Consider the following 72,089-nt stretch of genomic DNA (forward strand, 5'->3'; position numbering starts at 1 on the left):
ATATCCTTTTAAAGCAAAGACATCATCCATTTTGTTTAGCAGCGATACTTACTTTATGACTTTATGTCCACTTATGTACATTCTCCTATTTCTGACTTATAAATCTTTTTTTAGATTCTCTTGACAAAGACCTGATGAAATGAGCTAAATTGACCAGGAAACAAATCTTAAAAAATTATATCCTCTATATTTATTTTCTATATTAAATCAAGAAAGAAACAAACAAGTTGATAAGATCTCCACTGATTTATTTTTCATACAGAATCTGGAATTGGATACTTGGTACATTACACTTAAAAGACCAACATCTGAGACAGTTGGAACAAGTGTATCCAGTGGATTTCATGCACACACTGATATGACATGGCTCAAGCCACTGAAGTACGACTTCTCTCTCTCGCTCATAAGCTCAAAGTGAAGCGGTTGCTGGCAGAAGTTACACTCGCCCGAAGAGTGAGGCCTCAGCCCCAAACCAACCTCTTTCCAGGTCTGCAGCAGCTTATCTGAAGAGAAACAAAAAAGAAGACATTGGTTGGATCCATTTCAACTGTAACAAGAAAGTTACAGTTTAAGTTCAAAAACTGACTCCAAACAGTTATCATATAAAGTAACACCCATTCAGGACCATGTTTAATCTCAACAAAAACAGTCAATCAAATGGCACACCGTTGATGACCCAGATGCATATGAAAAATTACAGAAATTGGCCATTGAACGGTTAGATTAGTTAACATGTATTTTTACAGCCATTCCAAAAAAGTACAGTTACTGCTTGCCAAGGGAGAATAATCTCCAGATTTAAGAAGAAATACAAAAGTTTCCATTAATTACATATTAATATGTTTTTGTTGATCCACACAATATACTTCAGTCATCTTACCAACAAAGTATTTCATCATCTGTGGTGTGTGGTGAGGTGTAGGGGCGATTCGTAGTAGCTCTTCTCCACGGGCCACGGTGGGGTAATTAATTGCCTGGACGTAGATGTTATGGCGGTTCATCATAATGTCACAGATCTCCGTGTTCTTTTCTGCATTCGAAACCTGTAACAAACAAAGTGTAGATGTTATCATCCACTGAATAAAATGTCCAATGTGAAACAGGTCCCTAATTTGATAGAGTATACAGATCATTTATTTATTCAATTCAAGCCCAGTTCCTCTCTCCTTCATTAAGTGAGTAAAACGGTTGGTGTTTATTTTTGACAGATAATTCTGTAATAGTTCTTTAACACATGGGAAACAGGCAACTGAATTAAACGTTTCATTTTGTAAACATGTCTAGAGTGGATTCCTTCAGACTATCGTCTTATTCTTTTCCCATTTCCTCATGCACTGTGGGAAGGAGATAAGATGTTCAGAGGGAGGAAATACAAGACTAGGGGAGCAGCAAAGACAATCCAGGGTGGAGTTAAGGCAGAGGAAAAGGCTAAAACAAAAGCAAACAAGTCAAGAAACTTAAAAGAATGGTAAAATGATTCAGATCCATCCCATGGAGAAGAAACAATAGATATCCCACTGACCCGGACAGGGATGATGTGGCTGGGGCAGTGGACAACAGGTAGCCCCGAGTCCATTAGCATCTGCCGCATCAGTTTGACATTGCGCTGGTGCTTGAGGCGAAGCATGCGGCCCTCTTGGCTCTTTAGGACCTGGACAGACTCTTTGGCCCCAGCAAGCAACATTGGCGGCAGGGACGTGGTGAAAATGAAACCAGCCGCATAGGATCGCACGGTGTCCACCAGAGCAGCGGTGCTCGCAATGTAGCCCCCAACACAGCCAAATGCCTTGCCTGAAAACAGAAAATACAGATTTAAAAGAGAGTAGGGAGGCTAATACAGCAAAACATTGGTGTTTAAGAAAATACAGCCTGATGTCCAAAAGATTGTTTTAAAAATATTTTTGCAATTGCTTTGGCCTGAAATCCACTCTTGGTGACTTTAGACTTGTAGAGTTTACTGGTGATTGTGCAGAGTAAATAAAGTGCTGGATTTGTTTTAGACATGGTTCCATTCACCACCTCTGCACTGAAAGCAGTCTCCACAATGAACTATTTTATGCCAAACATTCAAAATGAATCTGATTATGCTGAATATAAGCTGGACTTTCTTTAAAATGTGTAGGAGAACATTAGCTTTAACAGCTGGTTTTTGTTTTTTTCCACCGCAGTATAAGAAACTTGAGAAGCTTGCTTTTGACGCTGGTAGTTTGGGTTTCCAGGAAGCTAGATTTTCAGGTCTTTGTACCTTTTCTGGCTCATTTTAGTGAATGAGTCAAGGACCATCAGGACGAAGAGGGAAAAAAAAAACCTACAAAGAAACTTTGTATTCCTTTTTTTTGGACTAAAGCCTCTTAGTAATTCTCTCAACTGGAGCCAACATGTCCCATTTGTGAGCAGTCTATTGAAAAAGCATGAAAGCCTTCGGTCATCTCGACCAAATTCACTAGGGAAGGTTGAGGTCTAGATTAAACACCAAGGGCTTTCAAGAGCCTTTGACAGAGGGAGAAACTCAATAAGAGCAAAACAAGTGCATGTCTCCAGGCAACAGTTGAGGGCTGTGGCTACTTGAGTGTCTCAGGAGCTTTCAGTGACAAAAACAGTAGTGTCCTGTCACGTCCACAGCTTTAGGCTCGTCACAAATATAATGAATACCCACCTCAGATCCCTCACTAATAAATTATCATCTGTTTACATTACTTAATACAAGCTTTCACAATAACAACGACATTAAAAGCTTTCAATTTCTTCGTTCATGTTGAAGCCAACTTAAACATTAGAACATATTTAAGAAATACCTTTAAAGGGCAGTGTTGAGTAATGTTTGTTTATTTGAGATTGAAGCTATGAAGCTGCTAGATAGAGCGTGTTCGGCCACAAACACATAATAAAATGCTTGGTAACTTTTCTGGGATCATATTTGCCTGACTCTTGGACTAAATGATTGTTGACTGTGTACTGACCAAATCTGTCATCTAAATCATTTTATGGGACAAATTTTAACGGTGACTCAAAACTCACCGAGTGTTCCAGAGATGATGTCCATCTTGTGCATGACTCCATCTCGGTCTCCAATGCCACCTCCTCTTGCACCGTACAAACCTACAGCGTGAACCTCATCCACGAAAGTGATTGCTCCAAACTCATGAGCAACATCACACATCTCCTCCAGAGGACACACAGCACCTGTGAGAACAGTTACAAATCATTTAGCGCTTTCAAGAATCAACCAGTGTTTACTCAAAAAAACAAAAACAAAAAAACACTGTTCTTCACTCACCGTCCATAGAGTGCACAGTCTCAAAGGCCACAATCTTGGGCGTAGAAGGATCTGATTTTTCCAGGAGTTCTCTCAGGTGTTTGACGTCATTGTGGCGGAAGATGAACTTCTTGGCACCACTGTTTCTAATTCCCTGTATCATAGAGGCATGGTTCCCAGCATCGGAATAAATCTCACATCCTGAAAAGAAAATTGCACTGATATTAGAAAAGGTATAATTAATGGGAGACAGAGGGTTACAACACAATAAAAGTATATAATTTGAAGATATAGCTTTGACAATTATTTGGCAAGTCTTAAAAACAAAAACACAGTATGTGTTAGAATGCAATGAAATCTGTTAACTTTGTCGATTTCTAAAAAAAAAAATAAATAAATAAAAAGTACCCGGAAGCATCTTGGCCAAAGTAAACAGCGTGGAATCATTTGCGACAAAACAAGAGCTGAAGAGTAATGCTGCGTCTTTCCCATGAAGATCCGCAAGCTCATGCTCTACAGCCACGTGGAATTTACTCGTTCCTGATATGTTTCGAGTTCCTCCAGCACCAGAGCCATGCCTTCGTAAAGTATCCCTGCCAAAGAACATTTTAATTTTATAATCAGATATTAAAAGACATCAAAGTGATTCATCTTCACTGCTGTTATACTGTTATTCCTAGTGTCAGAGTCTGTACTAAATTATTTTAAACATTAATGTCTCCTTGTGGAGAACCTGTTATACGGAGCATAAACTTATTCTTCGTCTCATATGAGACAACACTTTGTACAAATATAAATGTAAAACATACCTTTCAGAAAGTTTGCCTATTTTAAATGCTAAAAAACACTGCCAAAAGCAAGAAAACTCACATTACAGATTGAACCACACGAGGATGACGACTCATTCCAAGATAATCGTTGCTGCACCACACAGAAACATCCCTCTTGGTACTCAGAGACTCCGAATAATTATCTGCCATTGGGAATTCAGTTGCACGGCGGTTCACGGTCTTAAAAACACGGTAGGTGTGGTCATTCTTCTTAGCCTCGATTTTCTTCTCAAAGAACTCATCATAGGCGAAGTTGGAGATAGCTGAAAGAGGTAAAGGCAGTGTTGTTCAGGGATTACTTGAGAAAAGGAAGTGGTTCCTAAATGTTTCACCATGTCCCATAAATAGCACTACTTCTCAACCACTCAAAAGCAGACTCTCACAGTTAGTCTGTTTAGTTAGTCCATACTAAAGAAAAGTGTAATAGGTTGAGATGAGAACTCTAGTTCTAGAAATCCATCTAAATGCTTTTGTTCTCATCAATTCAAAAGCAGACATGAGTTGCCCAGATAATTTCAGCCCAACCTAAAGCACAGTCTAATAAGAGTAGAGCTGAGGGACTTTCCAGTCTGACATTACTAATTTAGGCTTCCACTCAGATTTCATTGTCATTCATTCAAAACCAAACAAAGTTAAAAACCTACATTTCGGCATATTCTCCTGCAGCAAGTGGGAGACCATTGTGGGGCGCTGCTTCATGAGCTTCTTCATCAGGTTGCCATCAGTTTTAGTGTTGTTCACCAAGGGGCCAAGCTCAGAAGCAGGAACATCTGCACAGAAAGGGAATGAAACATTAGGGCTCAAAATAACTGTCTATTAATAAACAATTTCACCCAGTCAAATGTACATGACACAGTCAATTAACACAGAACACATTTGTCACAAATGTCTAGTAATTGTACTAATGTCTATATGAGAGCCGCTTGTTGTATGTTGTTCTTTAAAAGATCCTTTAAAAAGAATTCTATATTGCACCAGGGATGCATTGCTTATATTCTATTACATATTATATAACCAACAAAACCACAATTTAACCAGAGCTATTTAACATTGTTCACAAGACTGCATACAAACAAACTTAGATGGTATCACGTTTTTGCCAAACCTTTTCTCAGCGTGCGGACCTCAGAGACATCCTCTTGCAGCTCCAGACTAGCCTCTCTCACCACACTGCTATTCTTCTGCTCCATCTCCGCTGCCAGGAAAGGGCACTTGGAGGCAGACGTCTGCCCTGCTGGGAGCTTGGGGTGGCCAGGCGGCAGCTTGGGTGCATCACTTGGCTCTAAAATACAAGAGGACAGGAATAAAACGAGTATTTCTAGGACACATACACCTGATCAAAATGTAGCACACAAAGCAGGTTTTAAGCTCTCTGCACAATTTAACAGATAGACACTGAACAGAAATTTGTCCATCGCATCATCATTTATATTAATTATATAAAAAAAAAGCATAGTTAGCATTCATTAAGTAGACAACATACTTTTTAATATGCTTACAAAGCAGGTTACTATTTACTAATAAGATCATAAATGTATATAATAAACAGGAAATATATTTATTTAAAATATTTACAGCTTTAGCACTTCTACAGTCACTACACCCATGTATAACAAAGTGTAATAACAGTATAGTTCTCACATAGGCACAAGCATCTGAGTAGATTTCAGTATGCCAAACTTATGTTTACCCATTTTTTTTCTTCTTAAACATTTTAAACCAATATTAGATTCAGAAAACAACCCTTAGAATAAATAATTTCCATGTTTATTTTTTTCATTATATAACCAAGAATTCTGCATGTCATTTACCCTTTAAAAGCCCATTAGCTTGAAACAAGAAATACATTTTCAAACCCCTTTTGAATTAAGCATATCAAGGGTTTTCTAATATGTAACTAAAAGTGACCAGCTCCTGTAATAAGCACTAATTTTACTGTTATATTATAATAGATCCTCACCCTCAGTGGAGCTGACTGTGTCCTGAACCTTCTGGAAGGTGGAGGAAGAAGTGCACACAGCTCGGACCAGGGGCTTTGAGGCGAGGTCCATCATCACGGGACAATTCACCGCATAACGGACCAGGGACTTCCTAGCCTGCTGCAGAAATGCCGGAGGAACACGGGACAGGAATGGGCAGCGGATGATCGCATCCATGGCTGATTGTGCAAACCTGACATGAAAACAAGAATGTGCAAGTATTTAGTGAAAAGAACAGAATAACTTTATTTGCACCACTAGAGCATTGTCTTTGAATTATCAATGTTCCATGAAAACATTTTTTATTTTTTTTGGAAAGAAGGTATTTATATAACCTCTCTAGATCACGCTTGGCATTGTGCATGGTTAACATAGGTTTGTGTGCAGCTGATACTATAAAGTGTGCCATTTTGATTTCTTAACATTTCTATAGATATGATACACACGGTCTACAGTGTGCAACTTGATGTATTCACTCATTATAAAGAGCACCAAAAATGCTTAGACATAGAGAAATATTGCCCACCCCGTCTTACAGTATGTAAATGCCTAACACGTTCTACCCCATAGACTCATTTAAGCTCTTGACAACAGTTTAATTCTGATGCAGTTTATTTATCTAAACGTATAAACCATGCAAATTAGTAAAGATAAGTTTGAAGTAGAAAATAAAATACAAAATAACATTTGCCAAGTTTCACCACAATGAACAAATAATTTCAAAACCAACTTCTTCAAAACCCAAATTTCAAAAACAGAAAAAGGACCGTGTGTGTAACGTTTGTTGAGCAACGAGTTACACGTCTACTCTCAAACTTAGACAAAGCATATGGACTTGTGAGTCAGTAACTTTTGTTTGAAAACCAAACACAAAGGTGTTTAATGGATCAAAATTACATCTTTATTTTTAATACGTTTTTGTCTTATTGAGAGTTATGATGGTTGATAGGTAATTTGAAGCGGAATATTATACAATTAACAAGATTAATTCATATTCTAATAAATATTAAAGCAGCAAACATTAGTAAAAATTAATTAAAAACATTAAACAAAACAAATAACAGGAAATATGCTGATTTTCCTATTCACAACATGGAGTGTCACTGCCCTGATTCTACAGATAAAAATCCAAAACTGCAAAATGTAACCCTTGATGTCAGGATCCAATTCTGTACAGTGACTTAATTTATCACACTTTAGCACCTTCCTAAAATTACAAAAATCTATGTTTTGTTTTCTGCTCTCCCGAGACATCATACTGGTACAACTGATATTTGTATACATACATGCTGATATATGTAAATACGACCATGTTTCATCTTTTGAGGGAAAATGTTAAATATAGCAATTAGAAATTAAAGGTTTATAGTGATAAATCTGTCAACAACAAATGTTTTCTGAGCGCAAACATAAATACATATACATTGTATATTTGTTCTTATATTACAATCTGGATCTGACTAATTTATATAAGAGTAAATTAAGAAGCTAAGACAGTCATTTTGTTAAACATAAATATAAAACTGACATAAAGGAAAGCAGAAGCACAACATAAAAAAGGAATAGGTGATTCTTCAGGTTTTTGGGCTGTAACGTTATTTTCTGGTCACACGAGTGTATTTCTTACATTTTCTACCTGTAGATGGTTAAAATTACACTCTAACCCTGTAACATTTAGACATTTTAATTTATGGGGCTGTGCAGCACATTATGGGTGTTTTAATATGCAGTTATTATAAGGTAATAAGTACAATTAGTAACATAAGAATAAAGCGATTCGTTTTATGTTCTTTAGTTCACGCTCATTTCGCTTCTGTTACTAAACACTGTTAAGATACTTATTTTGATGATTATAACTGTTGCATTAATATTAAACTACGAAACATTAACGTTACAGTTTGAGCTACAAAGTAAATACATGTCTCTTTAAGAACAGTATTTAACAATAAGACCATATAAATAATGTACTAAATCAAATATGTATTGTTTATAAATTCAGCAAACAAGAATAAATGGCGTGGACGTAGGCTTCATCCTCGAATTAGCCGTTCCACCTTAAGTCTTTCACTTTATATTTAAGGTGGAACAAACAATTACAACCCGAAGAAAATGTCATCTCCCCCACAGGTATTACTTACGTTTAAGCCTTTATCCTGCGAAGTGGAACTCTAAACACAATGTCTCCGACTTTGAGTCTAGAAGTGGTCAATGCTTTTTCTGGCTGATGTTTGATGTTAAAAGCAGAAAACTAACAGTATATTCTCCGTTATCCTGCACTGAGGACGAACGGGAGGGCACAGCCGCTCGCAGAGATTTTATATGGCGGAGGCTTGTCAGGCCTCGCGAGAGCTTCCACGCTCACGTCACGTCGCTTGGGCGGGACTAGATGACATACAGGTCAAAGTATTGAACACCTTTTCGAAGAAAAGTGTATTTTTTTATTATTATTTTATGGAGGAAATATAGACCATAAACGCTGGTGTATGATGCATTTGTTCTTAGTTTTTTGGTACAAGGTCGTAACTCAAAGATAAACCTAAAACTAGCCCAGTGTGTTCAACTATGAAACTATGAAAAGTAAATATAGAAAAAGACATATATGTGCTGATAGGACTGGAATATACTACTGCAAATAAAGCTATAGATTATTGCTAATGTATTATACGAAAACATCATAAAACTTTAAGCTCTCTTTTCTAGCCCTGATGCCTGTATTGTGACAATAGTTAAGAGTGTCATGGGTATATTGTGGTAGGAAATATCTGTGTTTAAAAAATAGTTTCTACAGCTTCAACATATATAAAAATAAATAATAATGAAAGTAATTCAAAATTATGAAATACATTCTAGCAGTTGTTCTTACATAATACATATTTAGTATAAAATAAAAAATAAACATTTATTGTGGAAACTAATGTGGTCCTTCCAAATTAGATTTACAGCTCTTTAGCGCCCCCTGGCTTCTGAATGAGTAGATTCTTGTAATTACAAAATTAGCGCCGATTATTCCGTGTTTGTCTGACTCAGTTTAATATTTATTGTTCAAAATGTTCAGAAACGTGAGCATTTTGTTCTGTGTACTCTTTTTCGCATTTCCCAATGGGTCCTCTGGATATGAAGGCATTAAAGAGTCATAATACATATATGATATATGCAAGCAGTTCAAGGCACAACTGGTAGCTGGCTATGACTACAACATGTTAATAAAACGGATAACCACATGATCAAACACAATGTAAATATTCACCATCCATTATCTGTAACCGCTTATCCAGTTTTCACGGGGGGTCCAGAGCCTACCTGGAATCATCGGGCGCAAGGCGGGAATACACCCTGGAGGGGACGCCAGTCCTTCACAGGGCAACACAGACATTCACTCACACCTACGGACACTTTCGAGTCGCCAATCCACCTGCAACGTGTGTTTTTGGACTGCGGGAGGAAACCGGAGCACCCGGAGGAAACCCACGCGGACACGGGGAGAACACACCACACTCCTCACAGACAGTCACCCGGAGCGGGAATCGAACCCACAACCTCCAGGTCCCCGGAGCTGTGTGACTGCGACACTACCTGCCGCCCTAAATATTCACCATTATTCCAATTTCTTAAGCATATAAAATCACGTTTTCCTTGTTAAGATGTCCATGTGGTGTAGTTCTACGCTAGAAAACATATGTGATTCCAATGCCATGTCTGCTTTGATTCTTCACTGTTACCAGTAGAGGCTCAAAAAGGTGAATACAGACAGAAAGTGGTTCTGATTAATTTCAGGAAACTATCCCATCAACTTTTAAGTTGCATGTTGTAGTGCTGTGGCTGTAGAAAAAGGTGGATTTGACAATAATTGTATATGAATTGATGGCTGTACCGAATGAGGGCAAAGGAAATAATTATTAAAATTATCATTTCGACGAAAAGAGATGGATTTTTGTGCATTTTATATACTTTCACAATGGCTTTTAAGATGGCGTCGGAGATTAATCTGAGGGGAAGTGAGCAAGGGCGTGTAAAAGTCAGTACTGAAACGCACCCGGCTTCAGTTTGTCCAATCATTGTACGGTATAGTTTGAATGAATCGGTTCAATAATGATTCATTTATAGTCGGCGCGGAAAACAAACTCGGAGTCGTTTGTTGTTGCTTAGCGTCTCAGTGGAACTTAATTTAGATGTGTTGCTTCCTTTTTTTAAATCCAGAAACGTTTACATTCTCAATATAAAGAGGTTTATTATTCAGAGCAGTTAAAACCTCAAGGTGTCCGTTTATTTCGCAGTAAGGGAGAATTTAATATTAACGTTAGCTAACCGTTTACTGTCTCCTGCCCTTAGCGACGCTGTATGTAAAGTAAACACAGCTAGTTTAATGGTTAATGTAATCATAAACTTCACATTGTTATCGCGGAAGTCGCTCTTTTATTGTTGATATTTATTCGAGCTCGTCTTAATCTATATTTTAGGCTTTTTTCTCAGTGAAAATGAGCTGCTCTTTGGTGAGTAACAGTTTTAAAGGTGCACTATGCGATTTGATTTAACTTTCGTATCTAGTAAAAATGGTCTGTAAAATATGAAGGACATGAATACAAATCGTGTAGTGATGTCATCAGGACAAGTGCAGTATGTGCCTGAGAATATCTGTTGAGTATATAGCACTGGTACGGAGATGCTGTCTGTGTAGTTGTTGTTCTTCTGCTGGGACACTGGGGGTTGCCCTCACTAATTCACTTAATCCAAAAATTGCTTATCAGATTTTGTTATAAATCAAATAAATATAATTTTAACCTGGTTCCTTTAAGAAATAATAAAATATATATATTTGTATTTCCTCAGGATGATCCCACTCTTGAAAGACACTTTAAAGGTCACAGAGATTCAGTAATGAGTGTTCACTTCAACTGTAACATGAAACAAATAGGTAAGCTGCATTTTTGTTCATTTCTTGATTTATAATTATTATTAATTACTTTAATAAAAAAAAAACTCATATCAATAGAAAAATTACTGTTATTTGCTTTGTTAATGTTAAGCGTTATAATGTAAACATAATTAAAAAGTACACTTTTTTGTCCAAATATATCCAGACATTGCTTCTATTTAGTGATTTTAGCTTCTTTAGGCTGTGCCAATTATGTATGTAATCTCTATAGAAAAGCATTCAAATAAATTGGTTGCTGAGAAGCAGCTACACATGAGCCTCAATCAGCTTGCCCAATGCCAAGCATCCTCCAGAGTGGTATAAAATTTGTGTTCTCTGTAGTAATGGTAATCCAGTACCATTTAGACAAGTTGAAGTGGTGTTTGGGAGCATCTAAGAACCAATATCTGCTTAATACCCTTAATTTAAGAAGAAAAACTGGATCAACAGGTGTCTGTAAACTGTTGGCTATATAGAGATATACAGTGGCTCATTGTTATTTGGATGATTTAAAACCAGCTTGTTGACATATATCTGCATATTCAGGCTATAAATTAAACTGATGGACTGTGGAATGTTATTTACAATATCTGTTTATATAAATCTAGCCACAGGTTCCCTGGACTCATGTGTGATGGTCTGGAATCTGAAACCTCAGATGAGAGCATACAGATTTGTGGGACACAAGGATGCTGTGATGTCAGTCCAGTTTTCTCCATCTGGACATTTGCTGGCTTCAGCATCCAGAGACAAAACAGTACGCCTCTGGGTCCCCAGTGTGTAAGCACTCACTTTTTCCACTTCATAAAATGTCATTTTTATTCTACCTACACATCTGTAAAATACACTATATCTCCATAACCATAATCTCATTAGTAAAGTAATGCAATTTAAGAAAGGGACCAAGTAAGTTTTCTTCTTTACATGCTGATTTCATCTGACTGTTTATTGTATTTTGATGAGAATATTTTCCAGTACATATTACAGTATTATATTTAAGGTGACTTTGATAAAGTAAATAACTGGCATTGACGGCTTTTATGAGCTCCTGAAGTAAGTTAAACATGTTAATATCTTAATTTGAATAAAAAGTTAATGATTCTGTGTTTACTGAGTGCTGCTACTCTATTCTATAAGTGTATTTATAAAATGGACAGACATTTTTGATTAATCCAAACTGAGCATATCACACCAAATACGTCTTTGTATTTTTTTCCATCTTAATAATTGAAATGACACATACAATTTTAATTTGTGACAGCAGATGGCAGCAAATACTTACAATCAATTTCAATTACATTCTCTTGGCAAGAGATGGATAAATATATGATGAAAAAATAAAATCCAACAAATCTAATCATACATAACACTGATAAAAAGTCCTTATCTCCTGATACCGAGTAGAAGGTTTTGGGGAAAAAATGGAAGCTTATTTGTCGACATGTATCTAAAAAGACTCTTTATATTTTATATTAACTCATAATTCCTGTGAAAACTGCTTGAATTTTTTTTTCAGTGGTGTGTTAATTAGAACTTATCTTGAAAGCGGAGACTGACAGACAGAGACCTTAAGGGCACCCCACCACTCACACCCAACACAATCATGGCATCTTCATGTATGAAAGGGACAAGGCTTGAGCAATAAATGGCACAGCAATAAGCTCTGAATAATTTAACACATAATTAACAGAGGACTTCCACGCTCTGTCTCAGTGTGTTCCGAACTCTGGGCATTATTACAGAACAAGGATATTTAATAATTAGAATTAATAACGATGGTTAATAATGGAAATACAGTAGATAAAATAATTGAGTTGTGTTAAACTAAACAAAATGTTGTTCTGTCAGCCCTAGATCTACTTAGCAGTTTGTTTTTGCAATTGTGTGATTGCCTCTGACCAAATGCTTACAAACACATCATCTACAGAGGACACACTACTACAGGTTTTAATACACAATTACTCTTTATTCACATATTTTGGAAAAATGAAACAAAATAATGGAACATTTTACTTTAAAAAGCATCCGTTAATATTTCCTTCATCATCATGGTCATTGTGACAGACTGTAATGCACTGCTGGAAATTTAAAAGCTGCTCTACAATTGTTTATTATGTACATATGATCCATATGGTTGATGTGAAAAATTGTCAAAACTGTTTTCCCCCCCTCCATTTCAGTCGTTGGTCATTTCTCATCATTGTTATTTCAGGAAAGGTGAATCCACAGTTTTCAGAGCTCACACTGGAACAGTTCGGAGCGTCCACTTCTCCAGCGATGGACAGTCATTAGTGACTGCTTCTGATGATAAAACCATTAAAGTTTGGACAGTACATCGGCAAAAGTTTCTCTTCTCTCTCAGTCAGCACATCAACTGGGTGCGATGTGCCAAGTGAGTAAAAGATCCTGTTTTTTCTGTAATACATGTTTCTTCAATGTGATTTGTAGTTAGAAAAATACTGATTGTAGCTTTTAATGGGTTTCTACCACTACATAAGCCTAAGAGGGCAAAAAAATCTGAAAGGGCCATGTTTTCCTAACCTGTGATTTCTGATTTCAGGTTTTCTCCTGATGGCAGATTAATTGTTTCTGCAAGTGATGATAAAACTGTAAAAATATGGGACAAAAACAGCAGAGAATGTATTTATTCATTCTGTGAACATGGAGGGTGGGTATGTTATAAATTTATAGAACATTACATTTAGGAGCAGTCAGTTAATTTCTACAGTGAGTCAGGTTATGAAACCTACATCTCTGTGCTAAACCACTTTGAAACTTCATATGGTTTACCTATTATGTGGAGCATAGATTGGTTTCTTTACAGATAATAAAGCAGTTTAACATTTTATCTCATGTGAATTATAAATATAACTAACACATTGTGAAGACAGGTATTTTAAATCTTAAAAAAACAACAAATGACAAAAATATAAATAGGATTTAAAGTGCATAGCGAGTCTGTATGTGATAAATGGAAAAACATTATGTTTCATTTTCAGGTATGTGAATTATGCTGATTTTCACCCCAGTGGAACCTGTATAGCTGCTGGAAGTACTGACAACACAGTGAAAGTGTGGGATATTCGCACAAATAAACTTCTACAGCATTATCAAGGTTAGCGTTAATAGATGTATGCGATATAATATATTACATAATGTCCTCATCTATCTAACCACCTCATCAAAATCAAGGCAAACCATGACATATCTGAAAAGCCTAGGGTCTGAAAATAAAAAGCTTGTTTGACGTGTAGCTATGCTATATTAATGCATGTTGATGTCAATAACCAAAATGACATGAAAACTAGCTTTGTTTGCGTTGGTTTAAAAGTGACTCCAGTTGACTTTTATATCATTAGATCTGTGCATTGTCCTAAAATTCTCTTTAAAATTGTTTTTGAATGCAGCAGTGTTGAGCTGTATGGAATCACTGAAGCTGGGTAAATAGGGTTGTGGTTTGAAGAGTATCATTAGCGAATTTTGATACAAAAAATGTCAAACATTTAAATGGATCCACTGACCTTACAGAGTGGTGATAGTTTTGTTTAGAAAGCCATTAAGCTCCTTGGTCGATATGATACCAAGTCTCTCTTATGCCTGAGATGATGTAAATGGATTAGATGTCTACATTTGGGGGTTGAAAGCAAGGCCACTTTATGCAATGTCATCAAATGGCATGTGTCCAAGTCATGACCAGTGAAAAGGTGAGGAACAAAAGGGTTCTGTTAGAAGATTTGATCAGAGTGATTGGACAAAAGGCAGGCAGTCTGACTCACACTCAGACTCTAGTGTCTGTAATTATCCTCCAGTGATATGAAGAGCTTTTGTTTGCTCCAGTTACCTTCACAGCTCAGTGAATCAAACTCACACAAACAGTGATCCAAGTGTCAGACTTTTCAGGCTGGTAGTTACCATTTAGTCCTGTCATTCGCTACTATCTTATCTGACAGGTGTAACAGGCAGTTTTTACTGTTTCAGCTTTTCAAATGGACTTGAGGTTTTACTAAGTTATCGTCCTAATTCATTCATTACCAGTTCTCCACAATTAGCTAAGACTTCCCCAGTGCCTCCTTTTTGCCAACAGAACATTGCTAGATCGCTCAACATGCTTGAAGGTGAATAGTAACTGATCAGATCTGCTATATAGGAGATGTGAAAATAGCCAGGAATGGCACTGATGGATGGAAGCCACCTCTGCTCTATTAGGCTTCCATTTTCAAATGGCAGAGATTTCAGATAGCATTCATACTCACCAGTACAATACCCATAGTTAATGTTTCTTCTTGCCTGTTGCAGTGCACAATGCAGTGGTGAATTCTCTGTCCTTCCATCCATCTGGAAACTACCTCATCACGGCCTCTAGTGACTCCACACTGAAAATCTTAGACCTGGTCGAGGGAAGACTTCTCTACACACTGCACGGACATCAGGTATTACCCCATAAACCACACGCAGTGAGAAAACAAAGAAATATGTCTGACATGGCTGTCATAATGATTCTTATGTCCATAGCTTACACACTATACACAGTCACTTGCACCTGCTTAGAACATTTCTTTTATTAAAATCCTTAGTAGTATGTTTTAGATTTTCTTTCTTTGTTGATCATATTAATTCCTCTAATCAGAGACACTAATTTTTGCATTATCTTTTATAACATTGCTTAAGTTCTGCACAGTAATGCCCCAAAAATACTGGCTTTGTGTGACTTTAATGGATTAATATCTCAGCAGTCAGAAACCATAAGAACATACTTTACGTAGGTTAACCACCGGGTTAACCACCACAGTCCAATCATATGGACTGGAACATATGTGATGCTGATATAAAAGAATGTTTTAGTTTGCTAAACTTGATAGACCCTTTGTCAGATCAGTTTAAAATGTGGCCTTTATATCCATTGGGTTTCCATCGAAAGAATGCATCCCAGCCTAGAAGGATCCATTCAAAATTCACAGAAATTCCTGGCATGTAAATAGACAAAAGAAAAACTTTGTTTCTTAGTCACACTATTCTCTTTTTTGGAGTGTGCTGAAACGAGCTCTGTACAAAAGTGTGTTTAAAAATGTCAAGGAAACTGCCCACCCACTCACAGTGAGTCACAGGAGCTCGGAACCATCAGATCCCAGAGTGGGGTGTGTGTGTGGCATGGCTCACTGTCTGTGCGGGTGCATTACTACTGTACAGAACATTAGCTGCTACTTTAAAGTCAGGGCACAGTGTTTTCTATGGTGAAGAAGTTAAAGTAGTGTAGGTAGTGTGATGTAATGCATTGTATTTATCAGAAGCTTGCCTATTGTTGGGGTCTCTCCTAAGATTGTAAATTAATCACTTCAGAGAATGGGTTTCCACTGCTGCAGAGTCCAGCAATAGTGTGCTTTGCACCACTCCAGCTGACACTTGGCATTGCACGTGGTGCTACTTGTGTATAGTTTTCTTCAAACCCAGTTCTTTTGTGTATTATGTACTATATTATGTGTAATATATATATATATATATATAATTTAATATTATTGATATATATATTAAATATTTAATAAAGAAATTTAATAATTGTGTAATTGTGGTCGCTGTCTAGTGTTATCATTATGCTGATGTAAAACGTAAGGACTGCTGCACTTTCACACTTATTTTTCGTCTGCACCTCACCACTTGTCTATGACTCTAACTGCTTTAACACATCTGTTTCTTTTTGTTTGTTGTTTTCCTCATGTTTATTCCAACTGTTAATTAGTGTGGTAGTCAGACATAGGTTTGTTCAGTTTTAAATAAAATCTGTTTAAAAAAAAAAAAAAAAAAAGGAAGACAAAGCAACAGAACTCCAAACACAATATGCTTTTGAGCAAAGTGGCATCTTTTTCTTTTGGCTAAATTGTTTTGTTTATTGTGTGGTGTGTATGTGGTACACTTACATGTTCAACATTAGCTCAGTTTCATGCCAAAAGATTTATGTGGGAAATTTAAGAATGCATCAAGAAAAATTGCAAAGTAAATTCCGATATTCCTCTTTGCTGTAGTAACCATCTCTACTCTACTGTGGCTTAACAGTAGATGTTGCAGCATTGTTGTGGGAATTTGATTGCATTCTGTCACAAGCATTTGTCCGGTAAGGTCCTGATTTTGGATTGGAAGTTCTGGATCCTAGCTCATCACAAATGTACAAAATGGAGATATATCAGTGGAGTAATAAGCAGTATCACATAAATATTCTGCTTCCAAAGTATAATGAGTACGCCATCATTCGTTTGCAACGTCAAATTGTATACAATATATATTTGAAGCAGTTATCTGACAATATGATTCTGATGTAATTTTGTTATAAATACTGAAGGGTTGTAACCCCCTGTTAATTTCTCCTGTGGTGGTTTCACAGCATGCGTCAGAATCAACAGCATGTGGCTGGTTTAGACGCTGTGTTGGATTGAGGAGCTGTGAGACAGTCCGTCTGCGAGAGGTTATTACTCAGCAGCGAAGTGGAACAGTCTGTCTCTTGCATGTGTTGCTATGGTCTGTCTGCTTCTTTACCGCCACTTTCATCATCAAATCTGTTGACCGCAGCTTTAAAGCTCAGCCTAAGTAAGCAAGCACAGGCTCATCTCCAAACTCATTGGAAATATTGGTATGCCTTAATCTAGGTCATCATACATAAGACTACATGACACCTACATGAGGCATTACTATCACCTGGCTGTTTATAAGGGCTCATTCCAACAATCGTCATTTGATACAAAGCATGCTACAGTTTTTCCAGAAAAATTAGTTATAACAATGTTATTATACTGCCACTCCAACTCAATCCAAAGGATGGAGCTGCATTACTCTAGAGAACACATTTCCACTGCTCTGAAGTACAGTGCTGGGGAACAATATAACCCTGGGCTGATTTAATTTTACACTTTGCCATACAGAGTGTTTACAATGTGTCAGCAATGGATGAACCTTTACAGTTATTAGAGGTCATTACTAGAGGTGTCTACAAATGTTTGGACTGTGTCTTCTGTTAAACTGTCTGTTTCAGTGGAGGTTTGTTTAGCACAAACTTTTGGCTGTTACACTGGTGGAGAAAGGGACATTATCGTGTGGTCCGTCCATTGGAATAAAGGCCAGTTAAAGGAATAAAGTTTCCCACGTTAACACTTTTAAATCCGAAACAAAAATTTGCTTTTAGTAACATAGTTTCCAAATGTATTTGATGTGTAAAGTGTGGGGCTTAACCGGCCCTAAAACATCAGATACAGGATCTGCTAAACAGAGCATGAAGAAATAATGTCTTTAGTAAAGCATTGACCCACAGAATGGGATGCTCTGGAGCAGCTGCACATGAGTGTAACCTCACCACACTATGGAGCAGTGGAACTGTGTTCTCAGGAGTGATGGAGCTCAGTCAGATACCTTTGGGATGATTTGGAATCCAGAACTTATCCAACATTAGTACCTGACCTCACTAATGCTCTAATGGATGCCATTAAATCATTTTTTTAAAGGTTGTCCCAACAGATATCCAAAAATATCCATCCATCCATCATCCATCCATTATCTGTAACCGCTTATCCAATTCAGGGTCACGGTGGGTCCAGAGCCTACCTGGAATCATTGGGTGCAAGGCGGGAATACACCCTGGAGGGGACCATCCAAAAATATTTGTCTGTATATTGGGCATGCAGGATAAATTGATGCGACAATTTACCCTAACTCTGAATGCGGTGTATTATTTGAGCCCATATTGCTAGAGAATCTCTCTTTCTCTTTCTCTCTTTCTCTTTCTCTCTCTCTTTCTCTCTCTCTCTCTCTCTCTCTCTCTCTCTCTCTCTCTCTCTCTCTCTCTCTCTCTCTCTCTCTCTCTCTCTCTCTCTCTTTGTCACAGTGTGTAGTCTTGGATGATTCACAGTGACTCATGTAACAGACACCTTGTCTTTCAAGCAAAACAGCACAGTCCAGAGCCTTCCCATAATACACCACTCCCTCTGGACAAATCACCTCTTTCCGATTCCAAACGCTATATCTGACCCATTTTATCCTTATGTAGAATAAAGGCACAAAATAAACACTTCTCAAAATAGAAGAGTGTAAGTAGCTGTGGATGATTATGTAAGTGCCTTATAAACATTATGTACAGACCTAAATATCAGAACAGAATAATGTGATGTTCTAAAAGTAATTTTGACATGAGACAAAGAGTACTATGTTCCAGTCTTTTAGCAGGTTATATTTTTATATATTTCTGTTTTGCTATTCATTTTCGTTCTCTCTCTTTTACTTGTCTGTTATTTTACTATTGCTGTTGGAACACATCCTTGAGTCCATGATAGATGCTTTAAAAATAAAATATAATTATTATAATTATTAGTATTACTGTTATATATTACGACTATTATAATACTATTATAATTATAGTCATAATGATTAAAATTCTAAAGCTTTTATTGTAAGAGTTTTGTTTTAAAATATACAGCCTTGCTCAGTTTTAATGTGTAATAACTGTTTGGTAAGAGGCCCGCAGCCAGAGCTGGAGTAAAATTAGTGCCGTGACCCGTGTTTTCAGTCGCATCTTGTGCCATTTGTGTGGGTGGAGCTGTGGCTCCATGTTTTTTGGCTGTTCCTCAGCGGTGTCTGTGAAAGTGTGTCTGCTTTGGCCTCCCTCTCTCCTCAGCACCATGTAGTGCCTAATTTTAACCCAGTGTATTTGACCAAAGTCAATATGGCGTCACTGTGCTGTAATTTTCCTCCTACTGTTGGCCAGGGCTCCTCTTCCTGCTCGGATAATTGCGTGTGTGCAGAGAGAGTGGGTTTCACTGCTTATTTTTGTTAAACAGAACAAGATAATTAAACTGTAATCCTGATCTTAAACCTAAGCAAGCCCTGATTTGGTAAAGATCATTCCTTCCTGGAAAAATTGTGAGAGAACTTATAACACAGTAACCACGTGTACATGAAAAGAGAGCAGTGTAAATTGCTCAGAGAATCACTGGTACAAACTCCCCACATTGCAGGACACCTGTCCAGCACACTGCCTCAGTAAAGCTACCTGCGTACTGTTGCAGTCCTGTCTTCTATTGTCTGGGAAATGGGACAGAACTATCAGACCTCAGAAGATTCAGAGACAGATTCTATCCCTCTTTAAAATATACCTTAATATTATTACACAACTTAAAATTTACTTACTGTTAATTGTATTGTTCGTTTTAATTATGCATTTTATTTTTAATACATTAGTCTCTTTGCTGCAGCTGTGAGTGATATCTGGTATGCACTTGTTACATATACAGTTTCAGATCTGAATAAGTAACGTCAATTATCATTGTTTTACCACTTTGTTGACTGTTTACAATGTCATGTTTACTTTGGATACTGTTTATTGTAAGTATGTGTGTATCACTCCGTCCTGTCTGGTTTTAGCTAAATCACATTGTATTGTAATGTTATGGTTGGTACAGAACAATTATTTTGGTGACAACATGCAGGTTAGAATTTCACTGCAGTCTTTGCACGTGACGATAAAAAGGTTGCACGTTTCTACAATCTCAGGCTGTTTAATAACATGTGAATTTATTAAATAGTGTACACCAGAATGTTACTGTACAGCTTTACCATAACTTTAGGGTTGATCTGATTGGTGCTAATAATGCCCCTTGTGTGTGTACAGGGTCCTGCTATGTGTGTGGCGTTTTCCACAGCAGGGGATTTCTTTGCTTCTGGAGGATCTGATGAACAGGTGATTTCAGATTTTGTTCATTATCAGGATTTTTTTTTTCTTTCCTGAACTGAACCATTCCACCTGGGGCTCCTCCCTGACCCTGGCCCTTGGAAACAACCCACTCAGATCAAATCTTAATCTAGATTAACAAGATTTTATAAGGGATATCCAATATTACAATTTCTGTGTAATCCAAAGCAAGGTGGGTTATGTATCTGGGAAATCAGTCCCCAATGGTTTGTTTTTAGGCTTTTAATATAAATCTTAATGGGTAAATGCATTTGTTTGGTTTTCCACAAACACTTGTGAAAGTCTGTAGTGTAAGTCCTGCATGTTCATGATGGAAGAATGTGTTTGACTGTAGTATAATGTGAGCATAATATGGCTGTGCTCCACAGGTGCTGGTTTGGAGGACAAACTTTGATGAAGCAGATTACAGTGAAGTGCTCAAATCTCAGAGAAAGGCCTCCAGTATTGAGGCATGCAGTTCCAACACTCACAATAACAGTCTCCCACAAAGTGCGGTAAGGGTAAACCTGTCTACAAAGCTAATTTTATCAGATGATGAGATCTAAAACAATTATTTGTAATTGCACAATCTATATCGCAATGTGTCTTCCGCATTTAACCTTGGCACTGAACACCCACCCACACACACACACACACACAGAGCAGCAGGCAGCCATCCTCAGCACCCAGGGAGTTGAGGGTTAGGTGCCTTGCCCAACGAAACCTCAGCTGTGGATTGAGGCGGGAAGACATCGCTGTTCCTTTATTCTCCCCGCCCTCTCAATTTTCTTTCATGGTCAACCAGTGACCTTCCAGTCCATTTTTGTCCATTTTAAACATGGCTTTAACAATCATAGTTATTTAATCATAGTAAGTTACATAAAACAAGGAAATTTCCATGTATCAAAATTTTCAAGCTTAATTCCAGGAAGATGAATTATCAGCTCAGATAATCACCAGTGACTCTGGTGTGTACTGTAAAGTTTTATCTGATAAGGTCACTTTCTTGTTGCATCACTCATGGATCATAAATATTGGGGCCTAAAGCAAATTCCAGAATCAGTTTGTTAGAAATAAAATATGGCAACTTTCCTCCATTTCTCCGAGTATTTTCTTTCCACAGTCTGTGTGGCATTAAAGGGCAGAGAGCAGAGCACAGCTGGGGAAGAATAAAGGAGGAAAAGACCGAGTGTGTAGATCTTTATCTTCCTGAGCTGGATCTGACATTCCAGGCATTCCTGACCTTTTCCCTCCTTCCCATTCCTGGGAATACTTCTCAGTAATCCTTCCTTCCAGTTCTCCTTTTCCAATTCACAGAGAAGGGAAGGACACAGATGACTGCAGTGTTATCAATACAAGGTCTGACCTTCACTGGTTGCGTTTGATTTAAACTGAACAGTCATAAAGAGGCTATTCAGAAAATAGTCTTGTCTAAACTATTTGATGTATATGAAATCCTACTAAACCCCATTTTATACGTGACGATTTTCAAATCTCCTCTGTGGAGCTAATCTTGTTCATTCACTCTTCATTATATTCTAGATTTGCACTGTAGAAAATAAATAGTAAATGATCACTTTAATAATCATTTACTACATAAACATGGTTTTTGCTCGTTTAACTGGTGCATTGTACCTTAAGGTATCCCACTGCTTTCTTTTTAAGAAATGATTAAGACAGTGAGTCTAAAAGTGCAGAAGTGGGATTTCATCAAGGCCCCAGTCTGATATCTCCCTGAGGGACCAGATTTATTACTGTGTGCTGTACATTGTCTGCTGTTTAAAACGATAAATATTCACCTTATGGGAACACCACACACCTATTTGCCTGAGTTATGGCTAGACAGATTACCTGATTTATGAAGGATATTTGTAAAATGTACTGTACAGTTATCCTCCTGCACTTCTTACAGGAATTAACTAGGCCCTGAAAACTGTGATGAGTTAAAATGACCATTTTTATTTGTATTTTGTCTGTAATTGTTGGTATTTAGTGTAGTGTTTACTATGTCCAGCCTTAGAATCTTTTGTTGGTAACACATCGCCATGTGGGGGACCTGGTCTGTGCAGCAGAAACTGATCCATTCTGGAACTCCAAAGCATCTTAATCCCTCATGTCTTATGATATGTGCATTATAGTATACATGTTAAAAAAGTACATAATCTTTTTAATAAATATTTCTTGCTACTTTTTGGTTGTAGATGAACAGTTAAAGCAGTTTTTAATGTGAAGTTTTTGAGAGCTGTTTTTACTCAGGACACATGAGGATCTGAAGTTTCAGCTTCAGCAGGTTGAGAGAGAAAGAGAGAAGGAGGAAAACACCATTAGTGGTGGTTAAATATTAAAAACCCTTGTCAAATGTCAGTGTCACGGAAAGGACGGCTTAAAGCTCCAGTCTCAGGCTCAGAGAGAGAGAGAGAGAGAGAGTGGGAAGCACTGGCATCAGATTTCTGCTTTTTATATTTTTTTTCGACAGTAGCAGTGTTACTTACATCAACAAGGTCAAAGCTGAGCTCTTCTTCAGCTCAGATCGAGATCCTGACTTTCCTCTGAGCTAATGGTGACCGCCACTCGATTCTATTACAGAATCTTTTACGTGGATCAATGGCATACAGCTTTTAAACTAGGCCTTTTGCCTATGATTATAAAAGGAGAGCACCCCAGCACTCTCCACTTTTTCTTCACAATAACTGAAAATCTGGATGTGGAGATGGATGGAGGAGACTCTTGTCTTTCATCTATTTTGTTTTTCTAGTGATCAGATAGACAGTGTTTAATGTGATGCTTGAGTGTTGGTTAACAACACTGCTCTTGTCTTACTCTGCAATCTGAGATTAGTATATACATCAGGGTTTGCCGATTTATCAGTTGACTGATAAAATCAGACAATGTAGTAAACAAGTTGTATCTTTATTCACAGATTACTTACCTAATGTTCTAGGAATTTCTTTTGGCGCAGGTGTGTACATACAATCAACATACAATGAAATGATTATAAAGGAATACATTTTTGTATCAGCTGATAATGCTGCTGATTATTACCACCTTTTTTTCTGGTTAATAAGACATTAAAACAACTATTAACTACTATTTCATGCTAAAAATGTTTAGTTAATGTTATAAATATTTCTAGCCACGTTTATAATAGTCTTATGAAAGAAATGACTTGAAAGGTATATGTAGGAAGTGTTACTTTTCACTCCCTCTGATAATGAACTCAAAGTATCTGACATTGCTTTTGCTTTTGTAATCCACAGCTTTAAGGTGGAAAGCTTTCTGAAAGAGGATTCTGAGAAGAAGCAGTAACTCCTTGAGCTTGTGGGTTCTGTAAATGTCAGCCAGGCCCTTCAATACGCTGTGATTCACAGAAATGCTTTTACCACAGCTCTTTAATGGTCTTTAATAGGCTCATTATATTTGTCAGGTGTAATTAGAAGACGCTTAGGCCTGGGTCAGTGCTCTGTCCCGTTTCTCTGAGTCTTAAGTAATGGTAATATGTCCCTATTTCACCGTTGTTCACTCCATTTTTCAAAACAGCGCTTTTAAACCCAGAGTTTCTACTTATTAGACTAGGTCTTGTGCCAGAGTAAATGTATCATTATTCACACTATCCTCTGGACATTATATAGGTTGATGCTATATGCTCCTAATCTGAAATAAATGTTTGAACATGGAGGGTGTTTGTTTTTAGATTCTAATTGTCCTTCCATAAATCAATTATTAAGTATACTCTTCACAGAGTATGAAAAAATGAAACAGAAGGCTCTGGAGCAGCTGCACATGAGTGTAATCTCACTTTGCTAAACTCTTAAGAGCCAACCATAGGGTTTTAAAGTGCTCCATCATCAGGCTGTGGTGCTGTGTTCTCTGGAGTGCTAGCGCTCCATCCTATAAATTTTGGAGTGATCCAGACCTAATCATCCAACATCCTGACTAATGCTCTTGTGGCTGCCATCAAATCTCACAAAAATGTTCCAACTCCTATAATAATGCCTTCCTAGAAGCACAGAAATAGATGAGTATTAAATTCCCTGTTAATGCCATTTATTTCAGAAGAAATGTTTGGTCATATACAATAAGTGCTACACATATTTTGTAAAAAGCAAAATATGTTCAGTTTTCTATGGTATGGGCCCTTTAAGTAAGCCCAGCCTCTGTGAGGATGGTGTGGAATGAAGCTGCTTTTGAATGAGGGAGTCAGATAAGGATAGAAATTGAGAAGCGAGAGAGAGAGAGATATGAGGATGGGTGAACTGGTGCTGGTGCAGACCTCAGAACTAACAGCAGATCAGTGTTTTAAATCATGAATATTCACCAAGTCTCTCAGTCTTCTTGTAATCCCTTGCTCCACATCTGTGTCTCTCCATCGCTCAACCCCCCGTCCTCTGTCTCTCTCCCTCGCATGCTCACTCACGTGCACAGACAGACGAGTGGCACAGCAGGAGGGAGGGTGGGGAGGGGGGAGTGTAGCATCAGCCTCTAATCTACACCACAGTATCACCCTCACAATTACGCTCACATTCACAGTTACTTTCACACTCAGATATAAACACTGGCTGGAAAATAGGCAAACACTCTTAGCCATTAATCATTTTCGTGTCAAAATTGGTCAAAATTAGCACCTTTAGTTTATACTTAATAAAGAACAATGAGCAAAATTATTGACCGCACACAGGTCAATGACAAAAAGTCGAAACTTTTCAGATGAATGAATGATTTTGTCACACAGCTCCAGAGTCCTGGGGCTGGGGTTGTGGGTTTGAGTCCAGCTCCGGGTGACTGTCTGTGTGTTCTCCCGTGTCCGAGTGGGTTTCCTCCGGGTGCTCCAGTTTCCTCCCACTGCCCAAAAACACATTGGCAGGTGGATTGGCAATTTAAAAGTGTCCATAGGGGTGTGCGTGTGTATGTGAGTGAATGTGTGAGTGTGTGTCGCCTTGTGAAGGACAGACGCCCCCTCCAGGGTGTGTTCCCACCTTGCGCCCAGTGATTCCAAGTAGGCTCTGGACCCACCACGACCCTGAACTGGATAAGCGCTTATAGACAATGAATGAATGAATGAATGAAAGGAAGGTATGGTTTAAGATGAAAAAGTTACCCTTTTTGACCAAACTAACCTATAAAAAATATATTTCTTAAGAGTCAAAAGATTTCTAAACAGAAGTGGTCATAAACAGATACTTACAGGTCTCATCCAAAAAGGGAAAAGAAAGACAAAGAAGCTAAAACAGAAGCTTATATGATGAGGAACATGTTCATGCAGAGTAATGTAATTTATTTCCATAACACAGTGAAGAAACGGTCTTTATTACATTAGGCCTTTACTGGAACATAGTCATGGAGGATATAAATAAAGCAAAAGCTTCATCTAAGCACTGCACAGAAAATGTTTTGCCGTAATTCATTTTCAGCTCAGAGTTGTTTATGATCTGACTAAACATGATCTTTCAAAGTCTTTAGAAAGGTTTAGGCTGCGTGCAGATTCTCTGATTTTGTAGGATAATCCTATGATGAAACACTGCAAGAATGCCTTGGAGTTCGTTTGAGTCTTAGAGAATTAGAAAAGTCCAAGTTTCATTATTTCTTTTAAGTTACACTGATGGAACCTCCGGTGTCCTCCCATGGTCCAAAAACATACGTTGGTAGGTGGATTGGCGACATAGCACATTCATCCATAGCTCATCCATACGTGTGAGTGTGTGTCTCCCTGTGAAGTACTGGTGCCCTCTCCAGGGTGTGTTCCTGCTTTGCGCCCAATGATTCTGGGTAGGAATCTGGACCCACCGCAAACATGAACTGGATAAGTGCTTACAAATAATGAATGATGGAACCTAATATACCAATACCTGGTATATTAACTGTAGCCCAGCAGAAAACACTGCACAATAATATATAGCCAATTAAATAATCTTAAATGTAGTCAATGTTTATAATATAGACTGGGTGCTGTGGAGAGTTTGAGTGGGTGTGAGTGTGTATGGTGCAGTGTGTGTGTGTGTCTGACTGAGTGAGATTCAGAGTTTCATTTGGAGCCCCAGGAAATTTTCCACTGTTGGTTTTTCCAGTCCAGGTGATTCATCAGGAGGGTGTTAAAGTGTGTGTGTGTGTGTGTGTGTGTGTGTATTTGAGCAGCTGTTTTACTGCTGAGCTGCAAATAAGTCCTGCACTCAACAAGAGTTAATCCTGGCTTTTTGAAGCTCATTGGCTTTAGCTCCCTTCTGCTTTTCCTTTAGTTCTCAGTGTTACTACTGTTCCCAGTTCAGTATAGTTTAATTCAGCTGTATTTATAGAGCACTTTTTATAACTGGCGTTTCCACAAAGTAACTTTACAGAGTTCTGGCACCTAGCCCCAAGTGAACAGTCGTGGTCCCACAGAACAAGAGGGAACCACAGAGAGGCACCAAGACAAAAAAAAAGCATCAAAATGAGAATCTTCCTTCGAACAAGTGGAAGAACCACTGAGAAGACCCAGGATTCAACAGGTTCAACATTATGAGTAATCCATAATCTTCTGGGCAAAGCAAAAAGCCTAAAAGAGCAGTATGCATGATAAATTATATAATGAGTATACAACAAAGGAACAGAAACGAGTCTGGACAGAATTAAACATAAAATAGCACAGATTATTAGAACCTCAGCAGAGAGCATTCTCTGTATTTCTGTGGTTCTGTGCTTTCCTACAGTTCTCTGTTCATTCTCCAACACTCTCTTTTCATTCTGTCCAGTTCCGTCCACTTCCCACCAGCCACAGCTCTCACAGCTTTAACATTACATCACTCACGCTGTTGGCCAGATACGCTGTCATTGTGTCATCTGTCAACAGAGGAGCGGTTTTGTGCTTCAAGTGATTCGTTTTTACTGTTTGTTCACAGAAGAAATGTCTTTTGAGTATCCATGAGTGAACCATTCAGAGAGCTAGTATTTAAATACTGTAATCACACCTCGAGTACCTATGATTACAGTATGCAAAGTATCAGTATTTGATTACTGTAATCACTGTTTGAGTATTCATTATGCTTTGTCATGGGATGATGGGGCCAATAATTTAGTAAAATGCCAGCTTTGGTTTAACAGGATGGTGAAATGTGACAGGATTCTTCAATGCGCTGACATGAAATAAAACATAGTTGATGCATTAATATAGAAATATATCCTTTATCCCTCACTAACTGTTGCACTGGTTAGTTCTAGTGTTAGACTGACTTTTCCAATAAGCAAATGAGCTATGCCACTTAAACAATAAAAAATGTACTTTGTGAAAAATAGAACATTTTCTTCTGTGTTGCTTACTTGTTGTGCTACTAAATGTTTTGACATAATAAAATCATGGCCATCCCCAAAATGTTATGTCAAAATCCATTCTATGGAAGTATTATTATCACTTAATCAAAATACACATCCCTAATTCATAATTTGACTTTGAATCCATATTGGAAAGAATCTGGCTCATTGTATAAGAGTGTCCTACTTCTGCAAATATTAATTTAGCTAATATTGATTTGACAAAACGGAAGAAGGAAACAGTTATGTCTCATATTGACAGGTTCTAAGGAGTGCCTAGTACTAATAACAAGTAGGTTTTATATATTTACTTTACTGTACATTTTAGATGCTGATGATTGACTATGATATCGTGGACCCAACTGTATTCCGTTGCCCAGTCCATATGCTTTTAGGCCCAGGGTCCAACTTGATTAAATATAGACTATGAAACGTTTGGAGCCCAGGCACATGTTATTTATATAAGCGTATACTTCTCTGTAAGTAAATATTTGGACTGGCGAGGCGATGCCATTTACCAGGCGCAGCAAAAATGCACCTTGTGGCGTTCTCACCTCGTACCATTGGTGAAGGACCAATAGAAATCCAAGAATGGTTTATTCACAGCAGCCAAATGACTAAACGTTTGCTGCTTTTCCCAAGCGTCTGAGGATCAAGTATGATTATTAAGACAATTCCTCCCTCACCATCCCTAATAAATGTCTTTGTAAGAACCTCAGGGGTTAGTCATCAAAGCCCAGCTAGTGATTAAACATTTCCACTGTTTCTGTGTGTCAGTGTTGTTCTTTGGTGAGTCTCCTTTGTTAAACAGAGTTGGAAGTGGACAGGTGAATTTTCAGCACATGCCAAGTCTGCTCTTTTTCTTTAGCTTTGGGCTGTTTTTATTTGAACACTTTGTAGAGCTTTAGATTTAGTTAATTGGTGTTTAACTTTGAAAACCCAGTTTATCTCCTTTTTTTTTCATTTTAACAAACACAAAAATTAAAGCAGCAATTTCTAAATTTACTTTGTCTCCTGAGACTCCGCTTGGTGTCTTCAGTTGCTAAATATCTTTGGGCTGTTCTGAAAAAGAATGGGGATATTGGAGTGGTAAATGCTTTTTATTGTCCCAACATTTATTTGTTTATTTATTTAATTTTTGTTTTTACTACTTTGCAAGAATTGCATTGAAATGATGATAAGTCTGACTTCAGTGATTTTTTGGACCATATCTGTTGATTTAAGTATTTGGAAGAATTAAAGTGTACAATGTGCAGAGCAGCTTATGTTTTTAAATTACATAAAAAATAAGAATAAAGAATAGAAGGTTTTATCTTAACATCAAATATGTATTTTTCAGCCTTCAACAGCGAAACCACACCCATGCACATTTAACATCATAATATATATTTATCAGCGTTCTTATTGTCATTGTTGTTGTTATTATAAGGAGTTTTTCTTCTTGGCAGAATTCAGGTCAGTGGCATACAGTCTGTAGTATTGTAGAGGCTAAGGAGTCATAACAAAATGCTCATGGGAAATCAATTGTCATTTTTTTTTGTACATAATTGGCAATAGACATTAAATGAAGGAATAAAATCAAACAAATAACATAAGCAAATATTTCAGGAAAAATACTGTTCAAGAAAGTTAGGTGTGTGGACCCTTTAAGTGCACTCTTTACAAACTAGTGGTGCATTGTATTTATTTATTTTTGTTTGTTTTTTTTATGGCAAATTTGCCCCTAAATATGTCCATTTGTTTCAAGAGACTTGTGTAAATGACTTCTATGTTTACAATACAAAGCCCCTGCTTGTTTTCAATGAAAGTCATTTTTTTTTCTCCAGCATCACAGAGAGGCTGTTTGCACTGAAATCACCAGAGTCACATTCGCAAATATTTACCCTCCTTGGCACAGCGAGACCCTCACCTGCCGTCCAGATGTTTTTGGAGGAACTTTATGGCAGACAGCTGTTGTTCTTACCTGCCACTGTCTTTAAACATTTATTTTTCCCTCACTGGGTCTATGGCCTGGCTTGTTTTTTTCAGAATGACCAGATTTTAAGTGGACAATCTTGATCTCTGATCACATTATCAATTATATTTGTAATTTAAGAGGAACAGTTCTTATGGGCCATTCTTTATTCTTCAAGGCTTCATGACAGCTACATAAGCCTTAAGATTCAAAGCTTTAGTCAGATTCACCCTCGAATGTATTGTAACAACTGAATACGTATTTATAGATATCTGCTGGTCTGTGAGAGTTGTCTGATTATATATTAAGTACGAACTAACTTAATGGGATTTGCATATGTTCCTGTACAGGTTCGGGAGACCACAGATCTCCCTCAGAGCCAGAGCTCAGGTAGAGAACACAGTCAAGAACAGAAAAACTATATGTCGGGTGATTCCACTGCAGCTTGCATCCCAGACCCGGAGCTTCAGCACATACCGGCTGCAGTGGCTAGGACTCTGGAGCACATTGTGGGTCAACTAGACGTCCTTACACAGGTAATAAAACCTCACTTATTACACAGATGACGCCACTCCTGCCCTGTGCCCGATGTGCATTGCACCACACCCTTAATTTGGATCTGGATTTTGTGGGTTGTGGGTACACAGGATCCTCCCACGTTGCGTTTTGGACTGAACCTGCCTGGGTCATATGGGGTAGACCCAGGACTTTCTGGTGGGATCTTATCTTTTGGCTGGCTTGGAAATGCCTTGGAATCCCTCAGGGGGTGCTAAAGGAAGTTGCAGGTGCCAGAGACATCTGAGCTTCTTTGCTTGCCCTCTTGTCACTGTGACCATGAAAAATGGATCAAATGGAGTATGGTGAGTTCATGTGAAGCTGCTCCTGTGTCCCATTTCATTCCATGCTTTGATTAAAGCTATGCACGTACTGCGTCATTAGTTTAGGACACTCTGAAAAACTCTAGGTAATAAGACGTATTTCCAGATTTCATCAGAAATTAGGAACTCAAATGAAGACAAATGAAAATGGAGATGCAAGGTTTTTGTCCGGATGGATAGAGCTCCCTGCTGAAAGGGGAAAGGTCAGCAAAGGCCTGGAGTTTCGATAAACGATCCCACAGTCAGAAACCTATTCCAAACCTGAGTGTTTTACCGCGTGTTGAAAAACCACTGTAGAAACCAGATGCTACACAATGGCAATGTACAGAAAACATCAAACATCGAGAACTGAACACACAGCAGAATACAAAACTAGATACTCTGACCCGTGTAAACGACCTGTATTTGATGAATTTCTAACCGAACACATCCCATACAGAGAACATAAATATTAATATTTTTCACAGGTGTTTAATTGTGCTAAAGTCTCAAGACCTAGTGTATGGAATCAAAAAGAGTGAAAAACATTTGGAATTTTATAATTTACTCATGTTTTCAGTTCTGTTTAAGCAACTACATACATGTAAAACATTTTGCACAGATTTTTACTCTTGTGAAAAGTAAAAAAACTTGTTTTACCTGTAATTGCACAACCGCAAGTGATAAATTAGCTGTTAAAAAACTTTCCTTCTGGGGTAAAAAGACCCCAGGGGGCATTCTTTAGGTGGAACAGAGGGACTTGTTGCTGGAGATCAGAAGCCAGATTCATCTCACTTTTTTATCTGCTTCATGCTCAGAATAATTTGAGCTAAAACACACTTGCTAAAAGTGTGAACAACACAACTTTAAGAAAAATAATAAATAAAATATCCTGTAGCTAAGAAGCAGTTGTGAATAATTCATAATCTGAGCCTGAATCAGAGAGAATCTGCTGCGCAAGCTAGACTTCAGTTGCTCCACAGTTTCTTTATCTCTCCCTCTTTCTCTTCTTCCTCCCTCTCTTCCTCCTCTGTCTCTCTCTGACTCCGTTCTCTTTGTGCCTCTCTCTCACTCTCTTTTAGATTATGATCTTTTTTATGAGAAACAGAACTTTAATGAATGGCAATATTTATTATTAAATATTTTATATTTTAAATATGGCTCAGATGTTTGGAGGTTTGGAAACAGAAACTGAAATAGAGCTGGATACACTTTAATGGTCCTATAATATAGATTTTACAGAGCACATTAAGATGTTAAGGGGAAAATATTAACAAAGCTCAGTATAAAAGCTTCCATTCAAGTCTTTTTGGAGTCAGAGAGCCGACCACCAATTTTAAACTATAAAATCTTTTATTCTTTGCCAGGTTTGCTCTTTTTCCCCATAGTGTCATAGTCTACTCTGGTTTCTTTTCTGTTTTTCATTGATGCTGGATTAGAGTTTAGTACATTCACTTGCAAAGATAACTTCATTTACAAGTCATTTCATCAACTCTATATCACTAAAATATAAATGCAAAGCTCTGTTTTGTAGCTCAACTCACACCATCAAAAATAAGGAAACAAGCTTTGTATTTGCAGAAAATTTGGTCCTATTTTAATGGGGAAAGGGTAAGAAAAATTCCCAAATTCTTGTGTACTATTTTGTTTGTTTGTTGCCACCAGCATAAAGAAGAGAGAACTCGAATAAGTGAAAAGAATTTTCAGATATCAGTTCAAATCTACAGAGAAGCTGGAACTGTGCAAGGCTGTGCGTCTCTCAACAGAACTGTCCAATGTTCAGCACTGTGGATTTGAAAGAATCAAAGAATAAAAGAAAATGGGAAGAAATCAAAGAAGCTGTCAGAGTTTCTCTATCAATGGACTGGCCAACCCAGAGCCCACACTGCAACATTAGTGAATGGGTGTGGTGTTGTACTGGAGGAAGTGAAACAACCTTCACTCTCAACCAAGACTGAACCATGGTTTAGTTGCAGATTTTCTTTGAGAAATTGAAATGTAATCTCTAAGTTTCTGTCCAGTTTTTTTATTACTTTACTCCTTGTTGTTAAAAAAAGGATAACTTGTTTTTAATTGGGAATTAAAGTAAATAAAGTAATTTTCATCCAGTTTACATGATCCTGTAAGAATTACACAGCTCTAATAATGACTTCCAGTTCTTCCAGGGATCTCTTTACCAGATTACCTTCCAGAGCATATCTATGACCCGAGTATGAATCTAAAAGTGGTGCTCGGATCAGTTTATTCTCTCAACAATCGATGTGAAATGCACACTGAAACCGGAAGGAAATATAAAACCCATTAAAGTTCTCTGGCTCAGAAATTCTGATGCATTTAACCACTATTAAACTTTCTTAATGTATAAGAAATGTATTGAATATAATACCGGCTTATTATATTTTAAGATTAAAATACATTTTAAATAAAATGTACATTTGGTTACTAGGCATTGTTCTAATTAATATTAATTTATCTTGTCCAGAGAAATTGTGTTATCCCATTGGCTGATAATTTGCTGAACTAATGCAGATCATTTTGCCAGTTGGATAAGAAACACTGTCTCTAAATAAAATAAAATAACTTAAAAACATCAAAAGGAATAATAGTAAATACACTTGTATTATATTTGCTCTGTGTAGTATAACCTGGATAATGTATGGACTACAAAGCGATTTGATTCTTCATTTCTTGAGAGCTGCTCTTCATAGAAATAATAAATAATTATTACTTTCATAAATATCGTTTGCTATTTTTGTGGGTTAATAAAAAAGACAGACTGCACATTTACTAATATATATATATTTTTTGCATCTCCATCTCACCCACTCTCTGTGGACACATTTTCGGATATTGAGCAGCAGATTCCGGGAAACGGGTCAATTCTGGGTCAGTTCGGCTCAGAACGTCACACAAAGGCTCTGTGTGGTGCGTGGCGTGTTGTAGGACTTCAGCTCATAGAGAACAGCCACGAGAGAACACTAGAACACTGTTCAGGAAGTGCTCAAAATATTCACCCACTCACAAATACTATTGTTGTTGTTGAGAACTGATTTCATAATAAGTACAAAAATGGTCTCTTTCTCTCTCTCTCTCCCTCCTCCCATCCTCCCCTTTTTGTAGACGGTGTGTATTCTGGAGCAGAGGTTGACTCTGACAGAGAATAAACTGAAGGAGTGTGTCGATAATCAGCGAGAGATCAATGCTCAACTTCTTTCCAGAACCAGTTCAGCCTCTCCCTGAGGGCAGAAATACTCATCTCTCTCTCTCTCTCTCTCTCTCTCTCTCTCTCTCTCTCTCTCTCATGCCATTCCTCTCTTCCTTTTATTTGTCTTCTGTTTGAACTGAACTGACCCTCAGCAGCTACTTCTCAAATTCGCTTCCTCAAACACCAACTTGAAACCTGCGCTTTCATTCTCTCTCTTTCTCACTTTCTCTCTCTCTCTCTCTCTCTCTCTCTCTCTCTCTCTCTCTCTCTCACACACACACACACACACACACACACACAACTCCCTCTTTTATCTCTATTTCTGTTCTGTATTTTTGTTTTCTATTCTTTGCTCCCTTTCTGCTTTCGCATGTATTTTCTGTCCTTGCGCTCACTCTTCTGTCTTCACTCACTATAGTTCTGTTCTCTCTCTCCCTATTATCTCTGTATATACTATGCCTTTAAGAATTTTATATGTAAATGAGCTCTGTTCTTATTCTATGAACTCATTCAAAGTTAAGTTTTCTCTGAAACACGCCCTTTAAATTCGATGTGAATGGCTGGAAGATAGATTTAAATGTGTAGGGATTTGTGAGAAAATAAACATAAAGTGTGTTTAGTTTCCATATGGTACATTTTCATATTGCTACAGTGCTTACATCCTGCATCCCCCCCCCCCCCCCCGTGTTTATCATATTGTTTGAGTTATTTGTGATTGTGCTGTGAGCCGAATGTGTTTGATGTATGTAAATGAGAACTGTGTGCTGTGTTTTTCAAATAAACGTTTGAAGCTCTGGAGACTAAGAAAATGATTGAGAACTACCATGGTTTCAACAGTAAAATGTTAGATGTTTATATTTCGATTGTGTATTTCCTGAGTAGAGCTAATTACCCCAGATATTAAAAAGCATGCTGTTACAACAAAAAAAAAGGATTTTGACTCAATCATTATTCATCACCAATGTCTTCCATTAGCTAAAACACCCCCCCCCACCTCACCCCCGTGCTCAGTTATGCTCCTTTGGACTCCAGGCCTAGGTGATCTGAAATTACATCTGTGTTTAAGGTGCACTTGCATACTAACAAAATCTTTTATCTCCTAAATGCTGTCTTTACAGAAGGGAAAAGGACATTCTAAACATATGTTGGAAGTTAATGGAGGTTTTTTTGTTTGTTTAATGAAACATTTCCATTGGTCTATTCATCTGCCAGGGGAACTTTTACATCATGCAAAATTTCAGCAGAGCAGTAGATATTCAACAAAGAAGATAAGTTACAGTTAGATCAGTTTAAAATAAGCCATAATATGTATGTTAATTCTGATATCCTGAGGCTAGAAACCCTCTGACACTGTCATACTGTTTCCCAGCTGGAAGTGGAGTATGTTTGGCTCGTTCCCTCTTCTTCTTTTGTCATTAATTTTAATAACCTTCTGTGTAACAAAGAACTTTTTTTAAAGCCGGTAACCAGGGCTTTTCCCGAGGAGTCTGAGCGCGAGTGAGACTGAGAGAGGTTGGGGAGAGGATGTTTCTGCTGGGTTTGTTGTGATGTCGTTTGCCAGATGTATGATCTCAGAGTCGTCTCCCATGAGGCGCTGGTGCACGCCTGGAAGCCTCAGAATTTAGGCTCTGCCTAAACTTGTGAGTGAATGCACAACTTCACGCTCATGGAAAATAAAAGGGGAGGAAAGAAAGAGAGAAACTCACTCTGGACCCACTCTTTTCCTTCCTGTCTGCAGGACTGGGGCCACGACGGACACACTTTACATTGCTATGTGCTTCAAAAAGAGGACAAATTCACCTGGTAGTGGTTTTGTGCTACTTTCATTCATTGTTTTTTTTTCACAGATTTCCACTTTCTTCCACTTAAAAACTTTATAGCTATGTGATTTTGCTGTTTCTGGCAATATCATTTTACTCTTTCCCAAGCTACCAGCATTGTACTGCAGTAAATAGGTCAGTAGGTGAAGTGAACAGTCATAGTTCATTCACCCATCTTCTGCAGCCACTTTATTTTGATCAGGGTCACGGTGGATCTGGAGCCTACCCGGCATCATTGGGCACAAAGCAGGAACACACACTAGACAGGGTGCCACTGTCGTCCATTCTGACTCTGGAAGTTTCTCTAGAACCATACACTGTCCATCGCTTTGTTTATGTCTCAACCAGGGTGTTATCCAGAAATTTATAATCAATTGAATTCCCCTTTGGCCTTATGTATGTTCCCTTTTTTAAACTGTAAAAACAGAGAGCTGGCTTCTCAAAGGAACAGGTTTGATGAGTTCACTATTATTTATTTAATAGTGTTCCTCAGAGTATGCGCTGTGGAACTGAGACAGAAATAAAAGAAAGAAAAGCCAGCCCAGTATTCTTGCTAATGCCACACATGTGTGGCCCACGAGGCTGAGCAAAGAGAAGAATTAACCCCCTCCTCCTTATGGAGGTAACATCTGGATACATTTTTCCTGCTGAGCTCCAGTGTGTGCCACTGCCTTTGTTTGTGAGGAGCAGTGTGTCAGAGTTCAGCTCAGTTCTGCACAGATTCCTTCTGGTTCTGTTCTCCTCTAATTTGCTGCTCATTATTTATTTTTTCTTAAGGATTTGGGGGAGGTTTGAAATGGAAACCAGCTTTCTTTTCTGTGCTGGAGGATGTAGAAGTGTATATGCGAAGTTCTGCCAGCAGGTGTCCAAGCTCTAAACTGTGCACATGGTTTTGGTGATGAAGCCTTGTTCAAGTGGAAATTGATTTAGATATTTTTAATCAATAAAAGAGTATTTGTTCTGTAACTGTTTTCCCATCATGCAGGACACTGTCGGCTCTCGTGTGCACAATGATTTGGCTCCATGTTGACTTGCTAGTGAACGAGGAGGACTGAGGGTAATGATGAGAACCCCTTGAAGTATATCAATAAGCGAAAGTGCCCAGAGTATAAGCCACATCCACTTTCATGCCCACTTTACTCAGATTGGCTGCACCCAGATGCCTTGCTCTAACCACTGATAGAGTTTCATCTTCTCTGAACTGAAATGTTCACAGTTTTAACGTTCATCTCTATAAGAAAGTGCAGGACAGCCAAAAAGGAGAGCTGTGATTGGCTGATTCTTCTACAAGAGGGCTGTGATTGGTTGCTTTTTTGTCCTGTTTGACCTGCAGGGTCTCTCTGGAGCGCTAAAGCAGAGCATTGCTTCATTTCCGCTCCCTCTCCCTGAGAGAGTATTGGGTTTGTGTTTGTCTGGGACTCGAGGCCTTGTCTTTCCCCGAGTGAGCCCTCAGCTCGCAGCCCACGCAGAGCTGCAAAAAACATGTTTCCACTTGCTTTCCTCCTCACTCCAGCAGTTTCAGCTCCACAGACAAAAAAGGGAAAAAGAAAAATCCCCCCTTTATTGATCTGGGAGGGGGCCTTTAAAGGGAAAGTACCTGTTTTAATGCTTCTTTCAAAATTTCATACAACAATTAATCTAATTTATTACATGGTTCCTCACTGCTCTCCTGTTGCATTTACACTATATGTCCAAAAGTTTGTAGACACTTCCGTAACGATTCTTCTGCTTTAGGGTCCCACCCACTCCTTGGAAAAGCTTTGGAGACGGAGCACTTTAGCCTGAGGTCAGCTGACCCAATGCTTTGGTACACCATATCCTGTGCCAAGAGCCTGCCAAAGAAGTATAAAGCACTGAAGCACTGGACTGTGTTCTCTAACAATGGAGCTCCGGAAATATTCATCCAGCGTTACCTGTCTTCACAAATGTGTCCTGGTGGCTGTAGTGCACTGGTGGCTGTTTCTAAAAGATCAGCAGCAGAAGTGAGGCCACAATGAACCTGAATAAACTGGGTTTTTTTTGCTGATAGATGATGAATAGTCACATTAATGGATTTTCCAGGTCACTCTCTCTCTCTCTCTCTCTCTGAGGATCAGCTAAAATTCTGGAGGAAATGGCAGGCGAGGCGTGGGAGGTGACGCTGTTAAGGTGGATTAGCATTCGAGTGTGTGTATGGAAACCACAGCTTTAGAGCTCACCTTTGCAGATGACATTACCATTGGAGAGTGATTGTGTGTGTGTGTGTGTGTGTAATGGCCTGGTCTGTGGGAGGAAGAGAGGCACTTTGTTTGAGTCTATGCAGAAGCTCATTACCCTGTCTCTAGCTGTGTGTAGGTGACCGTAGGTGTTTTTGTGTGTGTGTGTACTCTTGAAAATGAAGGCCAGCTTTACCTTTCAGGAACAGTTTGTACTTTTGACAAACACAGGAACATCACAGTTCTCCTTCATGTGGAGGATCTAAGGACGTTCAGTTCTGTTTGTAATCCTCAGTCCATACTCCACTCAATGAATTGGTACTTGGGTATCACTGAGTGAGGGTGAGGTTTGACTGAGAGTGTTGTGCTCAGTGGAACTTCTCACAACATTCTGCATCTATCAGCACAGGAACTGAAGTGTTTAGTTCTGTGCAGAATTGTACAAAACTGAACACCATGGTTCTGAAAGGATGTGTGGCTGAAGCACTGAACAGAACCCCACACTGAGAAAAAAAGGAAACAGACACAAAAGAAGAAAGTCAAACTAAGCAGCTGCTGGTGTTGGGGTTTAGTCATTTATGTTACTTTTCTGCACTTGAAATTTAATGTGGACTATAGCTCACAAAGCCCCGGTCGGAAACTGCTTTCTTTAAAACTGCGATTTCTGACATAAACACAACGAATCTTTCAGCTCTAACTGAAGTCACACCAATGGACATATTGTGAAGGACGCAGCTACAAATGTGAAAAAAAGTGGAACTGATTTCAACACAGCTGCCCAGCCTGGACACAAAGGGCTTTTATTTGTCCAAAGACTTACGGATACTCCACACTGTCAGAGCTTGTGTTTCCATCCTCTTGCACACAGTCAGGTCTCTCTCTGAGAAAAGAGCTCCTTACAGAGGCCCTTCAATAGCCAAGTAACCAATCATCTGCATCTTTAGTAAAAACAGACTTCAAGAGTTATCACAGTTTTTTGACCAATAAAACCTTTCAGCCACTTAAACATTGATTATTTGCTGTTTACAATAGAGTGATTGAAGAATTTAAAAAAAAAAGGTTTAACAAAGTGCACCAGAATAAATGTTAAAAATGAAATTATATGTGTGTGTAAATATACACCTTGGGGTCCTCCCCAACTTTTCCAAACTTTCTAGGTAAACGACTCTGAATAAGGAATTTATCTCATGACCCCATTTGTAAATAGGGCAACCCAACGTGCAGGTTGTGATCCCTAGTTTGGTAACTGCTGATATGACACAGTAATGACTGAACAGGGCTAACCTGCTGAAAAGCCATATACACGTGATTATTTTTCAAATATTTTTAAGATCAATTCAAAGCAGACACTTGTATTTAGATGAAGAGTGAAATCTAAATAGTGTTATAGCATTTATCAAACTTTTGATGAATTATTTCCTACAATACCGGCCCTTTAAATCACATAACTTCTGTGTAAATGGGCGGGGCTAAAGTGCTGTAGGTTGAATGGGCAGATGTGTGTAAATGCACATTCAGTTCCCACATTCAAAACTTGGCTGATTTAGACAGTATAGAGTTTGAAACTTGACCAATATTTTGATACTACATCAAACCCTTTTATTTACAGAAAAACCCATGGCTTTCAAAATTAAGCGTTGTTTACATACTACGTCAAAAAGGAGGGAATTTTTCGGTGATATGGGCCCTTTAAAGCACTGTGCCCCTGTGCACTGAAACTCCTCCCCTACTCTCTCTCTCTCACACACACTCACTCACTCTGTGTGTATGTGTGTTATTCGAGTCTGTCAGAAAGAGGAGGAGGAGGAAAGAGCGCGAGCTGAAGATGCCAAGCTTCGCCATATCCCTCGAGCTGGGACCACCATAACAAACCCCCTGTAATAAACTCCCTGGAACCAAACGAAGAAGAAAGGAAACAACAGCAAACTACCGACATCAAAGAAGCTTTCAGTCGCGTGCGTAAAAGGCGGACAGGAGGCTGACGGGCGCGCGGACGGCGGGTTCTGAGATGGCGCGTGACCGGAGGAGGCGGCGGCGGTGCGACTGACTGATTGATGTTTGATGGTCGCGCGCTTTGGGGCTTTTTTGAATATCGCTGTTGTCATTAGTTCCCCCAGTCGCTGTTATCGTCCCGTGGCGCGCGCGCGCGTGCCCGATGAAAAGCCCGGCGTGGTGTGTGATGAAGATGATGCTGAGTAAGAGCGCGGAGTGGCTGCAGGAGGAGCTGCAGCAGGGCGGCGGCGCGAGCTCTCTGCTGGTGCTCGACTGCCGCGCGCACGAGCTCTTTGAGTCGTCGCACATCGAGTCCGCCATCCACGTGTCCATCCCGGCGCTCATGCTCCGGAGGCTGCGGAAGGGAAGCGTGCCGCTACGGAGCCTCCTCGCGAGCTCCGCGGACCAAGAGCGCTTCTCACGGCGCTGCGCGAGCGACATCGTGCTGCTGTATGACGAAGCCACGGGGGAATGGCCGCATGCGGGCGCCTCGGCCGCGGCTCCGGGATCCGGGGGCTCCGGGGGGAGCGTGCTCCCGCTGCTCATGCAGAAACTACGGGACGACGGATGCAACGCCTTCTACCTGGAAGGTCAGCGCTTTAGTCATCTCTACACAACTCAGAAACGTGCAGCTGCGCAACTGGTTTTGTTTAGGTCGAAAGATGTTAGAAAATAAGTTTGAACAGGCCTTACAAAAGGAGTAAGTCCATGAATGCCACTTTAACCCTGTGTTTGGCATTGTTTATGAGTGTATGTGCCAAGGAATAAGTCCACTAATACCCCTTTAACCTTCGTTTGTTACAGCTTATTGTCATAAGATGTAAACTTATATATGCTTAAGAAAGTCAATTAATACCTCTTAAACTATGTTTAAAAAGAATTACCATTTAATATCGCTTTAACCCGAGCATTACTCATTGTCAAAAGATTATGAGCATAAAACAGAGGCTCCATTCAAGTCCCTTTAACTTTGGAACTGTTATTGTTTTATGGTCATAAACTACAACAAAAGATTACAACCACATAAAACAATGAATAAATCCATTAATGCCCCTTTAACTCAGCATTTTCTATGGTTTCTGGTCATAAAATAACACAAAATAAAATGTAATCCTAGAGTTACTAAAAGTATTGATCAGAAGATCTAACAAATTTACATTACACACGCCTTTAAACAAGAAAACAAGTCTATCCTAGATTTATTATTCATAAAGTGTGTAAAATAAGGCAACAATATTTTAAAAGGGAATACCCCACCACTATTTTAAAGTGTTTTATCATAAAATGTAAGAAAAATATATTATGCTCAAATATATAATTCTATTCTATAGTAAAATGTACAAAAATAAGATCTAATAAGTTACTATATAAATGCCTAAAATGGGAATTCTGCTTCATTCATAGATTTGTTTTTGAATTTAATCTTGAAATATAACACCAGGTAAGACATAAAAAAGAACATTATTTTTATTGCTTTCTAACAATATGCATAAATAGGTAAAGCCTTAGTAATGTGTGATTTATGTTGAGCAGCCAGTGTATGATAAAAACAAACGATAGAAACCATTGTGTGTTCCAATAGTCCGGAATGGTGTTCCATAATATAAACGATCTTAAATGCTTTCCGATGAGCTGACTATTTTTTTAAACACGTTTGAGGGTCCTAACAGGATCTTAAAAAGAAAACCCATGGCCTGTAATGATAATTATTAGAAAGCAAAGCTATTTGAATGATTCTAATGGCACATTAAACGGGAAAGTACTGTAAGCCATGAAGTTGAGTGTGTGAAATTAAAGAGTTGGCCCATATAAGGTTCACAATTTCTGTCTATTACCCGTTAAAAACTCTTAATACTTACGTTCATGAGACCAGATGTTTTTTTCAAGTATTTTGGACCATATCTGTCTGCCTTAGAGTGGTATAAAAATAACCTGGCGCTTTCAAATTCTGCTAAAATGTCTTACTCAAATTTAATGTTCCACCTTAAATTTTAAGGTGGAACGGAATATTGAAACAAGCAGGCAACTCACGAATGGTGGACATTATAATCACATTCTACATTTTAGTCGTTAAACAAGCCAAATATATCATAATTAGAATATTTGCTTAAAAAATACAGCGAAATGCTAATGTTTACATTTGAAAACCAGTTCTCGACTTGGAGCCAGAAAATGCCCTTTTAAAACATGAATTAATGTCATAAATCGCCAAGCTTTACGTCACTAAGAAAAGGAGACCACAAAAATGAAATGTAACGAAGAAGGTTCGAGTTTCTTACGTGTTTATTTCGCCTGAAACTCCACACAAACGGAGAGCCACAAAGATGTTTTTAATTAATACCCCAAAATGGCTCCGCCATGTTGTCTTCGTTCAAGAGAGACAGTTCGCATTTCATGAATGAAAAGGGGAACAGAAAGTAAAAGACAGCTGGTGAATTCGAGGAGTGCTGTCGTTTTTACTGTTTGTTAGGGCTTAAACGACGAAAACATACATATATAGGACTTCTACTGAGCTTCTGAAAGCGTTTAAATGCGTATTAAAAAGGTCTGCGGCCACCATTCACAAAAAAGCAGTATTAAAGGGCTCATGTCATGTTAAAACATCTCTCATTTTGAAGGAGTTTGATGGAGAATAACAAACATACAAGCGTTTTTTACGTCTTTAAATCGTACATAGTCAATATAAGACTTATAAAGCTTTCGGGATTAGTATTCATATTTTGTTACGTTATAAAAACAAACACATTTGCATGTGTACATGAGTTTAGCTCCACCCATTTGCTTTAAAATTATGAAGTGTTTTTGCCTGCAGTGCTTTTTGAATGAAGGCAGGTAATTTACATATGCCCTTAAAGGTACAGTAGTCTATTAAACACTTGAATAAAGGGCATTTGTAAACATGTATTACAGTTTTGCTAATTTAATAAGAGTGAAATCTGAAAATAAATAAAGGATCCGTAAGGTATATGACTGCAAAGCATTCATTTGGATTAGTGTTCATTTTTTTTTCAGTTCGGTTTAATTAAGTTAAACGTTGGTTATCCTAACCAGACAGTTTTAAGGAGAAAGGGCATATAATATAAAGAAGTATACAAGATGCAAGTTTGCCTGATGTTTGTTTATTTTATTTCCAGGAGGATTTAACAAGTTTCAAATGGAGTATCCTGAGCATTGCGAGACAAACCTGGATTGTTCATGTCCAAGCAGCTCTCCGCCTGCTTCCGTTCTGGGTTTGGGAGGTTTACGTATAAGTTCGGATTGTTCTGACGGAGAATCGGACCGTGAGCCTGGCAGCGCTACAGAGTCGGAGGGAAGCCCACTTCCCAACAACCAGCCGGCTTTTCCCGTCCAAATACTTCCGTACCTTTATCTGGGCTGTGCCAAAGACTCCACCAATCTGGATGTTTTGGGCAAATACAACATCAAGTACATCCTCAATGTAACTCCAAACCTGCCCAACATGTTCGAGCACGACGGAGAATTCAAGTACAAACAGATTCCCATCTCGGATCACTGGAGCCAGAACCTCTCTCAGTTTTTTCCTGAGGCCATTTCCTTCATTGGTAAGTGGACACCTCCATGGAATGTGCTTTTTTTACTTTCTGCAGCAAACTGTTGTATTGTTTTGCTGTAAGGTTGTCAAGGATAGAAAACATATTTTGCTCACACACACTTAGGTGTATATATGTGTTTTAATTGTGGACTGATTGCCCAGAATTTTAATAACACCTGTGTAACATTGAATAACATACTTACGAAGCAGTACTAACAGAGTTAGCTGACCTCATGTATACTGCCATTTTATGGATGCAAATAGTTACACAACTTCCTTCACAAAAATACAGAAGTATTTTTGGTTTTTTTATATAAGGATAATAATTAATGCTTAGATTGATGAAATGCCTAGGTGGGTAGATTAAGTACCACCATATATAATATCAGAGCAATACGTTAAATCTTCTTTTTGAAGGTTTCTTATTTTACAATATTTTGAAGACAACAGCTGCCATTAATGCTGTGTCAAAATTTTACAACAAATGGATCAGTAGAAATGATTCAGAATGACTTATATAAATAATTTATTTATGTATCTAAATAAATTCTTGTTAGATTGATATATAATATTTGGCATAGACCTAATCAGTTCCTATTTATTCCTCTGAGTTTGTTCAGAAATATAAAATTTCAACTCAATGTAAAAGCGTGACTATGTTTTTACTGAAGTGTGAAATTCCGGAGGCAGTATTTCGGCTTTAATGAACAGCAGCTCACAGGAAGTTGTGTTATTGATTAACGTGTAGTTATCAGTTTGTATCTGTGGAGTGTATCTCTCTAAAGATCCACACATCAGTGCATGTGCCAAGTTTCATTGCTTCTGAACAAATGTGTTTAATTTAGTTTAAGGCTTCTGTGTCAATTCACTGTCATTTTCTTCATTCAACATCTTGCGTTTAGGACCATAAACTGTTCATTAATGCTCAAATTCCACTTAATACTCAAATATACCTTGCTACATTTTATGTTTTGTATAATGATGTAAAATGCCATTTAAAATACAATGAGAATTTGATTAAACCATTGATTTTTGCATAATTAGACATATTAGAGCATTTATGACCAGAGTTTGACTGACTCACTGAGAGCGAGATGCTGATCTAGGTCAGAGACAGTGGAAGTGCACTGACCAATGCATGAATGAAATGAATCTATGAATGAACAGATCCATGAAAGAAAACAACAGCAGCAGTCTTACATTTAATAAAAAATAAGGACTGTTAATACACATACACTAAAAAACTGCACATCAGTCCATTTTCTCTATATTTTTAATATTTCTACTGTGAAATATGGACATGTTCGGTAATGAGAAATCTGTTATAATGCCAGTTAATGTCCTTGAGAGCAGGTGTTTTAATGTCCTCAGCACATATCTGGTATCATGCATTTCCTCTCCACAGCCACCTGTGACATACAGAAGTCTAAAGGGTTTTAAATGAAATGATGCTGCTGCTAATGATGATGATGATAAATAATGAAAACCTCCACTAAACATTTTCCTTCTCACATTGCATGGACCTCTCTATGAGGAATGTCTTTTTAGGCCAAAAGTATCCTAAACCTTTTTTTAGACGTCCTGTTTATAATTCATAATAATTAACTTTTCACGAGGAGCTTTTTAAGACATTCGTCTGGTTCCATTCCCCTTCACAGTCAACAACTAAGACTTTATTAGTTGTTTTCTTTAATCATGCAGAACATTTCAATCAAATGGGTGGAATTCCCCTTTTCAGTGAGCTATTATTGTATTCAGTAGCCTAGTAATAACTCCGAAAGCTCTGTGTGTGTTTAAAGTGTGTACACACACTCAGTCTTAGCCTGTAAAAGCCATTAAACTTCTGTTTGTTTTAAAAGCGAAACTGCACCGGGGTCTGGGAACAATGTCCACTTAGAAGCAGGATGTTGTGACAGAGCCATGCACTAGTTTCTCTGTCATTTTAAAACCGCTGCTGACTCAGTGATCAACAAAGCCACCACAGGAAGCTGTGTTTATCTCACGTGAAACAGCCTTTAACTTCCTGTTTGTTGTTTACTTGCATGTGAAGAGCATCCAGAGATGAGAATTCACACCTTAATCCATTGGGAGCTAAACACATGAGGAGTATTCCATGTATTTCTAATGTGTTTTTTAGGATTATATGGTTGATATGTAAAAAAGCGAATGAAGTGAAACCTATGTTGAAAGCGTTGTTGATTTTGGTGGGGAATGGATCCAGACGTCTGTCTCGAACAGCTAAAAGTTATTAGGTGAAATGATTATAAACATACTCCTGATTCCTGAGACATTAAAAACCACAGAATAGTAGTTCATGCACTACATATACAATCCCCAAATATTGTATGTATCACATTATAAAGATTGGGATACATTTTTTTGCCATGTCATCTGTAATTTTGCATTTCCCAGTATTGAGGTTTTTCAGAGGTGATGTTCTGCTTAAATTTGTGCAAAAGAAAATATAGGCCCCTTGTGAGATTGTTGAGTAGCTGACCTCACGCACCGTGGTGAAAACGTGCAAGAGAGAGCAAGAGAAAGAAAGGGTCACTTTGCACTAATGGCTTTGTAGAATGTTATATTCAACAGAGCCTGATGCATCTAGGTCGTCAATAATGTATCACCCTTTACTCAAGTGCCCACACAAGGTTAGAGAAAGATGGAGAAGAGGTTTTTCTCAATGGGGCCGCCCTATGCACAGCTTTATATTCACTCTCAAGCTTCCCCTTTTTACATGAGTACAGAATATCTTCATGCACAATACAAAGAGTCTGACAAAATGGTATAAAACCCCCAGTACTGGATTGTGGAATAGCAGAACTGTGTTCTCTGGAGTAATGAAGCTCCTTCCAATACATTTGGAACTAGTTGGGACCCAGAATCCAGCATTGGTACCTGACCTCATTGATAGTGTCATAGTGTCAAAACTTCCCAGAAGTTCAGCAAAGGAGATTAATACCCTATATTTTAAAAAGATATGCTGGATGTCCACAGACTTTTGGCTCTGTTGTGTATATGGAAGTGAGTAAATGTAATTAGTTACACTGCACCTCTGCCCAGGGCACTAATGCAGCAGTGGAGATTTAAACTGGAGAGCTTCTCTTTTTTGGAGGGCCTTGTTTAAAGTGAATGAGAGTAAGATTTGTAATGAGCTTCTCATGAATTACACACAAAGCTCCACTGTCCTCTTGTGATCAGACAAACAGCGAACTGTAATACCATCCCTTTAAGGGGAATACTGCCAGCTTATCAAAATTCCCCCATAACCCAGTATTTGAGCTATAAACAAAGTGATGGAGAGTGTTTGGTGTGAAATGGTAGATTGTTGAGGAACTTGTGGACTCAGATTTCTTTCCGTTGTTGATGAATGGAACCAGGCGCTCCATGTCTACAGCACAACTCCAGAATTTAATTTCCTCTCCCCAACCAGCGGTGACCTCTAGCTGCTAAACATATTTAAATGGAAAGATGAGGATGCTTTTGGTAAATGGTATAAATCTGAATGTATTTCTTGATCTCTTGACACCCTGAATGCCTTCTCAAAACCATGGCCATAATAGAACATGACAATGCCTAGAAACATTCAGTTTCCTGTGTGTAGTGTGATGGTGTGTGTGTGTGTGTGTGTGTGTGTGGGTGTGTTTTTGTGTGTAGTGCAATGGCATTTTGTTGCTGTGTGTAATACAATAGTGTTTAGTTGCAGTGGTAATTTGTGATCGGGCCACACCACTGACTTTAGAGGTTTAGCTTTTTTTTCTTTAGGATGAAATGATCCAGAAAGTGAAGAATAGAGTGGTACCCATTCTGTCTCCTGTGTTGAGAGGTGGTTGATGTTCAGTAAATTCCACTGATCACAGCACACTCACTCAGGACTTAAGGGGTTTTAAGCAGCTGCTATTTTGTATTTTCGGGCGGTGGGGTGGACTCCACACCTTTCTTTTTGTCATTCTGTGAATTTTTTCTTCTCTTTTTTCAGATGAAGCTCGTTCTAAAAAGTGCGGAATCCTCGTGCACTGCTTGGCAGGAATCAGCCGCTCTGTGACAGTCACGGTGGCATATCTGATGCAGAAACTCAACCTCTCCCTCAACGACGCTTACGACTTTGTCAAGCGTAAGAAGTCCAACATCTCACCCAACTTCAACTTCATGGGGCAGCTCCTGGACTTCGAGAGGACGCTGGGCCTCAACAGCCCATGTGACAACCGTTCACCCAACGAGCAGCTGTTCTTCACCACACCGACCAATCACAACGTCTTTCAGCTGGACACACTCGAGTCCACATGAGGAGGAGAAGGGAGGTGGCACTTTTATCTGAATGTTTGCCTCCTGACGTGTGAGGGGAGCGTTTTTTTAGACCTGGGCGACCAGGCAAGAAGAGTGGGAGAGTGAGAGAGTAAAAGAGTGAGAGAGTGAAAGAGTAAAAGGACATGGGGTGCTTTAAAGTCATAAGTTAGAAGTCAAAAGTCAAGAAACCTTGGGATATCTGCCCAAATGGAGGATGCTGCATCCTGGTGAATTTACGCAGCTTTTTTCTTGCCTTTCTCTGAACAAAACAGTTGTTTTTAATAATTTTTCACACACACACACACACACACACACAAATATATATATATATATATATATATATATATATATATATATATATATATATATATATATATAAATAAAAAGAAGAAAGACTGAAAAAACCACACACACAAATGGCGCTTCATACAAATAGAGGGAAGTGGAAACTGGAAGTGGAAGTGTATACCACCCACCTCCCTAAAAAAAAAAAAAAAACGTAACACAACTCCCAGGGTGCCAATCTAGTGTCTAGTTTCTGTTGTTAATTTTCTGTCCACTCTACTGAATGTAGGGTTGCACACATGCAAATCTGTATTCAATTCACTTAACCAAGGTGGCATTTTCTGTAGGATCATTTTTGTATGTGTTTATCATCAGGTTGTGTACTTGTAAACAACAACATAGCATTCTCTCACACACACACACTCACATAAAAGTCATCCCACAGTGGGTAGATTGTATCTGACCGATAACAACGACAAACATTGTGCGTTTTCTTCATAGGAACATTCTCTCATTTTTTTAATCGTCTTTTATTCGTTATGACCTAATGCGGTTTGCACAGTGGTTGAAGCCTTTCTCTTCTTGGCACTTAAAACTGGTACGGCAACAAAAACCATCACAAATAAAGAGACATTCAGAGGTTTTTCCGGATCTTGCTGAGCTAGGCTCTGCCGAAAGCTCGACTCGCATCTGGACCGGCCACGGCATCGCACTTACGAGGTTTTATTTTGTTTGTTTCTGTTGTCTTCGAGTCTCCACTTCCTTTAGGGAAAGTATTTGTTCTTGGGGAGGTTCTCCCTCAGGCGTCAGAGGAGTACAGTATGGTAAATGATGAATATTCTCTATTACCTTTTTAAATAAGTATAATAACTTCACTCTTATGTATTTGAGCATGTTTTGCTCTAGAGTTGTGGCTCTTTAACCCGGGAAAAATTCGCCAGATGGAAAACCGAATGTTTTTAGACACGTTTTTTTAACTTGTATCGCTTTTAGCAGCATACAGTGAGCAGTGAGAAGCTTCCGAGCTTCCGGGTTTTTCCCGGACACCGGAAGCTTTAGAATCGGACGTGGATTTAGACAGGATACGGCGAGTTAGCAGGGTTTGCTTTAAAGCTGGCCTTATTATTATAATAACCTTTTTAATCCTTTTTCCTATTCTGACTGTTCAGTACTCTTTGTATCTCACTTTAGAAGATCATTGTATAAAATAAAAACAAAGAAGTTGTTTGTGCGTTTTTTAAAAAAGAAATCGGAAACCACATAGTAATAATAACAATGGACAACTAATGGTCTTTAACGGGTCAGTTGAGGTTGTGTTTGTTACTCTCTGCAATATTACACCACACACTTTGCAGTATTTTCTAAAAAAGATCAACAAAAAAGGACAAAAAAATTGAAAGCCTCTGGTTTTTTTAAAAAAAAAAAAAATCTTTTTGTACTTGTATTCCACGGAAAAATAAACACATACAGCTGCAATGGCTTTGGGACTGAGGTAGCTTTTCACCTGGGGTGTCCAAAGCCGTACCTTAAAGATCTGGTTCTTTTATTTATGCCCAATTTTTGTGCAAATCCTGTGGCCTTTCAATGTATTTGAATATATATAAACAAACACACACACACACACACACACACATACATATATATATATATATTTGAGTAGATATGCAACAGTCTTCTCTTGAACAATTCACAGAGGGTGACTATTTCTCATGCTTGAAAACAAAAGCTTTGTTAAAAGTCTGGTCACATGTAAAAACAAAGCAAAACAAAAGATAAAGCTTTGGTCAAAATCTCAGCACCCTAGGATTGAAATGTATTTCAGTACGGAGCGTTTTCTCGGCTGTTTGTTTCTTTTTTTTTAACGTTTTAAATGTAAAATCCTTGATTTTCAAGCTGCTTCTCAAGGAGGAATGTTTGTGTTCACCATAAGAAAAAAATGGTGAGAAAAGACGGTTGATGTTTTTCCTCTTGTTTTGTACGTCGCCAGGACACAGGAATCAAAGTGCTTTCTGTGCAGATTTATTGTAGCTACACCTTGGACAGAGGCAGCATTTGAATAGAGAGAGAAAGAGAAAGATGTGATAGAATGAGAGAGCGGTAGAGAGAGAGAGAGAGTGAGTGAATAACAAAAAAGTTTATATCTTACCTCACTGAGGAATTTTTCAGGGATTTTTGACAATGCATCTGCATCGTGTTACAGCTTCGGATACATGACAAATAGCTGTTTTATATTGTGCTGTATACATTTTTTAAAAGATGCAATCTATATATGTGTATAAAAACCTGGGCTTGGTAACAGGGCAGTTTGATTTTTTTCTGATTTATGAAGGATATAAATTGTCCGTATGTATTGTATAGGATATGGAAAAAACACAACAAGACATGTTTATACTGCAAATAAATATTGAATTATTTTTTTGGTTAACTACCTTGGTTTACTTGTGGTTCCTTTTTCAGACTTTATATTTGTGAGTAAGATAAATCAGGTGGTAGTGGAACATGGCATTATTGATTAATGTTATATTTCCTACCATGCTGGGGCACAGCAACATCAAATATAACAATTGTTTAAATGTGGGGCAAAAGTTTTCATTGCATATTTAAAGCATATCGCATTTGAGTGCTGGCGAAGTTAATGCCACTTTTAACATATTACCAGAGCTGAATGTTGGTCTGATAGAATTCCAGTTGTAGCCCTCTCTTTCAAATAAAGCTCATAAGCAGTGCCACATTACCTTCAGGTGAACTGTTTATAAATCAATGAGCAGCAAACTAACAAAAGCAAAAAAAAACAATCCAGTTCCTCACAAGAACATCCACAGTAGTAAGAATCCAAGAGCTGTATAAAGGACAGAGGGGGCGGAGAGTGGCTAGAGTCAGTCATTGGCTGGACGTTGTTGCTGCTGTTGCTCTCGCCATTCAAAGAAAATTGAAAGTGAAAGTAATAAACACTCTGATAAAATAATTTTATATTTATGCTCATATTTATATTTCAGGTACTTGGACTTTTACATAACCCTCTTCCTGAAACTGTCTGAACTGGAGGATGGATTCAGGACACTGTACAGCTTCAACTTAATAGTTTTACTTTGTTTCTGTTTTTCTGATGAAGGCTGGTTTCCTGTTGCTCTGTGGTTAATTTCAGATGCAGATGGTTTCTGATGCATGTGATGACACCGCATCCGACAGATCTGCTTCCTCTTGCTCGCCCACGCTCTCTTTCTCTCGCTCTCTCTTGTGGAAACTGAGGGAAGGAGACGAAACTCACTGTATGCCGTAACGTGTCACGGTGAGGTTTAGACAAGCACTATCTGAGATCTTCTGAGAGATCTTTTCTTATCAGAACCTGGATCGGAACACTCTGTCCTTCTTCTCTAAAGTCATGAAGCAACCATGTGAACTGCTTTGACAGATGGAGACATTAAGTGTGAGGTAGAACAGGGAGTGTCCAAATATTTTTAGGTAACTCTCCACATTTTAAATAGTCCAATTTCACGTGGTTCTGACCAAAATGTATAGATTTGGTTCCAAAAGCTTCAATTGATGCTTCTTTAAAAATCTAACGGGGTCATTCAGTGTTGACTCTCCCTTTCAAACTGCCATAGAATACACTATTAGTGTTATATTAACACTTGGGTGTAAAAATGTAACACTCGTCAACACTCTTATGTTACACTTATGTTGATTTAACACAGGGGAATTTGCTGTGTAGGGTATGATTATTATTATTATTATTATTATTATTATTATTATTGTATTATTAGAGTATTGTTGTTTTTTTATCATCTGCATAGAAACTTATGGGCATTTTATTGTCAATATGCCCAGATTTATGTTTAGACATCAGTTAACAACCCTATGATTTGGCCATAGAATGAAACAAGTTATAGTTCTATATAGTTCATAGATCAATAATAGTTTGATGAGCTCTGTTTGATTGGCTAATTTACAGCAAAGCACTGTGGACGTATAAACGTATGATTAGGACTAATGATTAGGACTGTTAGGAAACAGGTTTAGATTTATGAATCCTAGGACACCACTGGGCTAAACATAAACCGAGGGGAAAAAATCAGTGGTGATTCACCACTGGTGCTGCAAATTAGTCACAGAGTAGTCTTAATCCATGTCCGGGAAACTTTCCTCTTAAATATTTATCTTACATCAAAATGCTTCAGAGATTAGTTTAAAGCTGTAAATCTGTCTGTTAAAAAATGACATTTTGAAATACACACTGAGAGTCTTAACTTTTTGCAGTTTTTTAATTTTATTTATTTATATTTTTTTGCCATTTTGCATTTTTCATCCAGTTAAGCCCCTAAAACATCTCTGTTCACAAATGAAGTGTTAAGGTATTTTCAAGAAAGAATTTCCCTAAGTAAAGTGCTAAAAGAGGTTTGGATGTAACTCTACACCTTCCTCCTCATTCAGTATATGTGAGACTATGAAAACGCAATTAGCTTCCACCCAAGCCTCCGCCCATCACCTGAGCTTTCCTGGAAAACCCCAGTCAACAAGCTGAAGGTTAAAACGTTAGAAACCCTATCTGTCTGAATCCGTATATTTATCATTGTCTTTTAAACTGTCTTTGCTAATTAGCTGCTTATTTCACAATATGTCTGTTAGCATATAAACCACATGCTAACAAGGCTAAACAATCTAAAAGAGATCTTGCGCTGCTTTAATCAAAACTTTTCTGAAGGGACCACTGTTCTTGATGCTCTGAACCAGAATAATCTATGTTTATGGCATGTGAGTCAGAATGTGCAGTCTCACCAAAAATGATGAATATGGATGTGTGTGTTGTAACACCTTTGTTTTATAGTGAAATATTTCCAGAGCGTTTTTTCACAGCAGCTTCCATTCAGCTTCGTTTAAAGGTGAAAACAGATGTCAATCCAGCTGCTACATCACATAGAATAAATGAAGATTAATAGAGCGCTCTGCTGACTTTGGAACATACTGGCAACCCATATGGCGTGACTGAGATGGAAACCTGCTTCACAGCAGTAGGCCACACCTCTTCACTAATACATCTTTACACCCAGTGTGAATAATCAATGTATAATAATCAGTTGCACATGAGTAAAACGTAGTCATGTGGGCATAAAACCCCAGATTTTTACCAGATGGAGCAGTAAACATGTGTTCATCAAATCCATCAAATCCTGACAGAAATGTTCTGAGATCTACTGTAATGTCTTCCCAGAAGAGTAGAAGCTGTGAACTTTAATTATCATGGATGAATTACAATGGTATTAAGTTTAGAAACCCACAGAAATGTCAGAAGTGGACCTTTAAAATATGAATAAATTATGGATACAGTCCCCCCTCAGGTATATTTATTGTGGCATGTACCATCTTACTATATTAGACTGAGTAATGTTTCATCTTTCAATGTATTTTCATATGTTTTTGCATACAGTGGATATTGCAAAATCCTCCTAATTTAAAATACATTTTTGAAGGCATTTATGGCCCAATGTGTTTTCTAAAACAGGGCTATAGCAGTTTTTATATCTGTACACCAAGCCAAGATGTATTTAGTATCTGTTTTAGAGTGTCAGCCCTACTGAGTACAGTGTGTACTATCAGGGACAGGGTTGGTTTTAATATACACCATCACAAACATTGGAAATGGACCAATATTAATGAGTTTTATTAAATGAGTGTTAGTTTTAATCAGGATTTCTCTCTATGAAAATGAGAGTCTGTTTGTGTTGAGCGAAGTCTCTCTTCCTCAGAACAGATCCCACACACGCTGGAGTGTTGCCAAAAGTATTTGGCCTGGCTCAGCGTGTGGGACACTGGAGTGGAGGCATGAGGATCGTATACCGGATGAGTCATGATCCAGAATATGATCCAAGACTGGGTCTATGGCGCATCTGATGGTATTCCTTATGGATACCTTAAAAATGAGTTCATCCAAATAGAACCTAACAGAACTTGTCATATATCCAACATATATACTATATCCAATTATTAAGTATATAATCAAGCATGCAATGACATCCAAAACTACAAAACTCGGACTCAACCCTTTGTTTGTTTAATTTAAATTCAATGCAGTAATTAAATACAAGTAATTGAAAGTATTTAGACACACATTTGTCCAGCGTTTCTTCTGAAATGAAAGGCAATGCTCAGGATTTTGTTCCTTTTTACTGCAGTAACTATCTTTACTCTTTTCTTAAGGTTTTACACTAGCTGTTGGAACATTGCTCTGAGGATCTGATGGCAGTCTTGGGAGCATTAGTGAGATCAGGTACTGATGTCAGGTGGTTAGTTTGAGGCCTGGATCACCAGCATCACTCAAAACTGTCCCAAAAATATTGGAAGGGGTTCCATCACGCCAGAAAACACAGGTCACCTGCCTCGCAGCCTAATCCCTGGGGGGGGTTTCAACCCCATTGATTGACTGGGGATCTTAGGCTCATGCGGGAAGCTCCACCGGTGTGGGATGTGATCCAGAACTACTCAGACAACCTCAATTCCTGACCCTTACGAATGAGAGATGAATGGTATTAAATTCTCACACAAGTGCTCCTCTACATCTAAAGTGAAACTTTCCCAGAAGAGGACAAGCTGTTATTTCAACAAAAGAGGAACAGACTCTTGATTAATATATTTAATTTCTGAAGCAATACTGGGTGAACGGAGTTGTTTGTGCTCTCTCTCTCTCTCTCTCTCTCTCTCTCTCTCTCTCTCTCTCTCTGCATGTTTGTGTGTTGTGTACAGTGGAATTGTACGGTGGCTGACAGAGGAGTATTATTGTGAGAGAGGGAAGATTCTGTGCTTCTTGGAGGAAGTGTAGAGCTATAAATAAACCTTCAGAGTGGCTTCTCCAGTGGCTCAGCGATGGACTCGTTCACATTTGGTTTGGCAGCAGCAGAGAAATGCAGCCAGGGGCCATTCTCGTGTTAACTGGCAATGTTCCTGCTATTTCTAAAAGGACAGACCAAGGGCCAGAGCGTTTGTAGTAGCCACAGTCCAAAAAAGACACTAAACCCTCAATGACTTCCACATTAGGCTTTCTAACACACCAGACTGGACACTGCAGACACCTTTCAGTTGTAACACAAAACAAAATATATTAAAGGGCCCATATCATTTATGGTGTTTTATATATACACTTCCTACAAGGCTTTACACTAGGTGTTGGAATGTTGTTGTGAGGATTTGATAGCATTCAGCCATGATTGAAGTCATCCCAAAGGGTGGAGCTCCATCTATCCAGAGAACACAGTTCTTCTGCTACACTGCCCAGTGTTGCGTGCTTTAAACCGCTCTGGTAGACATTCAACACTGAGCATGGTGGCCATATTCTCATGTGAAGCTGTGTCCCAATTAGTTTCATGCTTTTCTATAGAGGTTATAAAAGCATTATGGGTATAATTGGAGTGGAGAAGCACCTCAGTTAATCTCTGACTCATGTTTTACATGTTTCTCTGGCACTTTCTTCTTGTTTTCATGTGACACCCGTTTATTTCAGCGTCTATTTCCAGCCGTGGAAATCAGCCAGTCGCGAGATGTGTGTCCCGGCCCTTCCACAGGCGTGGGAATGTGAATTCATAAGTATTCGGACACTGAGCGGAGCTGCTGCTGTGTGTGGGTGAGAATCGTGTTCTAATGCTGGATTTTAAAGAGCTCCTCACAAGGCTTTTATGCAGCATGTGAATGGCATCTTATAAAGTCACATGTTTGTGTAGGATGGCTTACAGTTGTAATAAATGAAAAGTCACAGATGAACTCTGGGTAGTGTAGTCCTCTGTCAGGTGCAACAGTTAAACACTGCTAAAATTTTTATCTAGTGACTGAACGCACTTCAACATATGTGTCAGAAAAGAACATGAAACACTAGATGTGTCATGGCTTTTTGAAACTGGATATTCTTTAAGGAGCTTAAAGAGCTCATACATTCAGGTATTTCTACTGCAGTCATTTTTTAGCATCAGTACAGTAAGAGTGAGTGCTTCTTCGTTGTTAAACATATTCAGACTTGTTCCTTTGACCCAGTATTCACTTTTTTAAAAGGGGGCAGGGCTTAAACAGCAGAACAGAGACTTGTTGAAGAAATTTTTCCCCAGGCTACTGGAGATTTGAATGATATCCAACTACAGAAAATAATGGTCAGTTATAACCTCTACTTCATTCCTCCAGCTTTTCTGGGAACATTTCCCTAGGGGAATAGAGATAAAAATACTAAAATAAATACACACCCTTTTTAAACATGTTTATCGTGATATTTGATCAGTGGTCATCCTTTTGTACCTACAGTAAAATTAGAAACATTCAGTTGTGTGCAAATGTTGGGCACCCTTCTTCTAATGATTTTTATTATAATTATTTTTAATTGGTGAAATCATCTATAAAAGGGACATACAGCACTTTTCCACATATTTTCTGGTTTTGAAATATCTGTTTTGACCTTCTTTGGTCAAAACAGCACCAGGATCAAACACCACATCACTGTTCTCCCCATCTATAAAGCCCTGTTCAGAACAGCCGGTCTTAGTGTCTGTTCCTTTAAAAGAGAATAAGCCTCAGTTTACTCCAAACGTTAGAACTCAGCAGTGAGGCTTAAGGAGAACAACCTTTGTTTTTAGCTGTTTTGCTCTGTTCTCCATCCTTGTTTTCACTATGTTTATTCAATGCTCATATTTCTCCATTTTGTGTATTTTTTTGGCTGAGTTTAGCTTTGTCTAAACTCTCTGTGACTGAAGAGCCAAGACCTGACTATTCTGAAGTGTCTATGAACTATGTAAGATGCAGCACAAGCTCATTTTATGCCATGTTTTCAGACTTGGACAGAACACAAGGAATTGACTGGGTTGTTGTATTTCACAGTGCGTGGGTTTATAGGAGCTCTAGATCCCCAAATTAATGGACTAATGCACTCAAAAATTATATGTTTTTCATAACATGCCACCTTGAAGATATTTGCTGTTTATGTGTTCAAAAAACTCTTCAATATATATAAATATATTTATTAACAACATGTTCAAATATATGTTCATATGTATTTGCGTAGCAGTGTGCTAGTTTGGTGGGAAACAATGGAGAACATCCCACTCACAGAGCAAGCTTGGGTGGTTGAGGCATCACCAGGAAACAAACCAAACTGGTAATCTCCCAATGATAGGGCCTTAGGCTGGTCCACTGTCTGATTGAACTGGAGTTTCAAAATTAATTTTTGATTTATGTTTCCTGTTCAGTCAGTGTTGATTCAAGTTCAGGCTGGTGGTATTGTGTGTGACTGGGGAGACTAGTTATCAGGGTGGAATCAGAGATGACAAAGATTTTAAAAAATAACAACAGCAACAACAACAACAACAACAAAAACATACCATTTGTGTACTGGAAAAAATACAAGCTGTGTATGCAGTGTTGGCCTGAAAAGCATCTGGTATGTCTTTGGCCTAATTCTTGGCTTCTTGAGTAATGTTGACTCTGGTTTAGTAACTCGTCCGTGACTCATTTGTCACCAACGCCTCGTCATTACCGAGGTGTTTGGTCTAAATACTAATTATAAACCCTGAAAAAAAAACTTGTTTTCTCTAATACAATCTCTAAGACATTTATTGTTGTTTTTATGAGAATAGAGCATTTCCGTTGTGGTAACCTCTCTGATACGAAGGGTCAAGCCAATAACTCTCGGAATGTAACTCTGATGTTATTATTTATACGTTTATTGTAGGAAACCCAGAACAACATTTATAATCAGTGTATGCTGTGCAAATGTCAGAGACCAGAAGTTACTGTATTTGCACAAGGGAGCAAAGTCTAGTCCAACTGCTCTGATCCCACAGAAAATCTACAGTAGCACACGCAACTGAAAGAGTTAATGCTGGTTCTGATAAAAAGGAGTCAGAACACACAGTGCTTTGTAGCTTGCTCTGTATGGAGCTGTGTGTCCACATTGCCTTCTTCAGTCACCCTGTTGTAAATGAATGAAAGGATGAATAGAGAGATAGATGGATGAATGAGTGGATGGGTGTTGTATGGTGTTGTGTAATGAGGCCTGATTTGACTTGTTGAAGACTTGGCTGTAATTACAGTAAATATCTGGAGTGATGTGGGGCAGAACCTCTTCTATTCAGAGAAGACAGAAAGACCTCCCTCTGCCTTGGTTACATAAGGCTGACGTGGCAAGGTGAGGCAGCACCTCGCTAGGAATAACCAGAGCGAGGCGAGACATGTTCTCACGCTCTGAGATTCGCATTCCTCCAGAGACAAGCAGGTCAGCTCAGCTTTGTAGCAGTTAACAACTTTACAAATGAAAAAAAAATATCAGTGAGATCCCTTTAATATCTCTGTAGTTTCATAATATCACTGTGGTGTCCCTAATATATTTGTAGTCTCTCTTTATCACCTCTGTAGTTTCTCCTTAATATCTCCTTAACATTTTATTAGTTTCTCATTAATAACTCTGTGGTATCTAACCTCTCCTTATATCACTCAAGTTCAGGGGTCATGAATAGGTCCTATCCAGACCTGAATCTGTAACTGATAAACAATTAAGAGCTGTTTACTTTTGAAGAAAATTTGTTTGTTTTAAGTGTTGTGACTCTACTAGTCATTATGGTTCAGTTTTAGCGCTCCAGGAAACTCACAGACTAATCACATGCATTTCTGCATATCACACGTGAGGCTACTCAGCCAATCAGATCTGTGCATTATGATGAGCGCTGTGACTTGAACAAGTGACACACAAAGGGCAAGGTTCCTTTTGTGTTTCAACAATTACCGTTTGAAATATTTGAATAACGCTGAACATGGAATCTGTTTACGGATAAAGTTCTAACTTTCTGCATAAAGGGCCAATCAGCTTGTTGCTAAGGGATTAAGTCCCACCCTCGCTGGATATGGAAAAGCAGTAAACTGCAACTACAAGACTTGTCATTAGGGACTTTGTTTACATATGCATTTTTAAAAATCAAAATTTTATTTGTAATTTTACTTGAAGTGAGAAAAGGACATTTTAGAAAACCTGTTATTCATAATTATTCATAAATCCTGTTGAAATGTAGCTGAAAGTGTAATTCTACATAAAATGATGCTATAACTATAAGGCTATTTTAATGTACAAAATGTGGCACTGATCATAATGCAAGTTATACATTATGTTCAGGACCATAACATTTTCTATAACTGGTGCTTAATGAATTTTAATTAATTACCCCTGCTTTAGTTCCTACTTAATATTTCTCTAATTTCTCCTTGATATCTCTCTAGCTAATTCTTATTATAGTAGTAGTTTTTTTTTATCATTAGCTTCTCTGTAATACTGAAAAAACAGGACTGCAGAAGGCCTTACACAACACACCTCAAAGTTCCACATAGACTTCCACATATATTTCAAAATTCTCTGCACAATTCAGCCGTTATGATGTAAATATTGTGGTGTGAACTTCTCAATTTTACAGACAAAGCTCCTCACAGAAAGTTATAGCAGTAGACAGTTATAAATTCTTAATCAACAATTTCACACTCATTTTATGTTCAAAAATTTAGTTGGAATTTCTCTCTCCTACATAAGTCTCTAATAGGGGTGGGTGATATGACCCTAAAATAATATCACAATATTTCAGGGTGTTTTGTTGATAACGATATTTTTGGCGATATAAACAAAACACTGAAAAATACTTTTATTAATTTCAAGAGCACACGAATGCAACAAAATAAATTATATATTAATATTAATCATATTAAATTAAATATATTGAATATACAGGAGGTCCTTGGGTTTCGTCAGTCCCGAGTTACGATGTTTCGTAATTACGACACATCTCCCATTTACTGTACAAAGCCTTGTTTCAACTTAAGTGATTTTGCATCGTAAACGTCGTAACACAAACTTACACTGAAAATCAGTTTACGACGCGACGTAGGAACAGATCAACGTTGTAAGTCGAGGACCCCCTGTACATTAATATAATTAAAAGATTTTATTTCTTAAAAAGTTTAATTTTACTAGATATGTAACCGTTTCATATATTCAAATATAAATAAGTGACAAAAGAAATCAGTAAACATTTACTTATTTTGTAAACAACAGTAATTTACCAAGATTCTGATTTTGTATAAAATAATGTAGCATACAAGTCTACCACACAACCAAAGTGCAGAAAATGTAGTGTGTGCGTATAAACAGCAAAATGAAACAATTATACAAAAATTTACCTTAAAGTTTCATAGTAAATAATAAAACAAGCACAAAGTAGTTGCTGGGCTGAGTCATTATGCAAACAAGTCAAAATATCTTGATTATCACGACATTGATTTTCTTTATTGTTTAAAAAAATATGACAATATTATTGCGAATGATACGATACGGCACAGTCCTAGTCTCTAACACAGTTGACTGACCCTAAAAAACATGACAGCAATTGTCGATTATTAAATTCTGATTTTCTGAAAACTTACGCCTAGCCTTCTTTTTCTTGAAAATATGGCCTGTTTTCTCATTTTATTGGCTCTGAAAATGTCAGTGCACATTTTTTTCATTCCTTACCACAATTCTTCAGAGAACAGAGGACAGACTGGTTCATACCCAGGAATCTAAGGTCAACCTCAAGCTCCCTAGAGTCACTTCTTCTAAAGTCAGCTCAGCTGAAGCAGCTACATGTTGACTTCTATTCTAATCTACATTATTTAGCCAAAAAAAAATTGTGTATAACTGCTTGTCCAGTCCCACATAACAGAATGTTTGGCCCAAATGTGGGCCACATCCGCAGTCCTCACACATTTGGCCTTGAAAGACTGTGTTGACAGGGAGAATCTGGCTGCCTCAATTCAACCACAAGGTCCACCTTACATGGGCCACATATCAGGTGTGGATCAAATCTGGGTCCACACCACATGGGTCATAAGTCAAGTCAAGTCCAGCTCATGAAATTTGGCCCATGTTCAACCGACACTACATTTGCCAGTACCATAACTGAGGTGTAAGTTCCAAAATTGGCACAGATTATGCCCAAATGTGTCTGCTATCTGCGGTGCTTCTTCATAAATGATGGCTATTAACCAGGCTTGTTTTGCTCTTTGCTGCAGTAACAGTCTCTGCTCTTCTGGGAAGGCTTTACATAGGTGTTGGAACATTACTGTGTGGACTTGATGACATTCTGCAATGAGAGAGCATTAGTGAGATCAGGTGTTGATGTTGGATGATTAGTTCTGACTCACAAAGACAGGAGGTGGCTAATCATTAGACATGTCTACAAACCTAAGAACCAAATAACTGCTACCGCTAGCATGTGGCTGAAATGACTAAAGCTGAAGATGTCCATAAATATTTGCACATGTAGTTTAAGCCTTAAGCACTTTCAGAATTCTATAACAGCGTGGGACGTGCATTTACAGTGGCCACTACTGAAATTATTCACAGCGTTTTGATTTTTTCATGGACCCCCTCCCCAATCTTTTGTCTTTATTTCCCTTGTGGGGGCTTAAAGCCTTAATTAGGCTGATCTAAAGCTCCCCTGAACCTCCTGTAATTCACACAGAGTGATCAGTAACTACGAAAATGGCTGTGCTGTTGGAGTCAGTAATCCCCTCTGGGAGGCAGTTGACACAGCTGTCATTATAGATACATCACTTTTAAATGGATTGGGATCCTTTAGCACATTGGCACTTATCCACTGCTAATTCTTTTTAGATGAACAGCATTTGGTTGAGATTATGCTGCTTAACAATGTGCTGTAGCTCTGTGGCATATAGAAGTAACCAAAAATTTGTGGACACCTGCTTATCTTTTTCAGAATATCTTCATTAATCTGGAGACTGGTCTTTATTTAGGGTGACCAGACATCCTCTTTTACCCGGACATGTCCTCTTTTTTAGACTTAAAAAAATGTCCGGGTGGAATTTCACATACGTCTGGGATTTTGTTTTTCTAGAGCTTACATAGAACTTCGAGAAGTTTCGTTCACAAACTAGTCCCGCCCTCCCCTACTCCGATTGGTTCACTTGAGTGAGAAGGAGGCGTGGTGAAGTAGCCTAAAATCTTCGGATTGGACGGTCTGACTGTAGCGCTACCGTTATTGGTCGATAACCTTCACTGTAAACATTTAATTGTTCAGTCTGCACGTCAGTAGTCCTTGTTTACGTCAGGCAAAGGTCATGTACCTACCCTCATCTCGAGCAGCTACGCCGAAACGTAAATGTAAGTTCTCAGATGAATTAAGAAAGAAAATCCCATGTTTTCCCATGTGTAGCAAATAAGGGTGTAAAGGGTGGAATGTATACCCATCTTGGAATGGGTATGGTGACCTTAGACTCATGTGCAGCTGCTCTAGAGCAGCCCACTAAGTAACTGCTCCTGAAAATAGCCAAATTTGTTGGTTATAATAGCTGGCTGTGAAATTTTGGACCTCTGACCATCAGACAGTATAATAACTGAATTTAGACCGTGACTGTAAACAGCCACACCAGCACACAATATTTCACAACCTGACAGTTGTGTTTCCTCATTTCCTCCTAATCATTAACATCCTCTGTTTGGTGAAGCTTTAACACCAGAAAAGTTTACTGAGGATCTTAATAACTCAGTTAAAAGTTACTGTATTGTTCTGGACTTTGAGTCGACACCACGTCCAAAGCCAGGCAAATTTGCTTATCATCCAGACTTTGGCCTTTGTTGAATGCCAGCTGGCACAAGTTCATAAAAGTTTGGTAGCCAAGTTGGTTGACCTTTGGCTGCCTGGGAAATGAGAGTCTGGGAGCGGAGGGTGGAGGGAAACCGGAAAATGGCAGAACAAGAAGCTTCACAGGAAAAACAATCACTTATTTAAGAGATTGTTAGAAAAATATATTAAGGTTGATCCACCTATTTCTTGCTTGTTTTTTTTGTCAGTTTGTCTTGATGTCTTTTTTCCTTTCACAGATCATTTGACTTGTTCCGGGTACTCGGGTTTCCATCCACAGTGCAAAACCTGGTACGTAGATTGACTGTTCAGAAGCGTCCACAGGTGTGTGTGTGTGTGTGTGTGTGTGTGTGTGGGTGGGTGTGCTATGCCCTGTGATGCACTACCACCCTGTCCAGAGTGATGTGTGTTCCTGCCTTATACCCAGTGATTCAGGATAGGCTTTGGACAAATCGTGACAGGATGAAGCTGTTACAGAAAATGAGTGAATGAATGAATGAATGAATGAATGGATGAATGAATGAACAAACAAATAAATAAACAATCTGATAGTGTGTTAATATGGGCCTGAGTTCAGCAGGTTTAGGGAAGCTGACTATATGGGTTAGATTTCCTATTGTACTTGGTTTCTAACAAGCTAATGAGGATCAAAGGCTGACTTTCTTTCTCTCTCTCTCACCCCTTCCATTCCTCCCTCCCTCTGGTCTGCGTGTCTGTGTGTGTGTGTGTGTGTGTAAAAAGAGTGTATGCAGCAGCTGGTGAAGTGATAAGGCTGGTGTGTATCCGGTGGCCAGTTAAAGTTTAACAGGTGATTTGTGAGAGTGTAACTGTGGCCTGATCTGTGGCACACATACACACACACACACACACACACATACACACACACACAGTCCTGCTGAAGGGGATTTCCACCCATTTCTCAAAATTCCTCTATAATTCATTGTGTCAGCTGTGCACAAATGGATGGAGACAGTTTTGGTGTGAAGTGGTCGATGGTGGAGGAACTTGTGGATTTCTTTACAGTGTTAATAATCGGTAACACAAATGAAACACATGTTCGAAAATAGGTGTGATTGAGAATCAACATATTAAGTTTTGGGAAACATGTGGGAAACATTTTAGGAAACTCCACACTGAAAAACTGGCACATAAACGTAACGTAGTATATCACACATTTAGTTTGTTGTAAAATATCACAAGGTGATTCAACTGATTTTTGTACTTCTTTTCCATATAAAATGCAAATACACTTGTTGGTAGGAAATGGTCCACAGCTGAGAGTGTGTGAGTGACTGGGTGAATGTGCGATACCCTGCGTTTCGCTGGTGTCCTGACCAGTGTGCGTTCCTGCCTCTATGAGAATTGTAAGTGATATTTTATATTTAATGTATTGGTGTTACCTCATCGAGTCTTTGAAGCATTTCCTATGCCTTAAAATCATGTTTTTACGGTGAATATTCCCTGATTTATTTTTTAATAAGTGCTCAGTGCCAGGACTGAGGTCACTGAGTAGGTTATTGCTAAAAAGATAAAGACAATAGCAGCAGAATTGTGTCAACAGTACGTGTTTACACAGCTCCTATCAGCTCATGGAACCAGAACACTCACGGTTAAACACCAACAGCAGACTGAACATGTGAGAGGGTGGAATCGTGCCAATTTAAATTATGCTTTATTTCATTTTATCTTAACCACTAGAGAAAAAAAAAACCTTACAATCCCAGCGCCATGTGTTTAGATATTAATTTAATTCATTCTTTGTTAAATGACTGAATAAAATAAAGTATCAAACAAGGCCCTTTTCAGCCAGGTCAGAACATCACACACTGAGAAGGTCAGCATCATCAACATTCAGCCTTTTGCTTTTATTTTTTCACAAAAGAATGGAGGAGAAGGAGGAGGAGGAAACGTGTGTGAGTTAAAGCACATTTATAGTTTATAGCTTTAGTCTTGTCAAAATACAGAAAATGAAAAACGGAAAGTGCTTTAAATAATTTCTCTCTGAGCTTCGCTGTAATCTTAGTTTTTGAAGCTATTTTAATCATGTGGCAAATTAAGAGAGAGAGAGAGAGAGAGAGAGAGAGAGAGAGAGAGAGAGAGAGAGAGAGAGAGAGAGAGAATCTGAAGCAAGAGTGGGGCTTGATTTTCTTCTCTCCCTCACAGATGAAAGTTTAAAGTGCTACTTATTTCTTAATTATTTTGTTTTGATGAATGAAGGTCTTGTCCAACTTTCTCTGGATCGGGTTTGATCCAACTTTCCCACTTTCACCTTCCCTGTGCATGTGAATTACTTATTTAATTTATACTTAATCTCCTCAGGAACATCTTAAGTAAAAAAAAAAAAACAGTGGACTAGGGTTTTTTCCTCAGTCCTGTAGATTTAACAGACTTTAACCATTCACACGTAATTCAGATACAAGTTAAAGGTAAACATGTCAAAGGTGAATATGTCTGGGGATTTTTTTTTAATCACTTTTAGCCTTTGGACTCTGAACACATCAATGATGAGTGAGTGAGTTGAAAATCAGCATTGGTTATTTTAAAGCTTGAATGTTTACTTATTAATTATACATTTACAATTCCTAGCAGTGTATGTGTTATTATAAAAGTGTATACTGTACTGTTTAAACCATTTATGAGGCAGAACACTGTCAAATCCTCCCCACAATGTTCTAACATGTAGTGTAAATACTTCGTAATTTTCGGTATAAATTATCTTGTGTTACAATTGTAGACTCTTAAAAATTTTCGTCACACATTGTCATGCTACGCTAAACACTGTAGCATGACAATGACTTAAGCTGCAACACATGAAGCACAGACAAACACAAGCAGAGATGCTCATTATGTTGGACCCTCTTCTGAACAAGCTCTGAGGAATAATTGCACAGTGCTCAATTCCAGGGTCAGATTTTACAGTCCACAAAAAACCAGAGGCAGTGGGCTGAAATTAGCAGGCATTAGCTCCACTTAACCTCACAGAGAGCAGCCAAGCAAGAGGTCTGATCTCATGTCTGAGTCTCTGGGGCTGTGTAAGAAGGCATCAGAGTGATTACATTATCCACTCCTCTCTCCATTTCTCCATAATCCTGAGAGATGGAGCTCCTCTGGGAAAATGTTCTTGTTTTTAGATCTGAGGGTGTGGACCATGACGCAATGTATAGTTTTTCTAGGAACAGATTCCCGAGAGAGAGGGGTGATGATGGCTCTCGTCACACCATACTGAAGCTGGGAGAGTGAGGAGCACATCGTCAGTGTTCAATTAAAAACATGTATCTCCTATAATAGTAACATTACAGGAGGAAAAATGATCTTCTGAACTTTCATTCATTATCTGTAACCGCTTATCCAATTTAGGGTCGCGGGGGGTCCAGAGCCTACCTGGAATCATTGGGTGCAAGGCGGGAATACACCCTGGAGGGGACGCCAGTCCTTCACAGGGCAACACAGACACACACACATTCACTCACACACTCACACCTAGGGACACTTTCGAGTCGCCAATCCACCTGCAACGTGTGCCCTTGGACTGTGGGAGGAAACCGGAGCACCCGGAGGAAACCCACGCGGACACGGGGAGAACACACCAACTCCTCACAGACAGTCACCCGGAGCGGGAATCGAACCCACAACCTCCAGGCCCCTGGAGCTGTGTGACTGCGACACTACCTGCTGCGCCACCGTGCCGCCATCTTCTGAACTTTCAGTGGAAGTAAATGTAATAGATTTTATTCCAAGTTATTTTGGAGCATTTCTATTGGTCCAAAATGTTCACACGATGTGAAGAACAGCTGCTGTTTTCAAATGATGTAGTAAACTAAAAATACACAAAAATGGAGATATATGTTTTAAATTGAGCAGCGACTACATGCTACTTCTTAAATGACTACCACTTCTTTTCTGACTGCTGCTAAAACACACAATACTGGACAGCTCAACATGCTTGGAGGAGAATACTAATGGCTCAAATTTGTTATGCCACCATGGTGGCTAATATTGGGCTTGTATCTAAAGGGAAAGGGTGTGCCATCTTACACACTCTTGGACTGCTTACAGACTGTTACAGGCTGTAGCATCACTGGATATTGTCCTTTCACACTGAAGTCTTGACTGGAACAGCTGCACATGAGCCATGGAGTGATGGAGCTCCAAATACTTTGGAAAAATCAGGAATCCCGAACTAGCCATCCAACATCAGTACTTATCCTCAATAATACTTATCTGGCTGAGTGCAATCAAATCCTCTTAGCAATGATCCAACATAAATAATGTTCCAACATATAATATAAAGACTTCCCAGAACAGTAGAAGCTATCACTACACTGAAGCCGGACAAATGTATAATTAATGACTTTCATTTTACTTTAGGGTACTTGCTATTTACTTGTTTGTTTATTAAATCTTTAGATTAATCTTGTTTAATTTGTTTTTTTCCCCTCTAAATTGTTGGTCTGCATCTTCTGTGGTTAAGGCAAGGTGTGCACATCTATTTTAACCCTATGGACCCTATATATATAGCTATTTTGCTATTCCGTTTATTTGTCAGTGCCTCTTTCAGTTACATTTAAACAGTAATTATGTGACATATTGAATATGGCTATGTTGTTTTATTTTCTAAAGAACCTTAGCTACTCAAATATGTAATCACTTGAGTAATATTCAGTTTTCATGCTGACCGATAAATCAATTTTTCTATAAATTTGTCATGTTTTGACCAAAAATTTTACCTAGCGCCTGCTTTTTTTTTCATATTTCTCAATGTACAGCCTTGAAATAATATTCCCACAGTGGATATCTTGACACAGATTGTTAGTGTGAGGTGTCTGTTAGTTGAAAACATAAGCATTTTTGATGCTAATTTATTACATGTCATATTACTGTGACAAAATAAATTTTTAGCATCAGACGGACATATTTTTCTTGATATTCAAAGCTCTGGGATGTTTGACTGATAAAGTTCTGACAGTCACAGCAGGCCCAGACTTTCAGGAATTTAGTTCAGGGCAAATATGGACAATATCCCAACAAATAAAAAACATTTTGGTACTTTGGCAGTTTTCTCAGATGCTGATAATATTTACAATTATTATTATTATTATTATAATCTTTTTAAAAAATGATGAAATAATACTTGTTTATTTAGAAAACACAATAAATAATTATTTAAGCTTTTTAGTTTATATTTGTTGATCTAATGCAGTGTTATTTGATGTGAAACCTAAAAAAAACCTTGAAAAACTATAAATCAATAATAGAAATATGTTTTTGCTGATGACTCATATTTTTCTGCCCAGAGACAGCGTGGGTTGACGTTATGTGAGTCAAAACGAAACTGAAAGAAAACAGCGTCTTTCTTGTCCCTTTTTCAGCGTTTTTTTTTATGATTTTAGCGCCTATCATTAGTCTTTCATGACAAGGACATAAGACCAAAATTTTGAAAGAGCACCTTGATTTTTAGGTGGTTTTTCACACTGGATTACTCCCAGAGGCTTCACAGCACCGCGATGAGAGCGCTATTTTTAGAAACAGTAGGATCTGCGCTTTCTAACGGTATACGGAGCTCACAGAAACATTCAGACATTCAAGACTTACAAAGCTGATTATATAAGGTGTGTTTCTACCCCGCAAAATGCGGGGTTCGGGTTCAAGGTGAACTTTAATGATCTCATTATTGAGAAGATGAAAAGTAGGTCAGGTTCTCTCCGACTCACCTTTAATGAGTCCCGCTTCTGTCTGGACATGACAATGAACCATATAACTCAATTTTCAAACAAAGTGGTATATTCCGGTTAATATTGCAGTGGAAAGATTTGCAATATTTTTTGCAAAACAACATGATTCGTTTTTTTTATATTTGGCCATGAAATATCAATAATTCACAATTACTAGGCCATTTCTGCCATCCTTTTGTTACTGTGTCTTTAAGACTGATGGTTTACTGTAAGGTGCACAGGAAATTCAAATAAATAGCTTCAGCCCTGTAATGTTTTAAAAAAAAATGTTTAAAATGAAACCTATTTCACATAAGTCCCCAGAGTGGAACTATTGCAGAAATTAAGGTGGAAAAGAAAACATTAATAAGGCTTTGTACCTCATATTGTTCATTTAAGATGGGACTGATATTTTAAATTAAATTTGAACTGAAGATTTGGTTTAAGTAGAAAACCTGAACATGAGCCTGCCTTCAGTAGAGTTACACTGGAAGATTATTTAGTTCAATGTTTTCAAAGGGCTGGCGTGAGAATTCTTATCTTCGTCCGGACTTGTGTAATGGAGAGCTGGGAAGGAAGAGCGTGTCATGGCTTTGCTGGGATCAGCAGAAAGTCGTGGCGACTTTGCTGTGTTTGTAACAAAAAGAGGAAGGACAAAGAGATGGCCTCCATCTTCTCGACATCCTTCCTCCTCCTGACAGTGGCTGGAAAGTGTGCTTTTATTACAGGAACACTTTAAAACCTTTAATATGTTACAGCTGTTGTTTTTATGTTGCTCTCAACACATGCCCTCAGCTTCAGAGGCCTGAGATAATATAATTTCACCTAGTCCTGGCATCAGCCACAGATTTCCCTCCCTCTCACCCCCCATTTCATTCTCTCTCTCTCTCTCTCTCTCTATTTCTCGTTTCTCTCTACTGAATGATTGTGCTTTCACTTCATTTCCTTTTGGGTGTGTGTGTATGTTTGTGTGCATGCATGCATGTGTGGATTAAAGGGAAAGTGCTGTATATCTGAAGTCATTAGGGTTGTATATGTGTGTTGTGTGTGTTTGTGTGGTGTGTGGTTTGTGTGTGTGTGTGCTTGTGTGTCTGATGGATGAAGGCCTGTGTGTAATACAGGATTAACATCAATTCTGCTGCTGCAGCTGGAGGAAACTGAGAAAAATAGAGTGTGACACACTGGCTGTGAAAAAAAGGGCTTTACACTAGATGTTGGAACACTGCTATGAGGAGGTTTGATAGTATTCAGCCACATAAGCATTAGTAATGTCAGGTACCAATGTCGGATGATTAATTCTGGGTCCTTTCTGTAGCGCCACGGTATTGTGTGCATGTGTGCATGTGTGTGTGTGTGTGTGTTTGTGCGTGTGTGTCTGCAGGGACCACACACACATGGATTAACTACAGTACTGCAGCAGAGAGGAAGAGTGAAAGAGATAATGTGGGGATAAATAGAGAGAGAATGGGAGTGAGAGGAGCGAGAGAGACAAGTGGAAGAGAGGGAGAAAGAAATGGAGAGAGAGAGGGAGAGAGGGAGAGAGAGTATGAGACCTTTAGGCCTACTGGCATTTAAGGAAGCTGCAGCAGTTGTAAGTTATTCATGTGCCCCCCCTCCCCACCCCACCCCTCTGTAACTCTCTCTCTCTCTCTCTGTCTCCCTCTCTCTCTCTCTCTCTCTCTCTCTCTCTCTCTCTCTCTCTCTCTATCAGCGAGACGTTATGTAATCTCTCTCTCAGAGGAACTCATAAAATATGGAAACGTGAGAATAAAGGAACATTTTGGACATTTTTACACTGCAGGGTCTTAGAGAGGGAAATTTCCAATGATTTTTCAAAAGGTAGAAAAACTGAGGTATAAAATGTGTTGAGCTGGAATTTCCTCTGTTTTCCATCATCATCTTCATCATAGAGAGGAACAAAAATACTGGAGCAGTGCCGTAGACATGGAGATGGATGTTTAACTGACTGCCACTGGAAAGAAAACCTAAAGGAATCCGATTCTATATAGAAAATTTTAAAACAAGGCCACCCCTATGATGGGGACCCACTCTATGGAACATAAACCAGTTCATTCAGTAACTACAAAGCAGTCTGATTCTTCGTCATATATTTATATATAAAATAATACATAATCAGTTGCCATTAATTTACTTCTTGCAATTTAAAAGGAACATGCAGATAATAGACTCATAAATATCAAACAACTATTTTAAAATCTCTGCTTAATCCTGAACATTATTCAAACAGATGACGTTTATTAACAACACAACGATCAATATGTGCACAGTCTGACACTCTCATTTAGATAAGGTCCAGTATCTGAGATTATTACAAGGCGTAATAAATTTTTGCATAATCCTTGTCATTAATAATTAATGTAAATATAGCTCCACGTGTAAAATTAAATGGACTGGATACTGCTTGTTATATGAATGAGTTGCTGTTTCTCAGTAATCCTGTTTCAAGCTCAGTGCACTCGTTCTGTCATGAGACCTCTCTCTCTATCCCTCACTCACTCCCCCACCCTCCCTCTATTTTCTGGATGGTGTGCACATGCTTGCTCACACACTCACTTTTTTTTCCCCTGTCTCTCTCTCTCTCTCTCTCTCTCTCTCTCACACACACACACACACACACATACACACAAAGAAGACAAAATCCTGGAAAAGCTAAATCGGCAAACAGATTATGTGATTGAACTTATGATATGTTTCTTGATATCAGAAATTCTATTTGAATTTTACATATATATATATATAGTATAAGTTTGTGTTAACTCTCTAAAAATGCTTAGTGCTATGGTAGTATTGGAATCCTCATAGGTGTGTTGGCAGAAATGTACATTATCATAGAGCTGTTTTCTGCTTATGCTTTGGTATTTCTTACTGGAGCCAAAGGCCTAGCTCTAATAGCCAAGGCTTACAGCTGCATGTCTTTCGCCATATCATTTCTCCAGTCGGCAAAAATAATAACCATTTACAATCGAGATGTCAGCAAGAGATTTCCTGAAAAGTGACACCGGTGAGGTTGGGTTACAGCTGAAAAAAGGAAAGGGTTTTTGTGCTTGCTTCCATTAATGAGCTACAAACTCTGCTCAGAGCTGTGTGTATCCAGAGGGAATCACATCGATTTAGTCATTACCACACACACACACACACACACACACATTCCGTCTCTCTCTCTCTGTCTCTCTCTCTCTCTCTCTCTCTCTCTCTCTCTCTCCCTCTTGGGCTGTAATAGATGGGTTGTTTGTTATTATATATCCATGTTCTCCTCTCTGTTTTCTCAGTTGCTAACATGCTGGAATGGAGGGAGACTGATCTGTCTCATAGTGACAGAGAGATAAACACCAGAGACTGAATTTAAACACCTGACTGATACTGAGAAGTTGTATCATGAACAACATAACGTTTAATAATTTTATGGATTAAACTTTCAAAAACGAGTCCAGTAAAACTGTATTAAACTTCCTCAAATGCCATACAGTCCCTATCCAATTAAGAACATATTGTCTATTGTTACACATTGTCTATTGTTAGTTTACTACATCAGTATTTGAACACAGCAGCTATTCTTCTCATGGTGTGGACATTTCATAATGAATGGACCAACAGAAATGTTTTTTTGAG

The 72,089-nt window shown here is 38.4% G+C and overlaps 3 protein-coding genes across 10 annotated transcripts; 2 read left to right on the forward strand and 1 right to left on the reverse strand.

The window, feature by feature from the left end:
* Positions 1-240: 240 nt before the first annotated feature.
* alas1 (aminolevulinate, delta-, synthase 1) lies at positions 241-8,364 on the reverse strand. Its single transcript, XM_066672793.1, has 11 exons — positions 8,204-8,364; positions 6,047-6,258; positions 5,192-5,368; positions 4,731-4,856; positions 4,127-4,349; positions 3,665-3,849; positions 3,278-3,457; positions 3,019-3,183; positions 1,523-1,791; positions 881-1,043; positions 241-503 (listed from the first exon to the last, which is right to left on the reverse strand). Exons 2-11 carry the CDS (start codon positions 6,240-6,242, stop codon positions 343-345), a joined length of 1,845 nt encoding a protein of 614 aa, XP_066528890.1. The 5' UTR covers positions 6,243-6,258; positions 8,204-8,364; the 3' UTR covers positions 241-342.
* Positions 8,365-8,623: 259 nt separating this feature from the next.
* Positions 8,624-34,215, forward strand: poc1a (POC1 centriolar protein A). Of its 8 annotated transcripts, XM_066671416.1 has the most exons (13): positions 10,182-10,338; positions 10,523-10,555; positions 10,893-10,977; positions 11,586-11,757; positions 13,190-13,369; positions 13,538-13,645; positions 13,977-14,092; positions 15,274-15,407; positions 17,351-17,553; positions 20,621-20,689; positions 21,070-21,195; positions 30,263-30,448; positions 33,890-34,026. In XM_066671416.1, exons 2-12 carry the CDS (start codon positions 10,541-10,543, stop codon positions 30,432-30,434), a joined length of 1,380 nt encoding a protein of 459 aa, XP_066527513.1. In that variant the 5' UTR covers positions 10,182-10,338; positions 10,523-10,540; the 3' UTR covers positions 30,435-30,448; positions 33,890-34,026. The 8 variants fall into 8 exon arrangements, with proteins under 8 accessions (XP_066527516.1, XP_066527515.1, XP_066527513.1 ...); XM_066671419.1 differs by lacking the exons at positions 10,182-10,338; positions 10,523-10,555 and adding an exon at positions 8,624-8,642; XM_066671418.1 differs by lacking the exons at positions 10,182-10,338; positions 10,523-10,555 and adding an exon at positions 9,466-9,802.
* A 5,566-nt stretch (positions 34,216-39,781) lies between these two features.
* Positions 39,782-48,127, forward strand: dusp7 (dual specificity phosphatase 7). Its single transcript, XM_066672006.1, has 3 exons — positions 39,782-40,571; positions 43,116-43,544; positions 47,511-48,127. Exons 1-3 carry the CDS (start codon positions 40,145-40,147, stop codon positions 47,816-47,818), a joined length of 1,164 nt encoding a protein of 387 aa, XP_066528103.1. The 5' UTR covers positions 39,782-40,144; the 3' UTR covers positions 47,819-48,127.
* The last annotated feature ends 23,962 nt before the right edge of the window (positions 48,128-72,089 follow it).

This window comes from Hoplias malabaricus, chromosome 5 (genome assembly GCF_029633855.1).
Source record: "Hoplias malabaricus isolate fHopMal1 chromosome 5, fHopMal1.hap1, whole genome shotgun sequence".
Classification (NCBI taxonomy): domain Eukaryota; kingdom Metazoa; phylum Chordata; class Actinopteri; order Characiformes; family Erythrinidae; genus Hoplias; species Hoplias malabaricus.

Coding starts and splice junctions, on each gene's coding strand:
- dusp7 (XM_066672006.1), top strand. CDS start 40,145: ATGAAAAGCCCGGCGTGGTGTGTGATGAAGATGATGCTGAGTAAGAGC. Junction 40,572..43,115: donor CAACGCCTTCTACCTGGAAG/GTCAGCGCTTTA, acceptor TTTTATTTCCAG/GAGGATTTAACAAGTTTCAA. Junction 43,545..47,510: donor TGAGGCCATTTCCTTCATTG/GTAAGTGGACAC, acceptor CTCTTTTTTCAG/ATGAAGCTCGTTCTAAAAAG.
- alas1 (XM_066672793.1), bottom strand. CDS start 6,242: ATGGATGCGATCATCCGCTGCCCATTCCTGTCCCGTGTTCCTCCGGCA. Junction 5,369..6,046: donor CACAGTCAGCTCCACTGAGG/GTGAGGATCTAT, acceptor CTTGTATTTTAG/AGCCAAGTGATGCACCCAAG. Junction 1,792..3,018: donor CATCATCTCTGGAACACTCG/GTGAGTTTTGAG, acceptor TTCTGTTTTCAG/GCAAGGCATTTGGCTGTGTT.
- poc1a (XM_066671414.1), top strand. Junction 17,554..20,620: donor AGCTTTAAAGCTCAGCCTAA/GTAAGCAAGCAC, acceptor GTGTGTGTACAG/GGTCCTGCTATGTGTGTGGC. Junction 21,196..30,262: donor ACAGTCTCCCACAAAGTGCG/GTAAGGGTAAAC, acceptor GTTCCTGTACAG/GTTCGGGAGACCACAGATCT.